Below are 72,089 nucleotides of genomic sequence, written 5' to 3' on the forward strand. Positions count from 1 at the left end.
ACATTGTTTAGTAAGTGTTTGCCTGCGCTACATACAAGATATTCGACCAAAAGAAAAGACTGAGGATAACACGAAACAGACAGTACGTTGAAGCTCGAGATATGCAAGATCGCTAATCCTGGATGTGTGTCGTGGCTTGACGTGCTTTAAGAGCCGTTTTGGATTATTTAGTGCCGTTTAGTTGGGGTCAATTACACAAAGCAATCAGAGTTTTAATCTTGACGACATGAATCTTCAGCCGTAGTTTATTCTCCTTAATACCGTTTTTAATTACAATGACACATAGTGGGCGGTATCACCACCAGGCCATGCAGCCACTTCTTCTTCAATGTATGTCAGGCATTGACTGCATGAGCTATTTGCTACCTTTAAAATCAAATCATTCTCACGTTGTAATACATGTAATTTCTACCCAGCGATACAGCTCCATAAATAAAGAACATGTTGATTTCCCCGCTATCGCCGTGGTGTAGTTTATTATAGTATCTCTAGTTGATCCGTCAGAACGGCCCCAGAGACACACGGGTTTATTTAAAAGCTGCAATCAATCACGAGAAAGACACACATGATGTACGACTTCTTCGCCGTTTCAAAAACGCCACGCTGTTATTTATTCACAGTGCTTTGAAAAGTGGGCAAATAAGCGTAATGCGGGCGATGCGAGGCGCAGGGAATAAATCAGTGTGTGTCGTTGGAAACCCCAACAGACGCGTGGGATATTAGTTTAGTTTTAGTTAGTTTAGTCAATGTATTGAACATGTCAAAAATATAACAAATAATAATATATATATATTCTCTTTTTTTCACTCAGATTAATAATTATAACAAAGTACAACAAAAAAATATAATAATGTTCAGATAGTCTCTGTTCATGTTCAACAGGGGCAAGAAGAAGCTTAAAAAACGTTTCTGGTCCTCCCCCCTCTAACATATATGTTTCTTATAAAAACATTAGGTCATCGTCAGCATGTTTGTCTTGTTCATCTTTTTTTTTTCTTTCTTTTTTTTACAAAACAATCAGAAAGGAAATTACTTTTACAGATAATAACAACAAATGGGATTTCACAGGTCCTGTTCAGAACCATTAATGATTTGACTCCTAAATAATACCTTTCATTTTAGATAGACTTGTACAATATTTCAGATATTGTATTACACAGCCAGGTATGTCCCCCACCCCTGATCTACTGCTCGTAAAACACTACGAAGCTGTGTGTATGCAGCTGAATCTCAGTGTGCGGTGACAGCATGAGGACAGCAGAGGCTAATGAGCAGCGGCAAAAGGTTACTGGGTGTCGAATGGAGAAGCGAGGAGACAAAAAGTGAGTAAAGTCCAAACTAGTTTAAAACTTACATGTGAGGAAACTAGAGATAATTAAAGCATTGAGCAGGAAGGTAATAAAATTGAGGAACCCAAAGGCAACACGTCTCCAAGTGAAAGCAGGATGCATGAAATCGCGCCTTTGTTTCACTTGTTAAAGCTTTTATCGTTAATACACCGTAACTTGAAGGGGTGGGACACAACAAAGTAAACATAGAAACTAGAATCGATATTCAGGCCTCGTGTCGCATTTGAAAAATAAACGTTAAAAAAGCAGACACGAGCTGCCATCACCTCGCCTGAAATGTATTTATCAAAAGCAGAAAAATATGAATATTACAAAAAGCAGAAAGGAGCTATTATGTGTGGAGAAAAGCCAGACATGTGCTTCCATTACGCGCATGAAGGCGCCACAAAGAAACCCTCCATTACGGGGAAGAAGCTCGACGGCTGCTTTTTATCTGACGTTTCCAGCCGCTTCACGTGTCGGAAGTTTACATCGAAGTGCCACGAGAAGACAGTCGCTGTAGCTGTGGATGTTGATGCGCGGCTGTAGGCGGCTTGATTACCTTCTGCGGAGTACGTGTCAGCATTCAGGCTGCTGACACTTTTTAAACTAATAGCAGACGGTGTGAGAGCGGGTGATTCCAACGCCTCCATCAGCGAGACGAAGACAGAAGCGGAAAACTACACCCTAACCTTCTGTGAATGTCACTCTGCGATGTGTTCCTGTTAGACGTGTTCCTCCAATGTTTCAGATCAAATCAACTATTTCCCGGTGCTGGGAAGAAAGGATATTATTCTTGCACTTATTCCCCCGTGCATTTCAAAACCTCATCTACTCATGCAAGCCGCTGTTGTCCTTTACAAGTGAGAGCAAAGCAATAGAGACTTAAAGTGGCCCGAAAACGCTTTGTGGGGTCGTTCAAAACACAACGACGACAGCTGGAAAGGATCCTTTAAGCCAGGGGTGTCAAACTCAATTTCATCGCGGGCCACATCAGCATTATGGTTGCACTCAAAGGGCCGGTTGTAAACTTTAAGACTATATAAAAATACATATATAAATATATCATATATATAAAATAATATTTATATTACATCATTGCCTCTGCATTGGATTATCATCGGATAGGGTAATAACTTCATAATTAACTACGTCTGAAAGCAGAAGTCGAGGGCAAGTCTCTTCAGTGCGTATGTCCCAAAATGATTTAAAAAGAAAAGCCAAATTCTGGAGAAAAAAGAAATAGAAGTGACATTTTGAAATAAAAATCTAATTCTGAGAAAAAGGAATTCTATGAAAAAATGCATATTTTGAAGAAAAAAGTCATATTTCAGATGCATTGTGGGACATGTAGTTTATGGGCAACGTGCTTCTGTAGCATGTAACCGTATAATAAACATATTATATTCTTCGCAAGCTCTTGCGGGGCCACGGAAAATGAAGTCGCGGGCCGGATGTGGCCCCCGGGCCTCGAGTTTGACACCCCTGCTTTAAGCACTCTGAAAGAATGTGGATATTTGACGTCCGTTGTCGCAGGGCTGTCTTTGCACTTGTCCTCCCTCTGATCTGTATTAAATGCACACAATTAGAGACGCATTAAAGCTAATGGAATAGAGTGCACGGAGACGCCATTAGCCTGAGCGCCGGCGTGATAGAGTCGCGGGTAAATCAAGGTGAGAATTAAGTGGCGTTCTGCCGTGACAGTTCGGGAAGAGCCGTCTTTGTTTTGCGGACGGCTGTAAAACAATCGAGCGCCTTGGCTTCAGGGCAGCAACGCCACAGGATTACACTGACAGCGTTCTGAGGCACATTAGCATAACGGATAATACGACTCACGACGTGAAGCAGAGTTACAACCGTCTGCATTCATCAAAGCTGCTCGAAGACAGACGTGATTACCTTTTATTAGAGCCGCTGACAGGTTGGATTTGACATTTACGCAGCTGCTAAATGAAACCGCTCGTTCGCATCCATGTAATGCACACACGGTTTAGCATAGTGGATGTGATGCGATCCGTTTGACACATACTGGTGGAGGGGAGAGAGGGATTACGTAACCTCCTCGTAACATCAACGCATGAAGACGTGCATGTAGCTTCAAGTGAGGAAGGAGAGGAACACCAGGACGTGGAGGGGGAACCACAGAAGAAGAATGACCTCAACACGGTTATATAACTTTGATGTGACAGCAATCTGGAAAAGATACTAGGGTCCAGAAACTGACCATGATCAAAATCGATTATTCGGCAGCCCTGGCGAATAATAATCGATTATTCGACCGACCCGTCTGCATTTAACTTCCTTTGGACTTGTAAGTTCAAAGTAGTTCCACGAGGAGGAACTCTTTTTACCTGCCGCTTTGTTCATCGTTAGTCGCACGTGTGAGGGGGGGGGGGTGGGGTCGGTTCTGCACGCAGGCTAGCATATATATATTTATATATATTTTGGTTGAAACTAAGCCAGAAAAAAAAAAAACATAAATAATAAAAAAAAAAAAATCGATTTTTAAAAATAATATTCGATGATGGAGACTGTAGCGAATATTCGAATAATCGCTGGCATCCCTAAAAGACACACAAGTCAACAATAGCTAAACAGGTTGAATACGTCTTCCGAGTACATGTAGCACAACTTCACAAACAACTGGAACAAATATGCTTTTTATACAATATTTACCGACATGCTAGAAGCTCGTGGCAGTGATCAGACCAGAAACCTAACCGCTCCCATCACGGTGCCATCCTCAACAAGCATAACATGCTGAGTTGGGAAGATTTAATAAAGTATAGGAACATCGTTCTGGTTTACAAAGTCCTGCACAATACCGCCCCTCCCCCTCTTAGCTCATTGGTCACTCAACGTAAGCAGACGGACCACGAGAAGCTCCACACGTGGCGACCTATCAGTCCCATTCAGGAAGAGCGCTTTTGGTCAGTCATCATTCTCGGGCACAGCGATACAAAACTGGAACTCTCTACCCACTCAAATCAAAGACACACACACACACACACACACACACACACACACACACACACACACACACACACATCCCACCTTCACAGCTCACTTAGAAACATGGCTCACTGAGAACTACACCTGCACACACTAGTCTGTGTCGAGTACGGCGTGAGTGATACATGCTGTGATCATGGATGTCGCCCCTCGTGTCTGTGATGTGCTCTATGTGACATGTACTGCATGTAGTAACGTGTGTTGTTTATTGTTCTCTTTTATCCTCCTTCTTATTTTATTTGATATATTTTCTTATAACTAATGCTGTTGATATATTGTACTTTTAAGGGTGTCTGTTGCCATCTGGTATCCGGGGACAACGGCTGGAAATTAGCCATGTCGGCTAACGCTGCTCCATTTACTGTTGTTGTGACAGTTCATCGATGGGGACCGTCCACGACACGATCAATAAATAAACTAAATCGACGCAAACAGATATGGAGTCCAGTGAAACTAAGAAAGCAGTCTCACACAGTCGCCTCCAAGAGCTGGCAGCCAACGAGGGGAAGCTGGTATCTCTGGAATGTAACATGCTAATGAGAAGATGTGTGAGAGTTGCCGTCCGTCTGATCACAAGGGACCGGAACATACGCTGATACTTCATCATCCTTAAAGCCTCGCCCTCTTGAACCGCAGTCTTATCGTTGCAGACGTGTCATTCGGCGACACCTGCTGTATCTGCGTCTCTGGGGGAACGTTTATTCCACCAGTCCTCACCTCGACCCAGAATGCACTGCAAAGCGTCGCTGTGAAAATGTGTGTGTGTGTGTGTGTGTGCGTGTGTCTGAGTGTGTGTGTGTGTGTGTGTGTTGTGTGTGTGCGTGTCTGAGTGTGTGTGTGTGAGTGTGCGTGTGTGGTTGAGTGTGTGTGTGTGAAGTGTGTGTGCGTGTCGAGTGTGTGGTGTGTGTTTGTGGTGTGGGTGTGTGTCTGTAGCGTGTTCCGTACGGTAAATACACTCGAACACAAGATAACCCCGACTACCATGAGGCGTCAAAGGGTCGCTTTATGCTTTCCTGTGTGTGTGTGTGTGTGTGTGTGTGTGGTGTGTGTGTGTGGGTGTGGTGTGTGTGTGTGTCTGTGTGTGTGTGTGTGTCTGAGTGTGTGTGTGTGTGTGTGTGTGTGTGTGGTGTCTGAGTGTGTGTGTGTGTGTGTGTCTGAGTGTGTGTGTGTGTGTGTGGGTGTGTGTGTGTGTGTGTGTGGTGTGTGTGTGTGGTGTGTGTGTGTGTGGTTGTGTGTGTGTTGTGTGTGTGTCTGAGGGTGTGTGTGGTGTGTGTGTGTGTGTGTGGACTGAGGGTGTGTGGGTGTGTGACTGAGTGTGTGTGTGTGTGAGTGTTGTGTGTGTGTGAGTGTGTGTGTGAGTGTGTGTGTGGTGTGTGTGTGTGTGTGTGTGTGTGTCTTGAGTGTGTGTGTGTGTGTGTGTGTGTGTGTGTGTGTGTGTGTGTGTGTGTGTGTGTGTGTGTGTGTGTGTGTGTGTGTGTGTGTGTGTGTGTGTGTGTGTGTGTGTGTGTGTGTGTGTGTGTGTGTGTGTGTGTGTGTAAAGGACCTTTTTAGCATGTAAACATGTCCCCCTCCACGAACACGCTGCCTGCACCCAGAGGCCTCCACGTGAGAGCGGGGTGCAAAGCCAGGGGAGCCAGGTGTCCTCGCTGCCACCCTGCACCGTCAAGTGTCCTCCGAGGGAGAGTGGGCCAACATGCACAAACAAGCAGGGATTACAAGCTTCCATTGAAGTCCCGCCCAAAGAAGGCCGTGGGACGGGGCACGGCAGCACCGCGGGGGGTCCTCCTGCACACAGCCAGCATCTCCCCCTATCCACGGGGGGGGGGGGGGGGCTATGATACCCAGAGAGGAGGAACCAGGACACTTTGAAGGTTATCGAGCAGCCAGGCACCGCGGGAGGTAGGACGGTTGGAGCGAGCAGAAGGAAATCACTTCTCTCAGCTGTTCCTCGCCGGCTGCGTCTCCGCGCCTCGTTTCCTTTCCACTCGCGCCTCGTTTCCTTTCCGCTCAATGAAACGCTTGATTGGAGGATTGTTGATCTTCTCTCATGCCTCCTCTGACTTCGCCCGCGTCTTTGTTCTTTTGTCAGCTGCAAAGTAATTGATGATAACGCGTCATTCGATACATCTGCTGGGACCAGAGCCGACTATTGCGACTATCTAAATCTGTCTCAAACTGGGATCAAACCGACCCCTGACCCCTTCCTCGTCCTCCGTGTGCAATCCACGTGATTAGTCGTCGTGCGTTGTGATGTTTTGATGAAGCTTTTCTTTCTTTCATTGCACGTGAGTAATGACATTAAATGATTCTGTTCTACTTTGACACGAGGTCTGATTTAGTCATGGCGCATATCTGATGAAATCCCAAGCTGCAGAACAGCAGAGCAAGAGATCCGCGTTCAGAGGCGGGATGCTGGGAATTGTCCCAATAAATATTTCAGTGCTGGTTTGCTCGCGGCCTCCCTCTCTGCATGTGTGACATGATGACTTCTCCGTAGGCCACGATATATAGGTCACAGGCAGAATGTGATGTGGGTTTTATCAAGCCTTTCCTATAGCCGCCTTTCCTATAGACCAGGGGTGTCAAACTCAAGGCCCGGGGGCCAAATCCGGCCCGCGACTTCATTTTATGTGGCCCCACAAGAGCTTGCAAAGAATATAATATGTTTGTTATACGGTTACATGGCGATTTACAGAAGCACGTTGCCCATAAACTACATGTCCCACAATGCATCTCAGAATTTGACTTTTTCTCAAATTTTACTTTTTTTTCAAAATGTCACTTTTTATTTTTATTTTGCTGTTCTTTAAAAAAAATCATTTTGTGACGTTCTCACTGAAGAGACTTGCAATTATTTGCCCTAGACTTCTGCTTTCAGACAGAGTTAATTATGAAGTTATTACCCTATCCGATGATAATCCAATGCAGAGGCAATAATGTAATATAAAACATTATTTTATATATATTAAATATTTATATATGTATTTTGATATAGTCTTAAAGTTACAACCGGCCCTTTTAAGTGCAACCATAATGCGAATGTGGCCCGAGATGAAAATTAGTTTGACCCCCCTGCTTTAGACTCAACTAAACAAATCTGTCCAAAAGCCAAATATCCATCAGGTTTGTGAAGCATCCCGAAAGAGAGAAGCCATTTGAAACACAACACCGTGAAACCCGTCCTTAGCCATTTAAATGATCCTTCAACGGTCTATGTTTCGTATCTCGTATCTCTATCGAGTAGAAGCCCCGAGAACACATCGAAATACGTGCTGCATTCATCGAGGGCACGCCGACGCACCGTGTAGGAAACCTCATAACACACGGTAATTATTTACAATCACGCCATCGTCTCTAATGAGAGAAAAGTGTTGAGTTGGGAACGGGTAATTAAAGTGAGAAACATGTGGTGTTTACAGCATGAGGTCAAGTGAACACACACACACACACACACACACACACACACACACACAGTCAGGGAGGTGCGCTGTGCACTTAGCATACATAAATGATAATCAGATTGACATACAAGCGGGGAGCATAACGACTGTTCTGAGGATTTAAAGTGAACCACCAGAGTGCGTACATCAGCGTGCGTTAGAAACATATCACAGCAAAAGACATCCGGCTTATATCGTCCAGCACACGGAGAGTAAAGCCGTAAAAGGACGGTGGCTGCGGGCGTCGGAATGTCAGCCGTGGGTGAAGGGACAGCTGCATTGAAACGACCCACAGAGCGTGGTGGAACTAGGGCTGCTCGATTATGGCAAAGGTCATAATCTCGATTATTCATTGACTTTGAAAACCTCCATTTATTGGAGAAAGAAAAATGTCAGCAGCATTTTTTTAACAGTTGATTACCCTGAACTTTAAGAATAATACAAAAATAATCGTTTTATTTCCATTACGTTGTTTTCGTAATCGTTGCACGCCATCATCGTTACGGTACGTCCACACAGCAGCTTTTCAAAAAGCTTGAACGTCTTGGAGCTGGGCGTGTCTGAACGCTTGGGGACCAACAACCAATCACATGAATCTCCCGCCCCCGACATACAAAGCAAAAAACCCCGGGGATTTTATGCGAGCAATATATATATATATAAACTCCCCAAACAGGCGAAACCTACCAGTTTCCCCCACTGCCTCTGCCTCCTCCCTCCATGCCGGTTCCTCCGGTTTGTATCCCGGTAATAGTTCTGGTCGTAAAGAACCGGGTGATTTGCTCCCGTAACTTCTCGTTTGGAATATGAGGAAATGAACTGCGGTCTGGCTCTCCCTGCTTACACGCGGTTTGATTGGCTAGCGCTTCTACCGTCAGATTTGCATAAACGTGTTTGATTGGCTGACGCTTCCAGCTCAGCTTCAAAAGTTGAACATTGCTCAACTTTTGAATCCTGGAAATCCTGGAAATCTTCGCTTCGCTCCCCCACAATGCAGTGCGGCGAAAAGCGAGGCAAAGTGACGTCATCCCCATTCAAAGTCAATGGGCAGAGAAGCGTTGGAAGAGTCGTCTAAAGCTGCCGTGTGGACGTACCGTCAAGCTGCCGTGTGGACGTACCGTCAAGCTGCCGTGTGGACGTACCGTCAAGCTGCCGTGTGGACGTACCGTCAAGCTGCTGTGTGGACGTACCGTCAAGCTGCCGCGTGGACGTACCGTCGAGCTGCCGCGTGGACGTACCGTCAAGCTGCCGTGTGGACGTACCGTCAAGCTGCCGTGTGGACGTACCGTTAAGCTGCCGTGTGGACGTACCGTCAAGCTGCCGTGTGGACGTACCGTCAAGCTGCCGTGTGGACGTACCGTCAAGCTGCCGTGTGGACGTGGACGTACCGTCAAGCTGCCGCGTGGACGTACCGTCAAGCTGCCGTGTGGACGTACCGTCAAGCTGCCGCGTGGACGTACCGTCATCGCGATTAAAATGTCTATTTCTAAGCAAATCCTATTCAGAGATTGAAACAAAAGACGATGTGTAAGAAGTGATGGAGCATCAGCGATATGTAAGAAGTGTTGCTTCCTATCGATACTTTTAGACTCCTCCCACCTTGCAGGCTGAACACAAAGTGCTTTGGAGGTGGTGAGAGCCAGCTCCATGCAGCGCTCGTGTTCTCCATCCAGATCGAACTGGTTCCATGCCGATGCCATTGGTTATTCCCATTAGATTCAGTCCCACTGCTGCAGTTTGCACCCCGTCCTAATAGAGCGACACGGAGCACCCCTTGTCTGAGCAATTTAAAAAAGCAATTTGTTCTCTTTCTCCCTCCTGTTTGCTTTCACTGTGTGGGAGCAAGCTGGCCCTACAGAAATTACCCCGAGTGCCGACGACAATGTCAACAGGATGTGACGAAACCCTTCCTTCTCCCATGCTGGTGTGTGAGAGTGTGTGTGTGTGTGAGAGTGTGTGTGCTTTGTATTTAGTGATATAGAAGCACAAGACAGTCAGAAGACAGTACGTGATTTCACAAGTAAAGACGCATGACAACATATACATGGAGAGCGTGTGTGTGTGTGTGTGTGTGTGTGTGTGTGTGTGTGTGTGTGTGTGTGTGTGTGTGTGTGTGTGTGTGTGTGTGTGTGTGTGTTGGAACACCAATGGACACCCAGCTTCCTCTGCATCATGTTCTTGTGTGATGTCCCGCTGCCTCCTCTCTGCAGGTGGGAAGCTTCTTGTTGGCGTCGCCTCGCTTTTCTCCCTCCAACAATACGCCTCTTAAAGTCCTTTGATCTGCCACCATCACTAAAGTGTCCAATCACACACACCTTCCCTCACACCCTGCACAATAAAAAACACATCGACATTGTCTTCCTTTAACGGATCAGTCTTGAAATGTCTTGAGAGGCTTTTGAATGTTTGATGTCGCCTCGTTGCAGCCACACGGGCAAGAGTTGGGAAGGGCAGCGGAGAACAAGCCAATCACAGTTGAGCGTTTGGCAGGTTTGGAACAACAGGAGGAACTGCTTTCCCCCTGGAGTCCGACCCAAACATGGATCACCTCCGGATATCTACTCCCCGCTGCGCCGAGAGAACGCCTGACCTGGGATCAGCCAGGGAAACAAACGCCGTCATGGATTGAGTTACACAGTAAAGCAAGGAGAGAGGAGGGATCCCTGACGAGGAGGCTCCGAGTACCCAGGAGGACACGAGCTAGGGATGCACCATATTGCTTTTTTGAAACCGATACCGATACCTTCCTGCTGCTCAAGACCGATACCGATAATAATATAATATATATATATGAAATGTACCTGTAGTTTTTGCACACCTGGTGGTAAAAAGAGACTAGCAGTGAGCAAAGGACATGAGCAGTACTACTATGAACAAAGCAAAGCCAAGAACAGTTCTGACTTCAAAGTGACCAGATTTATTTTCCCAAATAAAGTTCTTTCCTTTCTCAAAAGCCTCGTGGATAGGTGAAAGCCCCGGTGCCTTTGCAGCTGGCTTTGGATTCGCCGCTAGTTAGCAGCGCAGGCGTCTTCGTACGCTTTGAACACACCATCGTAGCCATGGCGATGTTTCAGGCGACTGATCAGGTTGGAAGTATTATAGCTCGTTGCCTTTTCCCTCCTCGTGGAACTTCTGCATCCGTTAATACAAATAGCAAGCGAACTATCTCACTCTGAAACTTTGAAATAGTCCCATACTACCGACGACATGTTTGTTTGCTGTCCTGGCTTCACGGCCGCACGCCGTTTACGTCACAGCCAGGCACGAGTTAGGGAGCGCTGGATTTGTGAAGAACTCCCCTCTTCCTAAACCACTAACACCACAGTGCTGGCCGAACGGGAGGAGCCGAGTGAAAAACAAGCGCCCCTCATCCCAACCCACCCACACCGCAGGATCTCTTTCTTTCTTTTACCCAAAAAACATATTGTATATTATCGGGGCTATTAATACTTTTATCGGGATGACGTTATCATTCCTAATATCGGGCCGATAATTATCGTGCACCACTACACTATACAGTCTGTCCATTTCTCAATCACGAGGATGCTTGCTTGGTAGCACATGTCTTCCGAGTCACTTGCTTCAGAAGCTAGGCAAGAATCCTTCCTGGCATTCGGAAAACGAAGAGTGGAACAGGCTAGCAAGTGTGCGTCACATGAGAGGCCCCGCCTTACAGTTTCCACCACAGATTTGGGGAAATTGGTCCGTGCGCAAAGCATTGTGGGGATTTTAAGGACGCGAAGTCTACCCATGTGCAGCTTCGAAATTACCCCCAAACCAAGGACGCGGCCTCGGTGGAATTCCAAGTATGCCGGAGATTGGAACAGTCCTTCGGCGGCACTCGGTGACGTAGCATCCTTGAAATGTTGGCTTGGAAGCCAGTGTCCTCGAGATTGAGAAACGGCCTCCGCATGTGTTCAGAAGGAAAGCCTAGTGTTCGACTTCAGCACCAAGGACAGCTCTCTCCCTCCCAATCAGAAACCTGGACTCGAGGAAAACACCAAAATGTAAAGGACATTTTTTTTCTGGGTGGCAATTTCAAAGAGTCGTTCAGGCAGAAGGAAACTTACTTTCAAGGACTTCAATTCGCCTTTTTCTTTTCTTTTAGCAACGATTTTAGAGGTCTTTTGGTCGGCAAAGAAAAGACACTTCTGCAACATATAAAGTAGATATTATCTTAAAACAAACAACTTTACACATCCATCCATCTCAATGGCTTTATGGATTAGAGGATGCCCTTCTTATCGAGCATGTCAACGTGTGTGAGAGCTATCCTGAGCATCAGACCGGTATCTCAGCTGAAGCTTCCTTCTTTATCGAAGCTCAAGATATCCAACGCGACACCATTCATTTCCTTTGTTGATGCTTTCTTTACACGTGTTTCTCTCAACATGTCCCCGTCATCTTTAATGTCCCGTTGATTGCAAAACATGTCGCAAACAACGTCTCAATCAGCGCAACCGAAGGAAACACATGTCCATAAACAAAGAGGGCATGATTCCCGTGCATCCGCGGGAACACGCCGGATGTTTTGGCTTCTGCACGATGGCATCGGGTCGACAAGAGTCCTCAGAACCGAGGACTGACACTGCCAGCTATTTTCTTGTAATTACAGTCTTATCTAGTACTCAGAGCAATTAGTAAAGTGGAGGAGAAGACACACACACACACACACACACACACACACACACACACACACACACACACACACACCACACACACACACACACACACACACACACACACACACACACACACACACACACACACACACACACACACACACACACACACACACACACACACACACACACACACACACACACACACACACACCACACACACACACACACACAACACACACACACACACACACACACACACACACCACACACACACACACACACACACACACACACACACACACACACGGACGTTAGGGTTCACTGAGCGATTGCATAAATAACTCTGCATGTGGGAGTGTGTGTGACGGGGAAAGGCATGCATATGTCTCCTGGGTGCCGGTGTGTGTGTGTGTGTGTGTTGTGTGTGTGTGTGTGTGTGTGTGTGTGTGTGTGTGTGTGTGTGTGTGTGTGTGTGTGTGTGTGTGTGTGACGGGGAAAAGCATGCGTCTTTCTGTCTGTCTCCTGGGTGCCGGTGTGTGTGTGTGTGTGTGTGTGTGTGTGTGTGTGTGTGTGTGTGTGTGTGTGTGTGTGTGTGTGTGTGTGTGTGTGTGTGTGTGTGTGTGCGCTAACCATGCCGGCACTTCCCCTCACAGCTCAGGTAATTGGATCCCCCCCCCTGCCGAGCGGGATGCGGCATGGAGGAGCCAGTGTGTGTACGCCGCCACACGTCGGCCAGGCGGCCTTAAGGCGAGTCGGAGAAGGCGTGCGGCTCGTCTCTCAGGAAGCGGCCGAGTGTGGAGACGATTCCCGAGACGACCGCACACCACAGGAGAGGGAAACACAGCTGTCCAGCAACATCGCCCGGGACCCAAAGCAGGCTCTGAGCACGAGCCGCTCGTATCTCAACGGGAGAGTCCACGACGTCGGACGGAAGACTCCTCAGTCGCTAGAAGTCATTAAGAATAGGACGAAGTCTGAGCGTATCCATGTGATGGATGCAACATGTCAGTCGTTAAGGCTTTAATATACACGTTACAAAGTTCTCATATCGACACGTTGCTGTGTTTTAGCTCGATACAAATCACGTCTGTCTTTCAAGGCGCTTCACTGGAAACACACATCGGTAAATATCGATGTGTGATTGCATGTGAGGCGTGTTCTTCTTTGCACTTGAAGAGAAGCCAGTTGGAGTTGGGATCCCCCTCCGCTTCATTACAGGTAATGAAATACGTAATTACTTTACTTTGATTTGCATCGAGTTAAAGTGGCCGTCTCTTCCTCGAAGCCGGGAGCGCGTCGACTTATTGTTTAAATCTAACAAGCCCCGCCGGATCAATTACGCTCTCTCACAACGGTCGCTTCTAATCTCCCGCAATAGAGAACAACGTCTCAGCGCTCACGTGACGTGCAGCTGCACTGATCGAAGGGCGTGTGCCGGTAGCCATCGTTTATCTCACGAACCTCAGAACTAATTAGTAGATGCAAAAAGTAAAAGATAAATAAACACATTTCCTGTCGGCTGCGTTCGTGTTTACGGTCTCCGTGGTGACACAGGCGAGACCTCCGGAACAACAACAAACAACGTGACACAATGCAGCACTTTCACACTTGATGTATTTCCAGAAGCGGGGTGTGAAAACTGTCTTTCTGTCGCCACGGCAACCATGGGCGGAGGAAGCATCCTCAATGTGGGTGGGACAATTTGACGGGGGGGTTTGTGGGCAGGTGGTGGACCGAACATCGCCCATTTGTTTTTAAATGTTGAAGTCAAAAGCGTCAATCTGCACTACTTACGGATATACACCTGAACATCAGCCGGAGAGGACTCTTTAAAGTAGAGACACTACATACTGATATACACCTGAACATCAGCCGGAGAGGACTCTTTAAAGTAGAGACACTACATACTGATATACACCTGAACATCAGCAGGAGAGGACTCTTTAAAGTAGAGACACTACTTACTGATATACTCCTGAACATCAGCAGGAGAGGACTCTTTAAAGTAGAGACACTACATACTGATATACACCTGAACATCAGCAGGAGAGGACTCTTTAAAGTAGAGACACTACATACTGATATACACCTGAACATCAGCAAGGAGAGGACTCTTTAAAGTAGAGACACTACATACTGATATACACCTGAACATCAGCAGGAGAGGACTCTTTAAAGTAGAGACACTACATACTGATATACACCTGAACATCAGCAGGAGAGGACTCTTTAAAGTAGAGACACTACATACTGATATACACCTGAACATCAGCCGGAGAGGACTCTTTAAAGTAGAGACACTACATACTGATCTACACCTGAACATCAGCCGGAGAGGACTCTTTAAAGTAGAGACACTACATACTGATATACACCTGAACATCAGCCGGAGAGGACTCTTTAAAGTAGAGACACTACATACTGATATACACCTGAACATCAGCAGGAGAGGACTCTTTAAAGTAGAGACACTACATACTGCTATACACCTGAACATCAGCCGGAGAGGACTCTTAAAGTAGAGACACTACATACTGCTATACACCTGAACATCAGCCGGAGAGAACTCTTTAAGTAGAGACACTACATACTGATATACACCTGAACATCAGCAGGAGAGGACTCTTTAAAGTAGAGACTCTACATACTGATATACACCTGAACATCAGCCGGAGAGGACTCTTTAAAGTAGAGACACTACATACTGCTATACAACCTGAACATCAGCAGGAGAGGACTCTTTAAAGTAGAGACACTACATACTGATATACACCTGAACATCAGCAGGAGAGGACTCTTTAAAGTAGAGACACTACATACTGATATACACCTGAACATCAGCAGCAGAGGACTCTTTAAAGTAGAGACACTACATACTGATATACACCTGAACATCAGCAGGAGAGGACTCTTTAAAGTAGAGACACTACATACTGATATACACCTGAACATCAGCAGGAGAGGACTCTTTAAAGTAGAGACACTACATACTGATATACACCTGAACATCAGCAGGAGAGGAGTCTTTAAAGTAGAGACACTACATACTGATATACACCTGAACATCAGCAGGAGAGGACTCTTTAAAGTAGGGACACTACATACTGATATACACCTGAACATCAGCAGGAGAGGACTCTTTAAAGTAGAGACACTACATACTGATATACACCTGAACATCAGCCGGAGAGGACTCTTTAAAGTAGAGACACTACATACTGCTATACACCTGAACATCAGCAGGAGAGGACTCTTTAAAGTAGAGACACTACATACTGATATACACCTGAACATCAGCCGGAGGACTCTTTAAAGTAGAGACACTACATACTGCTATACACCTGAACATCAGCCGGAGAGAACTCTTTAAAGTAGAGACACTACATACTGATATACACCTGAACATCAGCAGGAGAGGACTCTTTAAAGTAGAGACACTACATACTGATATACACCTGAACATCAGCAGGAGAGGACTCTTTAAAGTAGAGACACTACATACTGATATACTGAACATCAGCAGGAGAGGACTCTTTAAAGTAGAGACACTACATACTGATATACACCTGAACATCAGCAGGAGAGAACTCTTTAAAGTAGAGACACTACATACTGATATACACCTGAACATTAGCAGGAGAGGACTCTTTAAGTAGAGACACTACATACTGCTATACACCTGAACATCAGCCGGAGAGAACTCTTTAAAGTAGAGACACTACTTACTGATATACACCTGAACATCAGCAGGAGAGGACTCTTTAAAGTAGAGACACTACTTACTGATATACACCTGAACATCAGCAGGAGAGGACTCTTTAAAGTAGAGACACTACTTACTGATATACACCTGAACATCAGCAGCAGAGGACTCTTTAAAGTAGAGACACTACACACTGATATACACCTGAACATCAGCAGGAGAGGACTCTTTAAAGTAGAGACACTACATACTGATATACACCTGAACATCAGCAGGAGAGGACTCTTTAAAGTAGAGACACTACATACTGATATACACCTGAACATCAGCAGGAGAGGACTCTTTAAAGTAGAGACACTACTTACTGATATACACCTGAACATCAGCAGGAGAGGACTCTTTAAAGTAGAGACACTACATACTGATATACACCTGAACACCAGCAGGAGAGGACTCTTTAAAGTAGAGACACTACATACTGATATACACCTGAACATCAGCAGGAGAGGACTCTTTAAAGTAGAGACACTACATACTGATCTACACCTGAACATCAGCAGGAGAGGACTCTTTAAAGTAGAGACACTACATACTGATCTACACCTGAACATCAGCAGGAGAGGACTCTTTAAAGTAGAGACACTACATACTGCAGCTCCAAGCTAAATACTAACAACGACATTTCTAAATGGGGTTGCAATTAACCGTGTTCACCATCTTAGCTCAGGGTGTTCGCACACCAATTAGCATTAAACTCACAGTGCCGCTGAGGATTGTGGGAAATATCTCCTGGTTCTTGAAGCATCGAGTGCTTTGGAACAAGCAGAAGTGATTTGAATCAATGCTTTGCCACACGGTTAGTGAGGACTCTACTCTCACGCAACCTCTTGTAGATAAACCCATAATGACAGGATGAGCCAAAGACAACAGCATGGACAATGTGTCCTAATCCAGCGGAGACATTTCATTCTTAACATATTCTTATATTGCTTTAAATGCAGATGTTAAAAAGAGTCGCGAGCACCTCTCTTCACATCGTGTATTCCCGGAAGGACTTCAGACGGCACTCGGCTTCTCTTAGAAGTCGGAGTAATGGATGTGTGTTGGTCACATAGCTGGTTTATATGCGGAGCAAGACTCACAGAAGCCATTTCATTAACCATGTATTGTTAATGGGGCAGTATACGAGGCCTGCGGACGTGAACAAACTATCAAATGCATTCTGATTTATAGACTGCATGCAGATCAACATATAAGCGCTTTAATAAACCAGGACATATTTCTATTTGTGTGCTTGGAATCAATGCACAGCGTGATACTTGATATCCCACGAGCATCGGCTTTGAACGCAGATAAAACAGCTGATTTGAGAGCACGTGTTGGCCAGGAGAGCATCTTTCTCCCCCATGTGGTTTACTATTGATTCACTCTGTAATTAAAGCATTAATAATACAACACCCACTGAGCAGTGCGTGGACACAGCCATCATTACCCACATCTGGACACAGTGACCGTATTGACAGCCTGCTTTATATTCAGCGCGTGATGTTCGCCAACACGCCTCACCTCAGAGCCACGGCTCCCTGTCAGAGACAACGCAGAGACAACGCAGAGACAAGCGTCAAAGCCCGCAGGTTTCTGTGCCGGCGTTTGAATTGGGATGCGATACTCAGAGCCACTTTTTCAAAGGACTTGGATGTCAAAGGAACAGCAGAAAAGAAAGCGGCCAGACGACTCAAAAGCTGCCGCTAATCCAAAGCTAATCATTTGCGATAGCAGACTTTAAACACGATCCACTGACAGCCGCTGAACACGGACCAAACGCACCTCGTTGATCTGCTCAAAGTCATGAGAAGGGAACGACGCGTATCAGCGGGACAGTGGCGAACCGTGTCCATGACAACTGGACCGTCTGTAGACACACACACACACCCCGCCGCGGCATTATAATGTCCATCTTTTCACTGTCGTCTTGAAAAGGGTACTCACAACAATTCCGCAACAACTTCCTCTCCACCTGTTGCACTCGACATTTCAACGTTAAAAACAATACAACGGCGTGAATTGCTTCGTGGCATTAGATCCTCTGCCTCGAGCCAGTGAACTCGCGGGCCTTCTAGAACACCCTGGAACCGAGGGGAACTCTGAAAGAACACGCCCATTGGCTACAAGTCAATATCTGATTGGTTGATCAAGCTGTCAGTCTAAACGCATGCTCTCATTCGGGGCAACGGCCAGGGCCTTCGATCAAGGATGCAGAATACCTTGAAGGATGTTCTACCCAGAGACCCAGAACACGATCTGATTGGTTGCTTTCTTTTCTAACACAAAACCACTGAAATGCGAAGTGCATGGTCCGAGAAGGACAAACAATTAACACCACTGTGATATTACAGATCGACAACACAGATACCATTCTCATTTATTATATATTTTCTTTATATAATTAAATCGTGTTTTGTTTGTTTAATCCGAGTGTTCCAGGGTGTTCTCTGCATACCCTGAAGGCCCTGACGGTTCGCCACTGGGACCGAGGGAACATGTCCCGTGTATGAATAAAAGCAACTCTGATTCTTTGCTGAGAAAGGGGGGTAAACATTTGTTTAATTATAAATATAAATATATATATATATATATATATGTCACTGTAACCAGATATGGTAGAAGTACACACGTCCTTTCCTCAAGTAGAAGTACAGATACTCGTGTTTAAAAATACTCTGGTGAAAGTAGAAGTACTGACTAAACTTCTTTACTCAAGTCAAAGTAAAGAACTTTGAAGTGTACTTCAGTAAAAAGTACCCATAGCTAGCAGCTGCTTTAAAGAGTACCTGACCTCCCTTTATATCAATAGAACAGTAATGTCGTTGTTAGCTAATGAATGTTTGTTTGGACTTTTAGATTTCTTCATTTCTCACAAGGTGATGACGTGATTGAGCCGTTGTGTTGAATGTTTGTTTCCCACGTTGATGTCACACACGGAGCTGCTGTGATGCGAGTCGCATCGTATCGTAAGTGTGGAGTTTCCACCACGATACTTCAAAGCACCTGAACCTCCTTGTCTCGCCTGTGGCCCTGTCCTCACACCTGACCGGGTGCACGCAGACCAACGCAAGCAACAACACACATGAAGGTCTCCAGCTGCGCGTGCTCCCCCCCTCAGCGTGGGCTCGGCCCCCTGCTGGGTGCATCTCTGCAGCAGCTGGCGTGGCCCTGGGCTCGGGGCCTCTGGGGCTCAAAACGTTGTGTTTAAGACTCGCTGCCCGGGGGCCACCAGGAGCTGTCACTCAAACCCACGGGGGAGGTGATTATTTACTGCTTTACCCGTCAGGAAGGAAGCGTGAGACGTCCAATTAACCCAACTTTATTATTTAGCAGTTGCTTTAAACTTGAGAACATTACGAGGACTACTTTTCTCTTCAATGTCACTTTCCCCTCCCCAAAGACCCTAAAGGAGACGCTTCTGCTGCGAGAGGAGGCGCCAACGCACCAGCGAGGCGTCGTCCATCTTTCATCTCTATTTAAAAAAAAAAAGTCGCACTAAAAAATATTGAAGTGTGAAGAAAATCCTGACGCGTGAATATGTGTTGGGTTGTGCTCGAAAGGTGAGAACTCGATGTCTTCCATCTTTCTCTCACGTCCTCCTCACACCGTGTCTTTCTCTTCCCGCTGCACGTCGAAGCGGAGCAGCGAGGAGGTCGATGGTGTCTCACCCGGTGAAGGACACTGAAGGGCGAGGCGTCCCACGTCCAGCTGGTGACCTTGGACCGTCTGTCTCACTGAAGCGAGAAACAACCAGCTTCACTTCTGCTGAAGGCGAGGAAGTGTCCTCCGACGTCACTCCGATTGAGCATTTATATATCCTTCGATAACACATTGAAACTTCCGAATACATTTCCTCTCCGTGCGGACGCATGAATTATTTAAAGCTTTCTTTCCCTTCTGTCCAGAAACAGTTGTGTCCACGGAGTTAGACACTTCGTGATAATTCATCAGCGCTGCACTTACGCTTCATTCAGAGTAATATGCTCGACTTTTTAGAGGTTACATGGGCCGCTGTGAGGAAGCGTGTCCGTGTGTGTGTGTGTGTGTGTGTGTGTGTGTGTGTGTGTGTGTGTGTGTGTGTGTGTGTGTGTGTGTGTGTGTGTGTGTGTGTGTGTGAGTGTGAGAGAGTCTGGGAGCAGAACATAAAAGGCATTATGGAACAATCCGTTTCCAGTGCACGCCTGAAATCTATGTGACAAATAGAGCTTTAACCTCCGCACGACCTCGGGGAGAGCTGCAGGACGCGTGTACGGTTAGCGCATTAGCCACACGTGCTATACGAGCACGGGGAGAGGGTATTCTTCAAATTGCCAAAAGTGAAGATGTAGGCTACGTTAAAAAGCGATTCACAAACAGATGTGGGCGAACTTAAAGTATTATTCTGATCTGGGTGTGTACTATATCACAAGTTCAAAAGCTCGAGGTCTTTCAAGTCGTGTAAGTTGCATAAAAACATGCTCTAATGTTAGTAATGCCACCGACATGAACTCCTCGGGCACGACCCACCCAACGACAGGTGGACAGCATCTCAAAGCGACCACTTCCTGTCTCTTCTGCAGTGGGAACGCGGCACGCTGCCAACTGTGCAGATCAGTATGCTCAGGGCGAGGAGAGGAGAGGGAAGGACTGAATGCTTTGTTTGTGCTCGACATTACTCACTGTTTCTCAGAGCCTTCGACCCCGCTGCTCATTACACGACCCATCGTCTCCACCGTGTGGCGTGCATTCAGTCACTTCGATCAGGGCCGTTCTGCGGCTAAGCAGAGCGTGTTCTCCTGTGAGCTCTCAAGCCCTTTCTGATTGGATTTCACACACGCGGCATGTTTATGTAATTCAGGATAAACAACAACAATAAAGCTGCATCGATTCACTTTTAAAACCTATGAATAGATATGTTTTATTATTCAATACAACCGTTTGTGTCCCCGACTATTTCATCCAGATGTGCATGATGTCGTGTTGTGTACACACACACACACACACACACACACACACACACACACACACACACACACACACACACACACACACACACACACACACACACACACACACACACACACACACACACACACACACACACACACACACACACACACACACACACACACACACACACACACACACACACACACACACACACACACACACACACACACACACACACACACACAGCCGAGGAGAAAGAGGACGAGAAAGAGGACGAGAAAGAGGACGAGAAAGCATCGCAGCGAGCTCCGTTCTCCGAGGCCTGTCAGAGCATCTCTCCCCCAATCAGAGCAGCAGCTGGACATTTCCCAGAGGGCATTGCACCGAGGTTTTGGCCTATCGCGGTTGTTCTTCTCCTGCTCCCCTTCCCTCGGAGCGCGAGGGCTGTCACACCTGTCAGAACGACGCAGCGCCATCTACGCTAACAGCCCCGCGGCAATATCCTTTCCATACAGCGTGTGTGTGTGTGTGTGTGCGTGCGCGTGCGTGCGTGCGTGCGTGTGTGCGTGTGGACAGGTGAGGCTCCAGTCAATAAGTGACCTGGGCTCGGGGGGTGTATGCTTTGCTCGCTGTGCCCGCCCGACGCACGCGGTCTGAACGCTGGAGCCTCCATGCTTTGGAGAGTGCAGGCTGAAGTGCTCCAGAAGGAGGCGTGCAGTAGTGTTTGATGCACCTGCAGAAACAAGAGTTCACTTTGAAAGAGGTGCGATCACCGGTTTCACGGCATGGAAGGAGCGTGTGCCTTCAGGGTATCTGTCTTTGGCGTGGAGCACTTGAACACAGACACCAGACGCACCGGCGGATGCTCACAGACACCAGACGCTCGGCGGATGCTATGAGCCCATCGCTAACCGATCTGAAACTAACTTCTCTGCTAACAAAGCCTTAGGAGAGGCAGCACGTCGAGGAAGACGCTGTTCCGACTGGAGATATATCCTGATTTACGGATAACATCATGGACATCACCCGCTTTACAAACAGAGCCCTTCCCTTCCTGTCTCTGTTCTTCGTCACAAGTCGATCTCTTGATGATTTCAAGACAAAACAACGGAGTAACTGATGCCAGCGTTGTTTGTAGCTCTTGTAACAAGTTGCAAACACGTCCTTTTTATGACGGAGAAAGACGAGGGAAATGCAGACGGTGACCTGGTACAGTGAGTAATTAGATTAGCTTCAAAGTGCATCAGAACCAGGCTCAGCGTCTTCCTCCGTCTGACATGGTGCCGTCTGCCAGCAGAGTTCACACGGCTCTTGATTTCCAGCCCTAACCTTGAGTCGTGGAAGGGATGAAGTTAGCCCGCCTCCCCCGAGGGTCACCGACACATCTCCCACCAGCAGCACGCCCCGCCCGCGGGCCGCTTTGATTCATCACCGCCTAATTAGGCCACCGAGGCCATGACTCATCTTCCACAGACTCCCATCCCCTCCAGAGATGGCTGAAGTACACACGTCCTGTACTCAGGTAGAAGTACACATACTCGTGTTTAAAATACTCTGGTGAAAGTACAAGTACTGACTAAACTTCTTTACTCAAGTAAAAGAACTTTGAAGTGTCCTTCAGTAAAAAGTACCCATAGCTAGCAGCTGCTTTAAAGAGTACCTGACCTCCATTTATATCAATAGAACAATAATGTCATTGTTAGCTAATGAATGTTTCCATGGTGACCAACGGCAACATGACAACGTTTCCATTGGTCCCTCTTCTTTAGAGAAGACCAGGAAGTGATGGATACACGGATCGTGTTCCAACCAATAGGCACGCAGTGACTCTAAAGAATAATGACCACGCACCAACACACATTCAGACTAAAGGAACCAGCTGTTTGGGAAATGAGAGAAGTAGAAAGTACAAGTATTTGAGTTCAACATGTGAGAAGTAGAGAGTACAGGTATTTGAGTTCAACATGTGAGAAGTAGAAAGTACAGGTATTTGAGTTCAACATGTAAGAAGTAGAAAGTACAGGTATTTGAGTTCAACATGTGAGAAGTAGAAAGTACAGGTATTTGAGTTCAACATGTAAGAAGTAGAAAGTACAGGTATTTGAGTTCAACATGTAAGAAGTAGAAAGTACAGGTATTTGAGTTCAACATGAGAGAAGTAGAAAGTACAGGTATTTGAGTTCAACATGAGAGAAGTAGAAAGTACAGGTATTTGAGTTCAACATGTGAGAAATAGAAAGTACAGGTATTTGAGTTCAACATGTAAGAAGTAGAAAGTACAGGTATTTGAGTTCAACATGTGAGAAGTAGAAAGTACAGGTATTTGAGTTCAACATGTAAGAAGTAGAAAGTACAGGTATTTGGGTTCAACATGTGAGAAGTAGAAAGTACAGGTATTTGAGTTCAACATGTGAGAAGTAGAAAGTACAGGTATTTGTGTTCAACATGTGAGAAGTAGAAAGTACAGGTATTTGTGTTCAACATGTAAGAAGTAGAAAGTACAGGTATTTGAGTTCAACATGTGAGAAGTAGAAAGTACAGGTATTTGAGTTCAACATGTAAGAAGTAGAAAGTACAGGTATTTGAGTTCAACATGTGAGAAGTAGAAAGTACAGGTATTTGAGTTCAACATGTGAGAAGTAGAAAGTACAGGTATTTGAGTTCAACATGTAAGAAGTAGAAAGTACAGGTATTTGAGTTCAACATGTGAGAAGTAGAAAGTACAGGTATTTGGGTTCAACATGTAAGAAGTAGAAAGTACAGGTATTTGAGTTCAACATGTAAGAAGTAAAAGTGTTCAGAAAAATAAGTAGTGGAGTAAAGTACTGATACCAGATACTTAAGTACTACTTCCACCTCTAATAGTACACATTAGCTCCCTGCGCCGCGGCCTCCTCCGGCGATGGTTGTAATGTGTGGAGACGTGACTCTATACAGATGGAAACCTCGGCTAATCAGAGTCTAAAGCTGCACAATTACAGCAGGAGAGCTTGTGGCGGACCGAGCTACTGAGCACTGTAGAGCAGTGAGGACCCTCGCCGTGGGGGGGGGGGGTAGCAGGAGGAGAAGCTGCATAATCTCATTTCTGCTCACTGACCAAAGCTCGGATGCACATTGTTGAAATAATCTATAGTATTTGATCATGTGCTGTGAGCCGTGAAAGGTCCACAGGTGTAAACTAAAAATACAGCCTGTGAGATTCTGTTGTTCTTCACACAGACACATGTACTCTTGGCGGAGTATCCTGGCTCTCATACTGTTGTACAACAATATAATAATTCCTTCAATCAGCAGCGAGTCTTTGTTTCTATTTTGTTATATCGTGTGTCTTTCTTCGTGCTTCTCTCTGGGTTTTTCAGTGTCTCTCCCCGTGTGAGGCACTCGCAGCTGGTTCCTTCTGTTCGGTGTCCTTCTCCAGCCGATCCCATCAACGCTGCCTCGAAGAGTCATCAATAACATCGCCACTGTTTCTGCAGCGCATGGACACCTGCCCTTTGTCCCCTAGCAACAGACAGGGAAAGGGGTGTGTGTGTGTGTGTGTGTGTGTGTGTGTGGGGAGAAGATACGGGTGTATTCTGTACATGTGTAGTCTCCGTAGGAGTTCTTGATTTTGCCGCGAGCAACATTGAGCCACTGCTGTGCTGAACCCTTGCGATACGGAGGCGCCGTCTGTAATTATTATCCATCAGACGAGGATTTGAAGCCAGGACACTTTCCATGTTGGCAGATTCCTGTGAGAGCCGTTTCCTCATTTGTGTTTGGTAGACGGTGTCTACGTTGTAACAATGCTTTTCGGCATTAATATGATACCGTTGGAAAGCCTGTTTTCTTACCTTTCCAATGGTACCGCATCCGTGAGGAACAAGCGTTTGTGGGATGAGCAGCAGAGCTGAGTGTGTGGGGTGCGCCCATGAGAAGCATCTCCTCTGAAAACAGGCCGTCCAGCCGTATAAGATGGACGGCTTGTGTGTAACGTGACGTCAACGTTAGCACATGTTATGTTAAAGCGGCTCTATTATTCTTCTGTAGTGTGTTCTATAGGTTTGTGTGCATGTAAACGGTCTGCAAAGGCTCAAATCCCAAAGTTTCCTCCAGAGAGAGTTTCTCTTTTCCTGTTATTGCAAACCAAATTGAAAACAGAGACCGATCAATACAGCCTTTTCTGGACACAGAACATGTTTTAAAAGTCCAAATATGTAATGTCTGCACGATAAGCCAGCTCGTTATACTGGCCACAAAGTGGATTCAGCTTCAATCGAGTGCATTGGCCAACACATTGTCTTTTGTGTTATAATTCAAGCAATTATTCCAGTTCTCTGTGGAAGCACAGGATTGTTTTATTGAGCTGTGAGCTCAGTTAAAGGCTTCTCCGAACACGCAGCATTTCTGCGGCTGAAAAGGACTCTTTCCTTTCTGCAGACGGTCCATCTTTACTCAGACGTTGAAGCAAGAGTCAAAGACGGAAACAAATCCTTTTGCCAGGGATAGAAAACAGTTCTGTGTCACGCTGAGGGAACACTTTCCCAAAAGGCAACCGGTCACAAAAGGCTTTCAAACTGAAAGGATCCATTATGCTTTGAAACACTAAAGCCCCCGTCACACTGTCCCGAAATGGACACCCGATAAAGGAAATGTTCACATTCGGCTGTGATCGTAACATCGGGCCGTTCGTGAGGGCGTCTGAGCCATCGTATGACCGCCGGGGGAGTTTCTCAGGCTCCGGCAGCAACTTCGTAAGGAACTCGTGAGGGCATCTTGTCAAGTCGTGTCATCTTCGTGTTATCATCGGTGCATTCGCCCTCACTCTGATCGGGGGCGAATGCCCGATGGCACCGATGATAACACGATGCCCTCACGATGGCCTTACGAAGGGCAAAACGGACACACGAATTCAACACGAAAATGAACCTTCGCCAGGTCCTTCGGCTATTTGTAGGCACGTCAAAGATTTTGCCACCGCTCACGAAGTTGCTGCCGGAGCCTGAGAAACTCCCCTGGCGGTCATACGATGGCTTACGATGCTCTCACGAACGGCCCGATGCTACGATCACAGCCGAATGTGAACGTTTCCTTTATCGTGTGTCCATCTGGTTGTTTTGTTGCACAACAAAATCATGTACACATATTATGTAAACAACCCAATTTGTGTTCTGTGAAACTGAAAAGGATATAATATATTATTTTGAAGGCGAGTTGACAGGAAGTTGTTGTTGCTATGGAAACAACATAACAGAGAAAACGTAATCTTCTACATAAAGACGGAGAAAGTGAAGAACAAAGTCTGAAGATATCAGTACAGCATCATAGGACATCATTGTTTGTGTTACTTTCGTTGCAGTTGTACGTCTTAAATGTAATTAAATGTTGCCTTCGTGTGGTTCGGGGCCATCTTCGTGCGAAATTCACAATTCAATATTCGTGTGTCCATCGGGCGTACATTTCGGGACAGTGTGACGGGGGCTTAACCGCTGAGATAGCCACACATGTATGAATGTATGACGTGTGAAGACAACGTGTAAATACGACTTCCTTCTAGTTTCAAACTCGTTATCTGAATCTAAAAGTGTTTAATTAGCTTCCACAGTTATTACTGAAAACATCAGAGACCGCGAAGACGAATGACTTCCGCAATTGCTTCGACAAAAGTCTCGTTATAAACTCGGTTTTCAGGTGACAAAAAAATATGTTTCAGAAATTCAAACGTCTCTGTAACATGGCAGAAATGTGGCTGCAAACAGAAATCCCCCCCCCCACGAGGTTCCTACCAACAGCGAGTGATGCTGGAGGAGAGCTGGGACACAAGAGGAACATCACTTCGTCTTCGAAGCCCCTTAGGGACGGGGGACTTGGACGAATCGGTAGGACGTGTAGAAAGAAAAAGAGGCCGCTGAGCAGCCACCAAAGCCTCTTCGCTGCCACAACACTCCCCACTTGAACATATCCTCAAGTCGCCTCAAGTCGCTTCAACCAATCCTCCCCCCGTAGTGCCCATGTCTTTAATCACCACGCTCTGACTCTGGAGTGTGGGCGAACTTTCCCTTCTTCTCCTGAGGGGGAAATTGAAACACACGGCCCCCACCGTCGCACAGGGGACCGTAGATCCTGCCTTCTCCAGCTCAGAAAACGAGGGCAGAGGAACGGAAACAGAACATAATCAATGTCAAAAGAAATGTCCGTGAATGAAGCTGGGAGCAAAACACTGACCATAGGATTCTGCTTCGTCATTCACACGTCCTGTACTCAAGTGAAGTACACATACTCGTGTTTAAAGATACTCTGGTGAAAGTAGAAGTACTGACTAAACTTCTTTACTCAAGTGAAGTAAAGTAAATAACTTTGAAGTATACTTCAGTAAAAAGTACCCATAGCTAGCAGCTGCTTTAAAGAGTACCTGACCTCCCTTTATATCAACAGAACAATAATGTCATTGTTAGCTAATGAATGTTTCCATGGTGACCAACGGCAACATGACAACGTTTCCATTGGTCCCTCTTCTTTAGAGAAGACCAGGAAGTGATGGATACACGGATCGTGTTCCAACCAATAGGCACGCAGTGACTCTAAAGAATAATGACCACGCACCAACACACATTCAGACTAAAGGAACCAGCTGTTTGGAGAATGAGAGAAGTAGAAAGTACAAGTATTTGAGTTCAACATGTGAGAAGTAGAAAGTACAGGTATTTGAGTTCAACATGTAAGAAGTAGAAAGTACAGGTATTTGAGTTCAACATGTAAGAAGTAGAAGTACAGGTATTTGAGTTCAACAAGAAGAAGTAGAAAGTACAGGTATTGAGTTCAACATGTGAGAAGTAGAAAGTACAGGTATTTGAGTTCAACATGTGAAGTAGAAAGTACAGGTATTTGAGTTCAACATGTTGAAGTAGAAAGTACAGGTATTTGAGTTCAACATGTAAGAAGTAGAAAGTACAGGTATTTGAGTTCAACATGAGAGAAGTAGAAAGTACAGGTATTTGAGTTCAACATGTGAGAAGTAGAAAGTACAGGTATTTGAGTTCAACATGTGAGAAGTAGAAAGTACAGGTATTTGAGTTCAACATGTAAGAAGTAGAAAGTACAGGTATTTGAGTTCAACATGTGAGAAGTAGAAAGTACAGGTATTTGAGTTCAACATGTAGAAGTAGAAAGTACAGGTATTTGAGTTCAACATGTGAGAAGTAGAAAGTACAGGTATTTGAGTTCAACATGTGAGAAGTAGAAAGTACAGGTATTTGAGTTCAACATGTAAGAAGTAGAAAGTACAGGTATTTGAGTTCAACATGTAAGAAGTAGAAAGTACAGGTATTTGAGTTCAACATGTGAGAAGTAGAAAGTACAGGTATTTGAGTTCAACATGTAAGAAGTAGAAAGTACAGGTATTTGAGTTCAACATGTAAGAAGTAGAAAGTACAGGTATTTGAGTTCAACATGTGAGAAGTAGAAAGTACAGGTATTTGTGTTCAACATGTGAGAAGTAGAAAGTACAGGTATTTGAGTTCAACATGTAAGAAGTAGAAAGTACAGGTATTGAGTTCAACATGAGAGAAGTAGAAAGTACAGGTATTTGAGTTCAACATGTGAGAAGTAGAAAGTACAGGTATTTGAGTTCAACATGTGAGAAGTAGAAAGTACAGGTATTTGAGTTCAACATGTGAGAAGTAGAAAGTACAGGTATTTGAGTTCAACATGTAAGAAGTAGAAAGTACAGTATTTGAGTTCAACATGTGAGAAGTAGAAAGTACAGGTATTTGAGTTCAACATGTAAGAAGTAGAAGTACAGGTATTTGAGTTCAACATGTAAGAAGTAGAAAGTACAGGTATTTGAGTTCAACATGTAAGAAGTAGAAGTATTTGAGTTCAACATGTGAGAAGTAGAAAGTACAGGTATTTGAGTTCAACATGTAAGAAGTAGAAAGTACAGGTATTTGAGTTCAACATGTGAGAAGTAGAAAGTACAGGTATTTGGTTCAACATGTAAGAAGTAGAAAGTACAGTATTTGAGTTCAACGTGTGAGAAGTAGAAAGTACAGGTATTTGAGTTCAACATGTGAGAAGTAGAAAGTACAGGTATTTGAGTTCAACATGTGAGAAGTAGAAAGTACAGGTATTTGGTTCAACATGAGAAGTAAAAGTACAGGTATTTGAGTTCAACATGTAAGAAGTAGAAAGTACAGGTATTTGAGTTCAACAGTGAGAAGTAGAAAGTACAGGTATTTGAGTTCAACATGTGAGAAGTAGAAAGTACAGGTATTTGAGTTCAACATGTGAGAAGTAGAAAGTACAGGTATTTGAGTTCAACATGTAAGAAGTAGAAAGTACAGGTATTTGAGTTCAACATGTAAGAAGTCAAAGTAAAACGTTTCTGAAATAAATTGCATACCCCACCTTTAAGTACAGTAACGAAGTATTTGTACTCCACTACTTCCCACCTTGGTCATTCGTTAGCATCCACAGACGAACCAACATAACTGGCCAGCTTCCTCCTGCATTATTCAAAAGGCGCTTTAATGGCCGTTTCCAGGGTTGTGAGATCTGGCACAGAAACCCAGCATGAGCCAGCCTTCGTTCCAAAAGCCCGTGGCCGTGTTTCAGCTCTGATGCAGGCTGCCCAAACCACTCCAGACTAAAGTGTCCTCGCATGTCGGCCTCGTTGTTAGTCAGAAAAGTTCTCAATCTCAACGAGAAGACGCCGATGACATTTGAGTGTATTATTTGTTCCTTATTGTTGCCGAGAGTGAAACATGCTATTCTGGGTAATCTTTAAATAATGCATCAAACAGAAAATAGCTTTTTGTGATTTAAGACGGAGCTGATTGTGTTGGTCGGTCTGAAAGGAGAAATATGAAGACAACTATTTATAGGGAACGTCTGCCTTGCCATGACGACCAATCAGATGAGAAAAACAAGGTTTGAGCTGTTTATTTGCAGCGTATGCGCCCCAACGCTAATCATAAGCTTTGCTAAAAACAGCCACCTATGTAGATTTATGTTTATCAGCATTCATATTTCTAATTAAACCTGTGGTTACACCTAAGTGTTTTAGTGCGAGACACTTACAAATAATTAAAGTTTTTTTTTCAGACACGAGGATGAATTTAATTTGCCTTCAGTCACACGGTAATTGAGTTACACTGAAAAACAACGTATGTAGTATCTGGCATTACGGCACCCATCAATCAATATTACCGTGCTGAGTTCAGACGCCGTTCCTCTGACTCTTGCCTCTTCGTGGAAATAGATGTTCCATCCTCGCGCTCCGACGCCCCATTCTCACATTAACGACGCGACACCCCCATAGTTTAATCTAATAAGAATGAATCGGGAGATTGATACGCCGCTGTCGGAGAGAGACGACTCCTAATGTGACGGAGACCGCGTCTAATTCAATCGAGCAGCTTTGTAGAGCTCGGTGGCGGGAAGTCGGACTGGTGAGATTTAGTTTTAAAGGTCTCCTATCAGACTGTTGCTCATCTCAGACATATCCAGAGCCTGCCTCTGATTGGCTGAAACACCAAACAGATCGTTGCAGCATTACCCATAATCCCCTCTGTTTCAGCCCTGTTTCCAAAGGGCTGATTGTCTGTCTGTTTGGACATGAAGAAGAGGGGACACATGTTGATGTAGAAGAGACAATGAAGAAGGGGGACACATGGTTGATGTAGAAGAGACATGGAGAAGAGGGGACACATGTTGATGTAGAAGAGACATGAAGAAGAGGGGACACATGTTGATGTAGAGAGACATGAGAAGAGGGGACACATGTTGATGTAGAAGAGACATGAGAAGAGGGGACACATGTTGATGTAGAAGAGACATGAGAAGAGGGGACACATGTTGATGTAGAAGAGACATGGAGAAGAGGGGACACATGTTGATGTAGAAGAGACATGGAGAAGAGGGGACACATGTTGATGAAGAGAGACATGAAGAAGAGGGGACAGAAGAGGGGACATGTTGATGTAGAAGAGACATGAAGAGAGAGGGGACACGTGTTGAGTAGAAGAGACATGAAGAAGAGGGGACACATGTTGATGTAGAAGAGACATGAGAAGAGGGGACACATGTTGATGTAGAAGAGACATGAAGAAGAGGGGACACGTGTTGATGAAGAAGAGACACGAAGAAGAGGGGACACATGTTGATGTAGAAGACAAAGGAAGAAGAGGGGACACATGTTGATGTAGAAGAGACATGGGAAGAGGGGACACATGTTGATGTAGAAGAGACATGAAGAAGAGGGGACACATGTTGATGTAGAAGAGACATGGAGAAGAGAAGAGGGGACACATGTTGATGTAGAAGAGACATGAAGAAGAGGGGACACATGTTGGTAGAAGAGACATGAAGAAGAGGGGACACATGTTGATGTAGAAGAGACATGGAGAGAGGGGACACATGTTGATGTAGAAGAGACATGAAGAAGAGGGGACACATGTGATGTAGAAGAGACATGAAGAAGAGGGGACACATGTTGATGTAGAAGAGACATGTGGACTTTGCATAATAGGCGACCTTTAAAGTGTGCTAGTGGAAGAACACCCAGCGCTCAATGGGTGACTTTGGGAAACACGTGACTTTGCCCCGTCCTTTGACTGTCAGGCACAACGACAGGCGCTTATCTCCTCCCGTCTGCGGGCTTATCTACTGCTCGCCTACACGTCGATGCGAGATCAATGGGAAGCCTTCAGTGCGCCGTCAATATAACAAATGACCAATTCAAACGTACAGCGCTCCTGAAGGCAGCCCTCGCTCACAGGCAGGTGACATGAAGGTGTCGATCAGGCCTCCGGAGCACACGCGGGCCCATATCTGATGTGGAAAAGTGCGGGGAGGAAACCGTGCAGAGAGCCGGATGGCAAACATGTACAAGCACTAAAATCACCCTAATGTAATTCAGAGCCGTAAGAAAATGTTGCGTAACTGAAGTTTCGTTGTAATACGCCTTCACAAAGTCCCTTTCCAGATACACTACCTGTAACATACGTCTGCAGCTAATCCTTTAATCAGACATGATTTAGTCCATTCGAACGTTTTTATTTATTTTAATAATTGTCTACATTTCAGATCATTACTAAATACATCAAAACTATAAAAGAACACGTATGGAATTCTCTAGTAAACAAAAAGTGTTAAAAAATCCAGAATATTTTAGATTGTTCAAAGTAGCCCCCTTTTGCCTTGATGCTTGATGACAGCTTTGCACACGCTTGGCTTCTCAATATAAATATACATATGTAAATATATAATATATATTAAATCATGTATTATATTACATTATTGCCTCTGCGTTGGATTATTATCAGTTCTCCTAATAACTACGTCTGAAAGCAGAAGTCTAGGGCAAATAATTGAAAGCAAATATTCAACAATTACACCAATTGTATTAATAATAATAATATATTAATTTTATATAGCGCTTTTCTGAACCCAAAGACGCTTTACATTTGGGAGGGAGGGTAGACAAATAAAACAAAGACAGAACCAAAAAGAAACAAAAACAAAACAGAAAAGCAGTCGGGAGGAAGTCGATTGAGAGGGGGCGGGGCTTATGGATACAGAGTTGAAGAGGTGGGTTTTGAGGGGGGACTGGAACAGGGTGAGGGACTCAGACTCACGGAGGTCTTGGGGGGGGGGGAGTATTGAATATAATAATCTTTGCAAGCTCTTGCGGGCCACATAAAATGAGGTCGCGGGCCGGATTTGGCCCCCGGGCCTTGAGTTTGACACCCCTAGTCCAACGAAAGGGGCTTCCACTCACTCAGGGATGTGTTGTGTTGAGACTAACCGTGTTGTCCTTATAGCAGAGCCACAAAGTGACTCGGAGCTTATTTCCGCTGCCCAGAGCTCTTTCAAAGAAATGTCACAGACCCCAGGGGGCGAGGCAATTTCCAGAAACCTTTCCCCTGAAATCTGCCCTTCATTATATCCTCACACATCTCTCCACCTCACCGTTTCATTTTCTTTCTTTTCAGCTGTCAGAAATGTCCGCGTTCGATACACTCGCTTGTTTGCCGCAGAAACATTCTTCAAATCATCGTTTTTTTTTTCCAAATGTGTCAGACTCACAAAGTCAGGCCCCATCGCAATTGACCTTCCTCGTCTCCGAGAGGAGGGACGGCGGAGAGCTGTGCGAGAGGACGACACTCAAGCTGAGAGCTCAATCAATACAATACCTGGGGATCAGGAAGTGGTGAGTGGCTTCCTCCCCCATCGCAGAGGTGATCTTGAAACCGCCACTCCACTTCAGGCGTGTTTATTTCCTCGGATGACTCGCACACCTCTCAAGAAACTTTGGTGGGTAGCAACGAGGAGCGCTTACTCTGCATCAGGGGTGTCAAACTCAAGGCCCGGGGGCCAAATCCGGCCCGCGACCTAATTTTATGTGGCCCGCAAGAGCTTGCAAAGAATATAATATACAATTGGTGTAATTGTTGAATATTTACTTTCAATGATTTGCCCTAGACTTCTGCTTTCAGACGTAGTTATTAGGAGAACTGATAATAATCCAATGCAGGGCCAACAATGTAATATAATACATTATTTAATATATATTATATTTACATATGTATATTTATATATAATTAAAATTACAACCGGCCCTTTGAGTACAAACATAATGCTGATGTGGCCCGGGATGAAATTGAGTTTGACACCCCTGCTCTACATGGACTTCATTTTGTAATTAACGTAATTAATTTAAAAAATAATGAATCACCGACACCGTCCACTAGACTCCTAGTTAGGTCGCGAGCCGCGGACATGATTTCAAATACCGGCGCTGAGGAACAGCAGAGTGCGGGCTGACAGGTGTCTGTGAGGACACTCCCCTTATGGTGCGTCAGCAGAGAGAGGCTACAAGTGTCTTCAAGTTAGACAACTAATGCCCGGGGTAGTGTTCATGACTTCATGTCATCTTAATGAACACACATTTTCCGTGCTTTCCAATAGTTTAAAATAGTTTTATTCCTCTGTTAAATAACCTGTTCAATACAAACATGCCACTTGTAAACATTACATAACATTTCTGTGAACTGATATCTGCTTAGTGAGCTGATTAGAGGATGTCAACAAAGAAGTCAGACTTAGTATATTTGTTAATAATATATACAATACATGGAATGTGTGTGTGTGTGTTCCAAGTGAATCTGCGGCCCCCTGGTGGCCAGTGCATACATTGCGTGGCCCCCACCACCATCCAAGTGGCCCATCCCTGGCCTATATCCAAAACAAAGATTCAGAGTCACAAGGACGGTGCAGTTTCCCCCCCGAAGACATTGCCACCACGACAGGATGAACCTCAGTCTTAACCTCGTAAGCCCCACGGACCCGAGCTCGGGTCCAAACATGCTATATATGTAGCAACAGTGCTACATCTGAAGTGTCATACATGGAACTATTAATATTCCATACCCATCTGACCGGAGGAAACTCGGCTAACTGACGATACGGAAAAAAAAAAAGGTTTTTCGAAAAAAGAAGTCTCACAAGAAGCCTCTAAATGAACCCATGGCAAAAACGGGCAATTGCTATTTCTGCTCATAACTCACAAAAACGATCATTTATAATTCATACTTTCTGCACAAACACATTTTCTGAAAGCTGCGATTCCACAGATTCCATGGGTATACACCGCATCGCGACAGGCACAACGCTAACCGAGCTCGCAGCCACAACATAGCAAGTAAACAATATCAGTTTTCAAATCCATGACAATAATTAGGTCTTACCGTGGCTGTTTTGTGATCAGAAGTCGAGTTCAAAGGAATAAAAACGCTGCTCAGGGTTAGTCCAATGTCCCGTGTCACTTTAAAATGATTACTGATAATCAATCCTTTCATTCACGGCAGAAGAGTAGGTCCAACGATTACCAGTCCGTGGCTTCAGCTGCGGGAGATGCAGTTTACGCATTTATTGTGCAAGTAACATGCATCTCATGCAAAGAGGGAACTTCCCACACACTTCACACACACACACACACACACTTGTCTTGCCTCAATCTTGATACAGGGTACTTATGATATGTTATACGTTGGATTCCTAAAGCTTTGAGGTCAGGACTAACCCATCATGCAAGGGTGGTTTTCACGATAAGTAATGGGTTTTATTTGGGCGGAGACAAGAATCTACACTTTTTGACGATGTTCCATCTGGATTTACTCTGACACTGAAACATCTTTATTGATTCCGACACGTCCACATCCAACTCACAGATGTGACCTTGCTTTGATAAAAGAAATTATTCATATAACCCTTTTAGAAGTGAAGTTATAGTCCTTTGTTTTGGGCATAGCGTTTTCGAGCCTGAAACCTGAGCGAGCTCTAATCCATCCCCGTCGACTTCACATCAGTATCCAATGTGCAATCTGAAGGCTTTATGCCAACACGTGGGTTTTTACTGCCAACACACGATAAAGACATGACACGGTCGTCGCTGGTGTGATATAAGCTCTGGAGGAAAGACGAAAAACAGCGCTGACAGAAGTGCGAGGGAGGAGAGTGCTGTAGTCACGCAGTTTTCTCAAATGACCCCCCATGCTGCCATATCTCTGCAGACAGTCTAAACGTGGATGATAGCGCTGGGCAGTAAAAGACAAAGCACTTAGTGCAGTAATGTGTGATCTTTGTGGATGAAATGTAACCTTTCTAACTCCCGGGGAAGGAAATGACCCGGGAGACAATAAATTCTACGTACGAGGCGCTATCAGACTGGCTGAGTTTGAGTGTACGGCACACAAAGAAAAGCAGGCGGATGGATGAGTGCCAATCATCAACTCACAAAAGCCTCTTCAAAACAACCCGCGGCTCGACGGAAGAGATGTGCTTTGACACGGAAAGAAAGTCATCTGGTTACGGTTTGACTGACGGGAGTGATCTTATTTATTTGGGTTCTTTTAAGATGTTTTTTAAAGATGTTGAAGTCGAAGGATAACTGCGGTCCTCTCTTGTGTTCACACCGAATAGTATTATATTATATTCTTTGCACAAAAGCCATGCGTACGTAAATGCTGTTGGTCAGACATTAATCGGGTAAAACGTAAATCCCAGAGCAGGTTGTTCTCATGCTGATGGTAATCTAGTGTTTGGTTAAGCCAGACAACAGGCTTTGGGATAAGATAAGGGCTTTCCTGGACTCAAACCATCTCGGCTGCCAACAATAATATATAATATATATAATAAAAAATAAAGAGAAATGAGCTATTAAGAAACAGAAAAATAACGGTAATAATAATTAAACAAGTGAAATTAAATGGGAAATAGGTGAATTAATCATAAAAGGAAGAGATGTGTGTGTGTACATATGTGTGCATATATATGTATTTATTTGACTATTTATCTACCTATTAAACAATGAAGTGTACCTATATTATGAAGCAAATCATGCATAAATACAACGCCATATGCACACATGAAATGTAACTGACACTGTAATCCCCCTGCCCCCCACCCTTCATGTTATGTCCTGTCCTCCTTGTGATGTGCGTGAGCCGTGTCCGTGTGCTTCTGTCTTTTGAATATGACTCATAAAATATGACGTTAAAACAAATCTGTAGCTATATTTGAGTGTTGTATGGACCTTGAGTCTCTTCAATTAAGCTGATGATGATGGTTGTAGAGCATAACAACAGACTCTAGCGGCGGCACATGTGATTATATTATCAAACAACGATTAAAAAACATTTTAACATATATAATGAGACGTTCTGCCACTTTGCTGTATTGTTCACGGAGATGTTTTTAATTTTACACAACACTATTCAACACTCCGGTTAATCCATTCTGCTTCATTCTTTCGCTAAGATTTTTGGAGACATCAGACGCCTAAAATTACCCTTCCTAAGTTGATACTATTAGCTTTGTTCGTTATTCTCGCGTCCAGGAGAGAAGCTTTAAAAGTAAGGAGACCAATGGAGTCTCTGAGAAGGTTCAAATCGGTACTTTAATTAAAATGGCGCGGTAATGTTACAAGCAGAATATTGTTCAGTGAGAAAGAGAGAGGAGCTGCAACTCCCTCTCGCAGTCGTGGCCGTGAAGAAAGAGGCTCCACGAGCTCCGTCACCTGACTATATATATCTCATTTGGCTCCTCCTCTTCAATGGCGGCTGTGGCGTAATCTTCCGCCCTCCTTTCACCGATGTCCGATATCGCACATAACGGAGGATTTTGACATTGTACATTCAATACATAACTGAACACACCTTTTCTCCTCGTTGTTTTTCATGACTTTTTCATTTATGCATTTTAAACGTTGTAATCAATACTTTAATAATATACTTTACGGCAGTTATCATTTACGGTAGTCCCGGATGTTGTCATATGCTACCCACCGTCACTACCCGATCCGTCATCCGTCCCCCTGCCCGATCGGTACTGCGCATGTGCGAGATGGTCCGCCATATTGGACAACTCCGGACGGCAACCCAAGATGGACACTTGACACGGTGGCTTTTTTATCATACTGAATACATATTTACTGTGAATGTATGCAAACATGTATGGCATATAGCGGTCTAACAGAAGTTAAATTCATTCCTCACTTATTCTGATAATGTCCTTAACCCCAAATAAAAGAACCCAATAAAAAGAGTTGTTAAATAATAGTGAAGTCACGTTGTAATAAAAATAACTCATCTCTCGAGTTTTCTTTTGAGCTTTGCTAAAAGCCACTGTGTCAAGTGTCCATCTTGGGTTGCCGTCTCCGACTCTGGAGTTGTCTCGCACATGCGCAGTACCGATCGGGTAGTGACACCCAAGTCTGTAAACAAAACGTATTAAAAATAAACTATACCTTCATTTAATATTCAGCAATAATGATAACACGACGTCTATAGATGTAGTGTTAAAATCAGTAGGTGTTGGTGCGCAACATTCCGTGTCATTCCACTTCTAAATCCACCTCTATAGGAAAAGGAATATTAGCCACTTGCTAAATGCTAACCGGAGATGAAGGATTTTCAGAATAAAACAGCATTTAAACTGATGCTATGTTTAAACCATAGAGGTTTAAACTAAATTATGCCATAAAACATTGATTTTAAATGTCTAAAACAATCCGTTTCCAGTGCACGCCTGAAATCTATGTGACAAATAGAGCTTTAACCTCCGCACGACCTCGGGGAGAGCTGCAGGACGCGTGTACGGTTAGCGCATTAGCCACACGTGCTATACGAGCACAGGGAGAGGGTATTCTTCAAATTGCCAAAAGTGAAGATGTAGGCTACGTTAAAAAGCGATTCACAAACAGATGTGGCGAACTTAAAGTATTATTCTGATCTGGGTGTGTACTATATCACAAGTTCAAAAGCTCGAGGTCTTTCAAGTCGTGTAAGTTGCATAAAAACATGCTCTAATGTTAGTAATGCCACCGACATGAACTCCTCGGGCACGACCCACCCAACGACAGGTGGACAGCATCTCAAAGCGACCACTTCCTGTCTCTTCTGCAGTGGTAACGCGGCACGCTGCCAACTGTGCAGATCAGTATGCTGAGGGCGAGGAGAGGAGAGGGAAGGATGAATGCTTTGTTTGTGCTCGACATTACTCACTGTTCTCAGAGCCTTCGACCCCGCTGCTCATTACACGACCCATCGTCTCCACCGTGTGGCGTGCATTCAGTCACTTCGATCAGGGCCGTTCTGCGGCTAAGCAGAGCGTGTTCTCCTGTGAGCTCTCAAGCCCTTTCTGATTGGATTTCACACGCGGCATGTTTATGTAATTCAGGATAAACAAAACAATAAAGCTGCATCGATTCACTTTTAAAACCTATGAATAGATATGTTTTATATTCAATACAACCGTTTGTGTCCCCGACTATTTCATCCAGATGTGCATGATGTCGTGGGTACACACACACACACACACACACACACACACACACACACACACACCACACACACACACACACACACACACACACACACACACACACACACACACACACCACACACACACCACACACACACACACACACACACACACACACACCACACACACACACAACACACACACACACACACACACACACACACACACACACACGGACAAAGAGGACGAGAAAGAGGACGAGAAAGAGGACGAGAAAGCATCGCAGCGAGCTCCGTTCTCCGAGGCCTGTCAGAGCATCTCTCCCCCAATCAGAGCAGCAGCTGGACATTTCCCAGAGGGCATTGCACCGAGGTTTTGGCCTATCGCGGTTGTTCTTCTCCTGCCCCTTCCCTCGGAGCGCGAGGGCTGTCACACCTGTCAGAACGACGCAGCGCCATCTACGCTAACAGCCCGCGGCAATATCCTTTCCATACAGCGTGTGTGTGTGTGTGTGCGTGCGCGTGGTGCGTGCGTGCGTGTGTGCGTGTGTGTGGACAGGTGAGGCTCCAGTCAATAAGTGACCTGGGCTCGGGGGGTGTATGCTTTGCTCGCTGTGCCCGCCCGACGCACGCGGTCTGAACGCTGGAGCCTCCATGCTTTGGAGAGTGCAGGCTGAAGTGCTCCAGAAGGAGGCGTGCAGTAGTGTTTGATGCACCTGCAGAAACAAGAGTTCACTTTGAAAGAGGTGCGATCACCGGTTTCACGGCATGGAAGGAGCGTGTGCCTTCAGGGTATCTGTCTTTGGCGTGGAGCACTTGAAACAGACACCAGACGCACCGGCGGATGCTCACAGACACCAGACGCTCGGCGGATGCTATGAGCCCATCGCTAACCGATCTGAAACTAACTTCTCTGCTAACAAAGCCTTAGGAGAGGCAGCACGTCGAGGAAGACGCTGTTCCGACTGGAGATATATCCTGATTTACGGATAACATCATGGACATCACCCGCTTTACAAACAGAGCCCTTCCCTTCCTGTCTCTGTTCTTCGTCACAAGTCGATCTCTTGATGATTTCAAGACAAAACAACCGGAGTAACTGATGCCAGCGTTGTTTGTAGCTCTTGTAACAAGTTGCAAACACGTCCTTTTTATGACGGAGAAAGACGAGGGAAATGCAGACGGTGACCCGGTACAGTGAGTAATTAGATTAGCTTCAAAGTGCATCAGAACCAGGCTCAGCGTCTTCCTCCGTCTGACATGGTGCCGTCTGCCAGCAGAGTTCACACGGCTCTTGATTTCCAGCCCTAACCTTGAGTCGTGGAAGGGATGAAGTTAGCCCGCCTCCCCCGAGGGTCACCGACACATCTCCCACCAGCAGCACGCCCCGCCCGCGGGCCGCTTTGATTCATCACCGCCTAATTAGGCCACCGAGGCCATGACTCATCTTCCACAGACTCCCATCCCCTCCAGAGATGGCTGAAGTACACACGTCCTGTACTCAGGTAGAAGTACACATACTCGTGTTTAAAATACTCTGGTGAAAGTACAAGTACTGACTAAACTTCTTTACTCAAGTAAAATAACTTTGAAGTGTACTTCAGTAAAAAGTACCCATAGCTAGCAGCTGCTTTAAAGAGTACCTGACCTCCCTTTATATCAATAGAACAATAATGTCATTGTTAGCTAATGAATGTTTCCATGGTGACCAACGGCAACATGACAACGTTTCCATTGGTCCCTCTTCTTTAGAGAAGACCAGGAAGTGATGGATACACGGATCGTGTTCCAACCAATAGGCACGCAGTGACTCTAAAGAATAATGACCACGCACCAACACACATTCAGACTAAAGGAACCAGCTGCTGTTTGGGAAATGAGAGAGTAGAAAGTACAGGTATTTGAGTTCAACATGTGAGAAGTAGAGAGTACAGGTATTTGAGTTCAACATGTGAGAAGTAGAAAGTACAGGTATTTGAGTTCAACATGTAAGAAGTAGAAAGTACAGGTATTTGAGTTCAACATGTGAGAAGTAGAAAGTACAGGTATTTGAGTTCAACATGTAAGAAGTAGAAAGTACAGGTATTTGAGTTCAACATGTAAGAAGTAGAAAGTACAGGTATTTGAGTTCAACATGAGAGAAGTAGAAAGTACAGGTATTTGAGTTCAACATGAGAAGAGAGAAGTAGAAAGTACAGGTATTTGAGTTCAACATGTGAGAATAGAAAGTACAGGTATTTGAGTTCAACATGTAAGAAGTAGAAAGTACAGGTATTTGAGTTCAACATGAGAGAGAAGTAGAAAGTACAGGTATTTGAGTTCAACATGTAAGAAGTAGAAAGTACAGGTATTTGAGTTCAACATGTGAGAAGTAGAAAGTACAGGTATTTGAGTTCAACATGTGAGAAGTAGAAAGTACAGGTATTTGTGTTCAACATGTGAGAAGTAGAAAGTACAGGTATTTGTGTTCAACATGTAAGAAGTAGAAAGTACAGGTATTTGAGTTCAACATGTGAGAAGTAGAAAGTACAGGTATTTGAGTTCAACATGTAAGAAGTAGAAAGTACAGGTATTTGAGTTCAACATGTGAGAAGTAGAAAGTACAGGTATTTGAGTTCAACATGTGAGAAGTAGAAAGTACAGGTATTTGAGTTCAACATGTAAGAAGTAGAAAGTACAGGTATTTGAGTTCAACATGTGAGAAGTAGAAAGTACAGGTATTTGGGTTCAACATGTAAGAAGTAGAAAGTACAGGTATTTGAGTTCAACATGTGTAAGAAGTAAAAGTGTTCAGAAAAATAAGTAGTGGAGTAAAGTACTGATACCAGATACTTAAGTACTACTTCCACCTCTAATAGTACACATTAGCTCCCTGCGCCGCGGCCTCCTCCGGCGATGGTTGTAATGTGTGGAGACGTGACTCTATACAGATGGAAACCTCGGCTAATCAGAGTCTAAAGCTGCACAATTACAGCAGGAGAGCTTGTGGCGGACCGAGCTACTGAGCACTGTAGAGCAGTGAGGACCCTCGCCGTGGGGGGGGGTAGCAGGAGGAGAAGCTGCATAATCTCATTTCTGCTCACTGACCAAAGCTCGGATGCACATTGTTGAAATAATCTATAGTATTTGATCATGTGCTGTGAGCCGTGAAAGGTCCACAGGTGTAAACTAAAAATACAGCCTGTGAGATTCTGTTGTTCTTCACACAGACACATGTACTCTTGGCGGAGTATCCTGGCTCTCATACTGTTGTACAACAATATAATAATTCCTTCAATCAGCAGCGAGTCTTTGTTTCTATTTTGTTATATCGTGTGTCTTTCTTCGTGCTTCTCTCTGGGTTTTCAGTGTCTCTCCCCGTGTGAGGCACTCGCAGCTGGTTCCTTCTGTTCGGTGTCCTTCTCCAGCCGATCCCATCAACGCTGCCTCGAAGAGTCATCAATAACATCGCCACTGTTTCTGCAGCGCATGGACACCTGCCCTTTGTCCCCTAGCAACAGACAGGGAAAGGGGTGTGTGTGTGTGTGGTGTGTGTGTGTGTGGGAGAAGATACGGGTGTATTCTGTACATGTGTAGTCTCCGTAGGAGTTCTTGATTTTGCCGCGAGCAACATTGAGCCACTGCTGTGCTGAACCCTTGCGATACGGAGGCGCCGTCTGTAATTATTATCCATCAGACGAGGATTTGAAGCCAGGACACTTTCCATGTTGGCAGATTCCTGTGAGAGCCGTTTCCTCATTTGTGTTTGGTAGACGGTGTCTACGTTGTAACAATGCTTTTCGGCATTAATATGATACCGTTGGAAAGCCTGTTTTCTTACCTTTCCAATGGTACCGCATCCGTGAGGAACAAGCGTTTGTGGGATGAGCAGCAGAGCTGAGTGTGTGGGGTGCGCCCATGAGAAGCATCTCCTCTGAAAACAGGCCGTCCAGCCGTATAAGATGGACGGCTTGTGTGTAACGTGACGTCAACGTTAGCACATGTTATGTTAAAGCGGCTCTATTATTCTTCTGTAGTGTGTTCTATAGGTTTGTGTGCATGTAAACGGTCTGCAAAGGCTCAAATCCCAAAGTTTCCTCCAGAGAGAGTTTCTCTTTTCCTGTTATTGCAAACCAAATTGAAAACAGAGACCGATCAATACAGCCTTTTCTGGACACAGAACATGTTTTAAAAAGTCCAAATATGTAATGTCTGCACGATAAGCCAGCTCGTTATACTGGCCACAAAGTGGATTCAGCTTCAATCGAGTGCATTGGCCAACAATTGTCTTTTGTGTATAATTCAAGCAATTATTCCAGTTCTCTGTGGAAGCACAGGATTGTTTTATTGAGCTGTGAGCTCAGTTAAAGGCTTCTCCGAACACGCAGCATTTCTGCGGCTGAAAAGGACTCTTTCCTTTCTGCAGACGGCCCATCTTTACTCAGACTGAAGCAAGAGTCAAAGACGGAAACAAATCCTTTTGCCAGGGATAGAAAACAGTTCTGTGTCACGCTGAGGGAACACTTTCCCAAAAGGCAACCGGTCACAAAAGGCTTTCAAACTGAAAGGATCCATTATGCTTTGAAACACTAAAGCCCCGTCACACTGTCCCGAAATGGACACCCGATAAAGGAAATGTTCACATTCGGCTGTGATCGTAACATCGGGCCGTTCGTGAGGGCATCTGAGCCATCGTATGACCGCCGGGGGAGTTTCTCAGGCTCCGGCAGCAACTTCGTAAGGAACTCGTGAGGGCATCTTGTCAAGTCGTGTCATCTTCGTGTTATCATCGGTGCATTCGCCCTCACTCTGATCGGGGCGAATGCCCGATGGCACCGATGATAACACGATGCCCTCACGATGGCCTTACGAAGGGCAAAACGGACACACGAATTCAACACGAAAATGAACCTTCGCAAGGTCCTTCGGCTATTTGTAGGCACGTCAAAGATTTTGCCACCGCTCACGAAGTTGCTGCCGGAGCCTGAGAAACTCCCCTGGCGGTCATACGATGGCTTACGATGCTCTCACGAACGGCCCGATGCTACGATCACAGCCGAATGTGAACGTTTCCTTTATCGTGGTCCATCTGGTGTTTTGTTGCACAACAAAATCATGTACACATATTATGTAAACAACCCAATTTGTGTTCTGTGAAACTGAAAAGGATATAATTATTTTGAAGGCGAGTTGACAGGAAGTTGTTGTTGCTATGGAAACAACATAACAGAGAAAACGTAATCTTCTACATAAAGACGGAGAAAGTGAAGAACAAAGTCTGAAGATATCAGTACAGCATCATAGGACATCATTGTTTGTGTTACTTTCGTTGCAGTTGTACGTCTTAAATGTAATTAAATGTTGCCTTCGTGTGGTTCGGGGCCATCTTCGTGCGAAATTCACAATTCAATATTCGTGTGTCCATCGGCGTACATTTCGGGACAGTGTGACGGGGGCTTAACCGCTGAGATAGCCACACATGTATGAATGTATGACGTGTGAAGACAACGTGTAAATACGACTTCCTTCTAGTTTCAAACTCGTTATCTGAATCTAAAAGTGTTTAATTAGCTTCCACAGTTATTACTGAAAACATCAGAGACCGCGAAGAATGACTTCCGCAATTGCTTCGACAAAAGTCTCGTTATAAACTCGGTTTTCAGGTGACAAAAAAATGTTTCAGAAATTCAAACGTCTCTGTAACATGGCAGAAATGTGGCTGCAAACAGAAATCCCCCCCCCCCCACGAGGTTCCTACCAACAGCGAGTGATGCTGGAGGAGAGCTGGGACACAAGAGGAACATCACTTCTTTCGAAGCCCCCTTAGGGACGGGGGACTTGGACGAATCGGTAGGACGTGTAGAAAGAAAAAGAGGCCGCTGAGCAGCCACCAAAGCCTCTTCGCTGCCACAACACTCCCCACTGAACATATCCTCAAGTCGCCTCAAGTCGCTTCACCAATCCTCCCCCGTAGTGCCATGTCTTTAATCACCACGCTCTGACTCTGGAGTGTGGGCGAACTTTCCCTCTCTTCTCCTGAGGGGGAAATGAAACACACGGCCCCCACCGTCGCACAGGGGACCGTAGATCCTGCCTTCTCCAGCTCAGAAAACGAGGGCAGAGGAACGGAAACAGAACATAATCAATGTCAAAAGAAATGTCCGTGAAGCTGGGAGCAAAACACTGACCATAGGATTCTGCTTCGTCATTCACACGTCCTGTACTCAAGTGGAAGTACACATACTCGTGTTTAAAGATACTCTGGTGAAAGTAGAAGTACTGACTAAACTTCTTTACTCAAGTGAAAGTAAATAACTTTGAAGTATACTTCAGTAAAAAGTACCCATAGCTAGCAGCTGCTTTAAAGAGTACCTGACCTCCCTTTATATCAACAGAACAATAATGTCATTGTTAGCTAATGAATGTTTCCATGGTGACCAACGGCAACATGACAACGTTTCCATTGGTCCCTCTTCTTTAGAGAAGACCAGGAAGTGATGGATACACGGATCGTGTTCCAACCAATAGGCACGCAGTGACTCTAAAGAATAATGACCACGCACCAACACACATTCAGACTAAAGGAACCAGCTGTTTGGAGAATGAGAGAAGTAGAAAGTACAAGTATTTGAGTTCAACATGTGAGAAGTAGAAAGTACAGGTATTTGAGTTCAACATGTAAGAAGTAGAAAGTACAGGTATTTGAGTTCAACATGTAAGAAGTAGAAGTACAGGTATTTGAGTTCAACAAGAAGAAGTAGAAAGTACAGGTATTGAGTTCAACATGTGAGAAGTAGAAAGTACAGGTATTTGAGTTCAACATGTGAAGTAGAAAGTACAGGTATTTGAGTTCAACATGTTGAAGTAGAAAGTACAGGTATTTGAGTTCAACATGTAAGAAGTAGAAAGTACAGGTATTTGAGTTCAACATGAGAGAAGTAGAAAGTACAGGTATTTGAGTTCAACATGTGAGAAGTAGAAAGTACAGGTATTTGAGTTCAACATGTGAGAAGTAGAAAGTACAGGTATTTGAGTTCAACATGTAAGAAGTAGAAAGTACAGGTATTTGAGTTCAACATGTGAGAAGTAGAAAGTACAGGTATTTGAGTTCAACATGTAGAAGTAGAAAGTACAGGTATTTGAGTTCAACATGTGAGAAGTAGAAAGTACAGGTATTTGAGTTCAACATGTGAGAAGTAGAAAGTACAGGTATTTGAGTTCAACATGTAAGAAGTAGAAAGTACAGGTATTTGAGTTCAACATGTAAGAAGTAGAAAGTACAGGTATTTGAGTTCAACATGTGAGAAGTAGAAAGTACAGGTATTTGAGTTCAACATGTAAGAAGTAGAAAGTACAGGTATTTGAGTTCAACATGTAAGAAGTAGAAAGTACAGGTATTTGAGTTCAACATGTGAGAAGTAGAAAGTACAGGTATTTGTGTTCAACATGTGAGAAGTAGAAAGTACAGGTATTTGAGTTCAACATGTAAGAAGTAGAAAGTACAGGTATTGAGTTCAACATGAGAGAAGTAGAAAGTACAGGTATTTGAGTTCAACATGTGAGAAGTAGAAAGTACAGGTATTTGAGTTCAACATGTGAGAAGTAGAAAGTACAGGTATTTGAGTTCAACATGTGAGAAGTAGAAAGTACAGGTATTTGAGTTCAACATGTAAGAAGTAGAAAGTACAGTATTTGAGTTCAACATGTGAGAAGTAGAAAGTACAGGTATTTGAGTTCAACATGTAAGAAGTAGAAGTACAGGTATTTGAGTTCATCTTGTGAGAAGTAGAAAGTACAGGTATTTGAGTTCAACATGTAAGAAGTAGAAAGTACAGTATTTGAGTTCAACATGTGAGAAGTAGAAAGTACAGGTATTTGAGTTCAACATGTAAGAAGTAGAAAGTACAGTATTTGAGTTCAACATGTGAGAAGTAGAAAGTACAGGTATTTGGTTCAACATGTAAGAAGTAGAAAGTACAGTATTTGAGTTCAACGTGTGAGAAGTAGAAAGTACAGGTATTTGAGTTCAACATGTGAGAAGTAGAAAGTACAGGTATTTGAGTTCAACATGTGAGAAGTAGAAAGTACAGGTATTTGGTTCAACATGAGAAGTAAAAGTACAGGTATTTGAGTTCAACATGTAAGAAGTAGAAAGTACAGGTATTTGAGTTCAACAGTGAGAAGTAGAAAGTACAGGTATTTGAGTTCAACATGTGAGAAGTAGAAAGTACAGGTATTTGAGTTCAACATGTGAGAAGTAGAAAGTACAGGTATTTGAGTTCAACATGTGAGAAGTAGAAAGTACAGGTATTTGAGTTCAACATGTAAGAAGTCAAAGTAAAACGTTTTCTGAAATAAATTGCATACCCCACCTTTAAGTACAGTAACGAAGTATTTGTACTCCACTACTTCCCACCTTGGTCATTCGTTAGCATCCACAGACGAACCAACATAACTGGCCAGCTTCCTCCTGCATTATTCAAAAGGCGCTTTAATGGCCGTTTCCAGGGTTGTGAGATCTGGCACAGAAACCCAGCATGAGCCAGCCTTCGTTCCAAAAGCCCGTGGCCGTGTTTCAGCTCTGATGCAGGCTGCCCAAACCACTCCAGACTAAAGTGTCCTCGCATGTCGGCCTCGTTGTTAGTCAGAAAAGTTCTCAATCTCAACGAGAAGACGCCGATGACATTTGAGTGTATTATTTGTTCCTTATTGTTGCCGAGAGTGAAACATGCTATTCTGGGTAATCTTTAAATAATGCATCAAACAGAAAATAGCTTTTTTGTGATTTAAGACGGAGCTGATTGTGTTGGTCGGTCTGAAAGGAGAAATATGAAGGACAACTATTTATAGGGCACGTCTGCCTATTGCCATGACGACCAATCAGATGAGAAAAACAAGGTTTGAGCTGTTTATTTGCAGCGTATGCGCGCCCCAACGCTAATCATAAGCTTTGCTAAAAACAGCCACCTATGTAGATTTATGTTTATCAGCATTCATATTTCTAATTAAACCTGTGGTTACACCTAAGTGTTTTAGTGCGAGACACTTACAAATAATTAAAGTTTTTTTTTCAGACACGAGGATGAATTTAATTTGCCTTCAGTCACACGGTAATTGAGTTACAGGGTACAAAAACAACGTATGTAGCATCTGGCATTACGGCACCCATCAATCAATATTACCGTGCTGAGTTCAGACGCCGTTCCTCTGACTCTTGCCTCTTCGTGGAAATAGATGTTCCATCCTCGCGCTCCGACGCCCCATTCTCACATTAACGACGCGACACCCCCATAGTTTAATCTAATAAGAATGAATCGGGAGATTGATACGCCGCTGTCGGAGAGAGACGACTCCTAATGTGACGGAGACCGCGTCTAATTCAATCGAGCAGCTTTGCAGAGCTCGGTGGCGGGAAGTCGGACTGGTGAGATTTAGTTTTAAAGGTCTCCTATCAGACTGTTGCTCATCTCAGACATATCCAGAGCCTGCCTCTGATTGGCTGAAACACCAAACAGATCGTTGCAGCATTACCCATAATCCCCTCTGTTTCAGCCCTGTTTCCAAAGGGCTGATTGTCTGTCTGTTTGGACATGAAGAAGAGGGGACACATGTTGATGTAGAAGAGACAATGAAGAAGGGGGACACATGGTTGATGTAGAAGAGACATGGAGAAGAGGGGACACATGTTGATGTAGAAGAGACATGAAGAAGAGGGGACACATGTTGATGTAGAGAGACATGAGAAGAGGGGACACATGTTGATGTAGAAGAGACATGAGAAGAGGGGACACATGTTGATGTAGAAGAGACATGAGAAGAGGGGACACATGTTGATGTAGAAGAGACATGGAGAAGAGGGGACACATGTTGATGTAGAAGAGACATGGAGAAGAGGGGACACATGTTGATGAAGAGAGACATGAAGAAGAGGGGACAGAAGAGGGGACATGTTGATGTAGAAGAGACATGAAGAGAGAGGGGACACGTGTTGAGTAGAAGAGACATGAAGAAGAGGGGACACATGTTGATGTAGAAGAGACATGAGAAGAGGGGACACATGTTGATGTAGAAGAGACATGAAGAAGAGGGGACACATGTTGATGAAGAAGAGACACGAAGAAGAGGGGACACATGTTGATGTAGAAGACAAAGGAAGAAGAGGGGACACATGTTGATGTAGAAGAGACGTGGGAAGAGACGACACATGTTGATGTAGAAGAGACATGAAGAAGAGGGGACACATGTTGATGTAGAAGAGACATGGAGAAGAGAAGAGGGGACACATGTTGATGTAGAAGAGACATGAAGAAGAGGGGACACATGTTGGTAGAAGAGACATGAAGAAGAGGGGACACATGTTGATGTAGAAGAGACATGGAGAGAGGGGACACATGTTGATGTAGAAGAGACATGAAGAAGAGGGGACACATGTTGATGTAGAAGAGACATGAAGAAGAGGGGACACGTGTTGATGTAGAAGAGACATGTGGACTTTGCATAATAGGCGACCTTTAAAGTGTGCTCGTGGAAGAACACCCAGCGCTCAATGGGTGACTTTGGGAAACACGTGACTTTGCCCCGTCCTTTGACTGTCAGGCACAACGACAGGCGCTTATCTCCTCCCGTCTGCGGGCTTATCTACTGCTCGCCTACACGTCGATGCGAGATCAATGGGAAGCCTTCAGTGCGCCGTCAATATAACAAATGACCAATTCAAACGTACAGCGCTCCTGAAGGCAGCCCTCGCTCACAGGCAGGCGACATGAAGGTGTCGATCAGGCCTCCGGAGCACACGCGGGACAATATCTGATGTGGAAAAGTGCGGGGAGGAAACCGTGCAGAGAGCCGGATGGCAAACATGTACAAGCACTAAAATCACCCTAATGTAATTCAGAGCCGTAAGAAAATGTTGCGTAACTGAAGTTTCGTTGTAATACGCCTTCACAAAGTCCCTTTCCAGATACACTACCTGTAACATACGTCTGCAGCTAATCCTTTAATCAGACATGATTTAGTCCATTCGAACGTTTTTATTTATTTTAATAATTGTCTACATTTTAGATCATTACTAAATACATCAAAACTATAAAAGAACACGTATGGAATTCTCTAGTAAACAAAAAATTGTTAAAAAATCCAGAATATTTTAGATTGTTCAAAGTAGCCCCCTTTTGCCTTGATGCTTGATGACAGCTTTGCACACGCTTGGCTTCTCAATATAAATATACATATGTAAATATATAATATATATTAAATCATGTATTATATTACATTATTGCCTCTGCGTTGGATTATTATCAGTTCTCCTAATAACTACGTCTGAAAGCAGAAGTCTAGGGCAAATAATTGAAAGCAAATATTCAACAATTACACCAATTGTATTAATAATAATAATATATTAATTTTATATAGCGCTTTTCTGAACCCAAAGACGCTTTACATTTGGGAGGGAGGGTAGACAAACAAAACAAAAACAAAGACAGAACCAAAAAGAAACAAAGCAAAACAGAAAAGCAGTCGGGAGGAAGTCGATTGAGAGGGGGCGGGGCTTATGGATACAGAGTTGAAGAGGTGGGTTTGGGGCGGGACTGGAACAGGGTGAGGGACTCAGACTCACGGAGGTCTTGGGGGAGGGGGGAGTATTGAATATAATAATCTTTGCAAGCTCTTGCGGGCCACATAAAATGAGGTCGCGGGCCGGATTTGGCCCCCGGGCCTTGAGTTTGACACCCCTAGTCCAACGAAAGGGGCTTCCACTCACTCAGGGATGTGTTGTGTTGAGACTAACCGTGTTGTCCTTATAGCAGAGCCACAAAGTGACTCGGAGCTTATTTCCGCTGCCCAGAGCTCTTTCAAAGAAATGTCACAGACCCCAGGGGGCGAGGCAATTTCCAGAAACCTTTCCCCTGAAATCTGCCCTTCATTATATCCTCACACATCTCTCCACCTCACCGTTTCATTTTCTTTCTTTTCAGCTGTCAGAAATGTCCGCGTTCGATACACTCGCTTGTTTGCCGCAGAAACATTCTTCAAATCATCGTTTTTTTTTTCCAAATGTGTCAGACTCACAAAGTCAGGCCCCATCGCAATTGACCTTCCTCGTCTCCGAGAGGAGGGACGGCGGAGAGCTGTGCGAGAGGACGACACTCAAGCTGAGAGCTCAATCAATACAATACCTGGGGATCAGGAAGTGGTGAGTGGCGTCCTCCCCCATCGCAGAGGTGATCTTGAAACCGCCACTCCACTTCAGGCGTGTTTATTTCCTCGGATGACTCGCACACCTCTCAAGAAACTTTGGTGGGTAGCAACGAGGAGCGCTTACTCTGCATCAGGGGTGTCAAACTCAAGGCCCGGGGGCCAAATCCGGCCCGCGACCTAATTTTATGTGGCCCGCAAGAGCTTGCAAAGAATATAATATACAATTGGTGTAATTGTTGAATATTTACTTTCAATTATTTGCCCTAGACTTCTGCTTTCAGACGTAGTTATTAGGAGAACTGATAATAATCCAATGCAGGGCCAACAATGTAATATAATACATTATTTAATATATATTATATTTACATATGTATATTTATATATAATTAAAATTACAACCGGCCCTTTGAGTACAAACATAATGCTGATGTGGCCCGGGATGAAATTAACGCTCTACATGGACTTCATTTTGTAATTAACGTATTTAATTTAAAAAATAATGAATCACCGACACCGTCCACTAGACTCCTAGTTAGGTCGCGAGCTGCGGAGATGATTTCAAATACCGGCGCTGAGGAACAGCAGAGTGCGGGCTGACAGGTGTCTGTGAGGACACTCCCCTTATGGTGCGTCAGCAGAGAGAGGCTACAAGTGTCTTCAAGTTAGACAACTAATGCCCGGGGTAGTGTTCATGACTTCATGTCATCTTAATGAACACACATTTTCCGTGCTTTCCAATAGTTTAAAATAGTTGTATTCCTCTGTTAAATAACCTGTTCAATACAAACATGCCACTTGTAAACATTACATAACATTTCTGTGAACTGATATCTGCTTAGTGAGCTGATTAGAGGATGTCAACAAAGAAGTCAGACTTAGTATATTTGTTAATAATATATACAATACATGGAATGTGTGTGTGTGTATTCCAAGTGAATCTGCGGCCCCCTGGTGGCCAGTGCATACATTGCGTGGCCCCCACCACCATCCAAGTGGCCCATCCCTGGCCTATATCCAAAACAAAGATTCAGAGTCACAAGGACGGTGCAGTTTCCCCCCCGAAGACATTGCCACCACGACAGGATGAACCTCAGTCTTAACCTCGTAAGCCCCACGGACCCGAGCTCGGGTCCAAACATGCTATATATGTAGCAACAGTGCTACATCTGAAGTGTCATTCATGGAACTATTAATATTCCATACCCATCTGACCGGAGGAAACTCGGCTAACTGACGATACGGAAAAAAAAAAAGGTTTTTCGAAAAAAGAAGTCTCACAAGAAGCCTCTAAATGAACCCATGGCAAAAACGGGCAATTGCTATTTCTGCTCATAACTCACAAAAACGATCATTTATAATTCATACTTTCTGCACAAACACATTTTCTGAAAGCTGCGATTCCACAGATTCCATGGGTGTACACCGCATCGCGACAGGCACAACGCTAACCGAGCTCGCAGCCACAAACATAGCAAGTAAACAATATCAGTTTTTCAAATCCATGACAATTTAGGTCTTACCGTGGCTGTTTTGTGATCAGAAGTCGAGTTCAAAGGAATAAAAACGCTGCTCAGGGTTAGTCCATGTCCCGTGTCACTTTAAAATGATTACTGATAATCAATCCTTTCATTCACGGCAGAAGAGGTAGGTCCTAACGATTACCAGTCCGTGGCTTCAGCTGCGGGAGATGCAGTTTACGCATTTATTGTGCAAGTAACATGCATCTCATGCAAAGAGGGAACTTCCCACACACTTCACACACACACACACACACACTTGTCTTGCCTCAATCTTGATACAGGGTACTTATGATATGTTATACGTTGGATTCCTAAAGCTTTGAGGTCAGGACTAACCCATCATGCAAGGGTGGTTTTTCACGATAAGTAATGGGTTTTATTTGGGCGGAGACAAGAATCTACACTTTTTGACGATGTTCCATCTGGATTTACTCTGACACTGAACATCTTTATTGATTCCGACACGTCCACATCCAACTCACAGATGTGACCTTGCTTTGATAAAGAAATTATTCATATAACCCTTTTAGAAGTGAAGTTATAGTCCTTTGTTTTGGGCATAGCGTTTTCGAGCCTGAAACCTGAGCGAGCTCTAATCCATCCCCGTCGACTTCACATCAGTATCCAATGTGCAATCTGAAGGCTTTATGCCAACACGTGGGTTTTTACTGCCAACACACGATAAAGACATGACACGGTCGTCGCTGGTGTGATATAAGCTCTGGAGGAAAGACGAAAAACAGCGCTGACAGAAGTGCGAGGGAGGAGAGTGCTGTAGTCACGCAGTTTTCTCAAATGACCCCCCATTGCTGCCATATCTCTGCAGACAGTCTAAACGTGGATGATAGCGCTGGGCAGTAAAAGACAAAGCACTTAGTGCAGTAATGTGTGATCTTTGTGGATGAAATGTAACCTTTCTAACTCCCGGGGAAGGAAATGACCCGGGAGACAATAAATTCTACGTACGAGGCGCTATTAGACTGGCTGAGTTTGAGTGTACGGCACACAAAGAAAAGCAGGCGGATGATCAACTCACAAAAGCCTCTTCAAAACAACCCGCGGCTCGACGGAAGAGATGTGCTTTGACACGGAAAGAAAGTCATCTGGTTACGGTTTGACTGACGGGAGTGATCTTATTTATTTGGGTTCTTTTAAGATGTTTTTTAAAGATGTTGAAGTCGAAGGATAACTGCGGTCCTCTCTTGTGTTCACACCGAATAGTATTATATTATATTCTTTGCACAAAAGCCATGCGTACGTAAATGCTGTTGGTCAGACATTAATCGGGTAAAACGTAAATCCCAGAGCAGGTTGTTCTCATGCTGATGGTAATCTAGTGTTTGGTTAAGCCAGACAACAGGCTTTGGGATAAGATAAGGGCTTTCCTGGACTCAAACCATCTCGGCTGCCAACAATAAATATAATAATATATATAAATAAAGAGAAATGAGCTATTAAGAAACAGAAAAATAACGGTAATAATAATTAAACAAGTGAAATTAAATGGGAAATAGGTGAATTAATCATAAAAGGAAGATATGTGTGTGTATATACATATATATATATATATGTATTTATTTGACTATTTATCTACCTATTAAACAATGAAGTGTACCTATATTATGAAGCAAATCATGTATAAATACAACGCCATATGCACACATCAAATGTAACTGACACTGTAATCCCCCTGCCCCCCACCCTTCATGTTATGTCCTGTCCTCCTTGTGATGTGCGTGAGCCGTGTCCGTGTGCTTTTCTCTTTTGAATATGACTCATAAAATATGACGTTAAAACAAATCTGTAGCTATATTTGAGTGTTGTATGGACCTTGAGTCTCTTCAATTAAGCTGATGATGATGGTTGTAGAGCATAACAGACTCTAGCGGCGGCACATGTGATTATATAATCAAACAACGATTAAAAAACATTTTAACATATATAATGAGAAGTTCTGCCACTTTGCTGTATTGTTCACGGAGATGTTTTTACTTCTACACAACACTATTCAGCACTCCGGTTAATCCATTCTGCTTCATTCTTTCGCTATGTGTTGATACTATTAGCTTTGTTCGTTATTCTCGCGTCCAGGAGAGAAGCTTTAAAAGTAAGGAGACCAATGGAGTCTCTGAGAAGGTTCAAATCGGTACTTTAATTAAAATGGCGCGGTAATGTTACAAGCAGAATATTGTTCAGTGAGAAAGAGAGAGGAGCTGCAACTCCCTCTCGCAGTCGTGGCCGTGAAGAAAGAGGCTCCACAATAGTCACCTGACTATATATATCTCATTTGGCTCCTCCTCTTCAATGGCGGCTGTGGCGTAATCTTCCGCCCTCCTTTCACCGATGTCCGATATCGCACATAACGGAGGATTTTGACATTGTACATTCAATACATAACTGAAACACACCTTTTCTCCTCGTTGTTTTTCATGACTTTTTCATTTATTGCATTTTAAACGTTGTAATCAATACTTTAATAATACTTTACGGCAGTTATCATTTACGGTAGTCCCGGATGTTGTCATATGCTACCCACCGTCACTACCCGATCCGTCATCCGTCCCCCTGCCCGATCGGTACTGCGCATGTGCGAGATGGTCCGCCATATTGGACAACTCCGGACGGCAACCCAAGATGGACACTTGACACGGTGGCTTTTTTATCATACTGAATACATATTTACTGTGAATGTATGCAAACATGTATGGCATATAGCGGTCTAACAGAAGTTAAATTCATTCCTCACTTATTCTGACAATGTACTTAACCCCAAATAAAAGAACCCAATAAAAAGAGTTGTTAAATAATAGTGAAGTCACGTTGTAATAAAAATAACTCATCTCTCGAGTTTTCTTTTTGAGCTTTGCTAAAAGCCACTGTGTCAAGTGTCCATCTTGGGTTGCCGTCTCCGGAGTTATCTCGCACATGCGCAGTACCGATCGGGTAGTGACACCCACGTCTGTAAACAAAACGTATTAAAAATAAACTATACCTTCATTTAATATTCAGCAATAATGATAACACGACGTCTATAGATGTAGTGTTAAAATCAGTAGGTGTTGGTGCGCAACATTCCGTGTCATTCCACTTCTAAATCCACCTCTATAGGAAAAGGAATATTAGCCACTTGCTAAATGCTAACCGGAGATGAAGGATTTTCAGAATAAAACAGCATTTAAACTGATGCTATGTTTAAACCATAGAGGTTTAAACTAAATGTCATAAAACATTGATTTAAATGTCTAACAATACGAACTGCTTCCACACCCACCCACACACACCAGGGTGCGACTCAACCGGACTAAAACCGGCTGTTTTGAACGCGACCTCGGTCTCCTCGCGTCCCTGAAACACTGATGCCAGGAGCCAGACTAATACCTCCGGAACAGCTTGCAGCCCATCAAGCATATTGCCAAATGAGCGCTGGTGGCGGGCGAAGTGATTACTGTTCTCATTAACTAAAAGGAGGAAGAGCTGCACGAGCGCCGCTAAAGGAATCTGATTAGCCTGCATATTTAGCTGCCGACAAATCACTGACAGGGAGGCGGGACAGTTAGGTTGTAGGGAAGAAAACTGGAAGATTATAAAGAAATGGAAACTAGAAACGCATTTCCTTTAAGTATGACCTTGCGCACTGAATGCTTGGTTGTAAATAAAGCTCTGAAGGACATACTTCTTTGAGAGCAAATGGACATACAGGACAATGCTCTCGCGTACGATAACATGTGTAGAGGCAAAACAATCAACCTTGGTAATAAAAGTGCCTCAAAGACGATGAAAATATTATTTCTGCTACAAAATCGCCCAAAACCATCTCCTGTCCTTCATTTCGTGTGTGCTTTAAAGCATTCTCTCAACAGCCGGTATTCTTTCTAACTCGTGAGCACTCCTCCACACACGCCGGAAAACACCCGTCCCGCCTCAGCGTGTGCAGCAGCACAGCTGTCGGGGATGAATTGCTTTCTGGATGCCTTTCCTCACCGTCTCCGCACGTTCACGAGATGAAACGCACATCTGTCAAACTCGAACAACAACGTGCATTCTCTCCACACCGAAACCCATATGTGGCGCGCAATCGGCTGCACGCCTATCGATTACGGCACATGAAAGGAAGACAGAGCACCATGCAGATGGCGTGGATGCTGCACGCCGCTCACAGACATGTGGTCATTGGAAAACACAAACAATGGCTCCAGGGATGTGTGTTGAAGCAAAAGTAGGGTTGACTTACCTACGTAGAGCGGAGGAGGGTAGCATGAAAGAAAGAGGAAAGAAAGGGGATTAGTTCCGTGTGTGCAGAATAGTTACTGCGTGTTTAACATACATCTCTCCATAAGTGACGATAATCTCACGGTATAAATATGTGTTTGTCTCAGCTTACATACCAATTAGTTAAATAAAAGCACCATGGGCTTTTGTTTGCTGCAGTTGCTATGGCAGCACGGTGTTGCTCGTTAATTTTCAAAAATAAATAAACAAACAATACCAGAGGGCCAAGCACGAGCCTGTTCATATCGTAGCGTTCACCGCTATTGCCACGCCTTACAGAACCAATCAATAGCATAACACTCATGATGACTTTTCCCCACACTCCGAGACAACTCGTCTCGTACTCCCGCACGCACACACACACACACACACACACACACACACACACACACACACACACACACACACAACACACAACACACACACACACACACACACACACACACACACACACACACACACACACACACACACACACCACACACACACACACACACACACACACACACACACACACACACACACACACACACACACACACACACACCACACACACACACACACACACACACACACACACACACACCGGAAACCGCACACACACCTGGAAGGGGCGGTCTCTCCCTAACTCCCACCAACAACATTGCCTAAATAACTTTACAAATGTACTAAACTGTGCACATCTGATAACTGAAGTAACGATAACTTGGACACGCTACAGACAGACAGACGGACAGAGAGACAGACAGACAGACAGACAGACAGACAGACAGACAGAGAGACAGACAGACAGACAGACAGACAGACAGACAGACAGACAGACAGACACACACACAGACACAGACAGACACACACACACAGACACAGACAGACACACACACGCTTGTCCGGCTCCGTTGGAGATCGCGGTCGTTTACGCTGACTTGTGAGAAATCTTTCCATTTTCGATCTGTGTTCGCATACTGAGAATCATAACAACATTAGCCAAGTAACAGTTTGCGCTTTAACTTACAACGACCCCTGATAGATCTCGCGGAATGTGTATAAATATATATAGACGCATTTTCATAACAAAACAATGGGGTTGCTAAGCCGTTGCTAGGCCAATAGTTGGAGTTGCTATAGCAACTCCAAGCTACCCCCTGGCGCCGCCCCTGAAAAGCACAGAGAGAACATCGATAAGAATAATCAATGATAATCAGCCTGAGGTGTGGAACAGCAAATCGCTATCTGTTTCGATGTTGGTCATTATCTTTTTAATGTTATTATAGATTTCTTAAAAGAGCTCTATCCATCCCCTAAGATATTGAAGTGACTGTTCATTTGTATATATTGAGTGATGTGTTTTATCTTAATGTGTGTACGTATTTGTATGGATTGTTGGACACGTTATTTTGATCTCTCCGTCTGTACACACACACAGAAAGATTGACATTGAAGTTGACTTTGACTATCTGTGTTTTACATGTGTGTACGCACCACGACATCAAGTCAGATCCCTCGTACGTGTCAACCTACCTGGTGATAAGTCTGACTTATAAATACCAGGCGATGTTATGATAAAGCTATCGTTGGAGGTCCCACAGCTTCCTGTTTCTGCACACAGTGGATTCATCTCAGTGTAAACACCCCCCCCCCCCCTCCTCCCACACCTTTCCTCCAGTCCCTCTCCTGGGTGTTGAGGTACTCCTTAATGATTTTTACTCCACTAGTCAAGAACAAATGTGTATCTCCCAAAATCAGGCCCGTACAACTGGGAATCATCGGAGGGAAGAGAAAAGCGGCGAAGAAAGTTTACTTTTCCCCCCGAGTCGTGATCGATGGAGGAGAGAGCGAGAGCGAGAGAGAGAGAGAGAGAGCGAGAGCGAGAGAGAGAGAGAGAGAGCGAGAGAGAGAGAGAGAGAGAGAGAGAGCTCCAGGGGCTGTGGCACACGTTGTAATTAGCAAACGTGTGCATTCAAAGCAAGGCAGGAAGCCTGAGGACGGCTGACGCCCTCGATGTGTTGGGTGGAAGAAGGAAAGTGAAGTATGCGAGTCTCAAACCACCGCCAGTGATACCGTGGTTACAAAATGACTTCATAATAATAATACATGTATTGTGTAAGCGCTTTGACGGGTGCTCAAAGTCGCTTTACAGAGGCAGCAACAAAGAACAACACATACGTATCGGAGAAGTCACATTAAAACCGAGCAATAAAACAATCGCACATTAAACCTGTTAATTATGTGAAAGTAAAAAGTTAAACGGGTACTTGCTAAATGAACAGACAAGCTGGTGCTGCTGGAATCCAGAGAAGCCGTCATGTATCGTGTATTCGGGCTTTAGGGGACTTTTAGAGCCAAACTGAAATCATTCATTTCAATTTTTCTTTCATTTACATTCAATGCTGTCGGTACGATTATTCAGACCGGTTGATCTGCCAATTATCGTCTTCAAAATGCCACACGATAAGGACGAGACAACTCCTCCACACTCACCTGAGAGCTTCCTTATGTTAACATTCAATTGTTGTTCTCACATATTTCCCCATCAACGCCGTTCACTTCCTGTCACACGTGTGAAAATACATGCTTAAAACCGCAGATTTCCCACCTTTGTTATTATTACCATTTATTTAACAACTGTTGGTTCGCATTCACACTTTTGTTCACAACGGGATCGATCAGGCACTTCTTATCTTCTCTGATCTGATGCTGGAGGGTGAGTCACGAGGCAATGCATCAAACTCCACAGCTGACATCGCCACATGTGTCTCTGTTCTCGGCCATGACACCACCCCCTACTCCCTCCAATCATCCCCGCTACTTCCACTGTGATGGCTGCCATGCATCTCCGCCTGTCAGTCACTTCGAGGTAACACCGCGACGTGAAGCTCAAGAACCCTGCAGAGCTCAAACAGACACCCTGAAGCTTTATTCCAAAACACCCGCAGACTGTTACCCGTGGGTTCCTTGTGATTCTGGTATTTACACCGCTGACAGTTGCCTTCGGCTGCGATTTTCCCATTTATTTTCCACCCTGGCAATCATTCATTTCTGACCAGAATCTCGTCAAAGGGCTCGCTTGAGCAATTTACAGTGCGCGCCTTCAGCTCTCAGATAGCGTGAGGGAAAGTAAACAGACTCTGAGAAGGGAAGTGGGCTCCAGAAACACAATTGGTGCCCATCAGTCATTTAGGATGACTAAAAAAGTACTGACACGATATTTAAGAAACTTGGCGAGAGAGTGGGCCAAGGTAGAAGCCTTTCCGTTTTGAAGAAGATCCAAATGACAGGGTCGATAGATTTATTATATTTCACAAAATGTACATGCATTGGCAAATTGGCCTTGGCATGGTCTCTGCGTATACAGCGTCCTTATCTAGTCTTAAAATGTGTCCTTATTGCTTTCATATCTTCTGTGAATATGTCTACACATCATTCTGAATATAATCGGCCGATTATCGAGGCCGATATTCCGCATTTTACAGATTATCGGTATCGGCCTTTTTTTTAATCAAATTGCCGATACGACTTTGGCTCTGATGCGGCCGTTTCTCTGGCTGTTCACGAGCAATGTCCCGCCCACAGCGCTCTCCGATAGGCTATTACTGAAGTGTCAATCAACACTGAAGATTTTCCGGGCAGCAGCCAGCCGGAGAGGCGGGACCTTCTCAGATTACAGGCAGGCGCGAAGAACGCAGACAGAGGCAAGCAGCAGCGCTGAGCGGTGTTTCCAAGGTAAACCAGTTGAAAGCCGAAGTTCAATAAACATCCCAATCCCCGATGCCGAAGCACCACGATCTCATGATCCAATTCTATCAGCTTCCCAGTTACACAGGGACCGGGGGGGCTGGGACGCGCTGGGACGACTGGGACGGCTGCTCGTGGAGCCTCGCAGCAACCACAATCTGGTGCTGCTGAACTGGGACTACTAAATGAGTGAGACTCAAATATCAGAAGTTCAGAACACGTGTTAGTAGTTTTTACTTTAACTTCCTTTACTTTACTCAGGGTCAGAGAGGAAACCAGTTTTAAGATGTTGAAAAGTTCATTAAAAGATTAAAAGGCATTTCAAAGAAGTTCTGTTATTCTACATTTTGACACAAAGATTTTCTGATTTACTGCAAAGTACATCGGTTCCAAATATCGGTTATCGGCCTCCTTGATTACTAATAATCGGTATCGGCCTTGAAAAAGCCATATCGGTCGATCCCTAATAAAGACTGCGAAACACTTACAAAGTCAGAGTATATCTTGGTTGAGAAAACGCTGAGTAATTCACTACGACCACATGGGTACTTGACATATCGACACTTATACCTAAGCTGATGTAATAGAATAAGCCCAATTCGACAGGAGCAAAGACGTGTTGTTCTGCATCGCGTTTGAAATGGATAATAACTGGTGTTCGAATGAATGACCTGATTACAGGCCAATCCTTTACAACGCGCCGTGCGTATAAAACTCTCCCCGTGTGCAGTTTGAATATTGTCTGAAAGCTTAAGGGACGAGTTCTCCCCGTGAAACGCGGTTCTTGAGACTCCCGCAGGTTAGTTATGCGTCGCCTCACTAATCACTTCAGACACACCGCAGGGTATCTCCGATCCTTTGAGCGGTGAGTCTGGAGGTCGGGCGAAGATGAGGTTCTGGTATTCAAACCTCTCTCCTCCACTAATGGGCCACAGCACACATCATCCTTCGCCCATCTGGCGTATTCGCTTACCTTCCCCAGTGCGTTAAAGGGGAATTAAGAACACTTCTGAGGACAATCAACGTCCTCCAAGAAGAAGCGGAATTAACGGAAACCTAAGACGAAAAGCTCATCCCGTCACAACCCAGCAGTCGGAGCGTTTAGGAGCCGAGAGCTGCTATTGATCCGGCAGGTAATTGGGTCCGTAATGGAAACCATACCCGGTCAACCTTCAGGGGATTTGAATATGATGAAGTGCTGGTTGTGAGAAGCTGCCATTCCTCCTCTTCCTGTTCCTAATTATCTCATCATCTAAATCAGGGGTGTCAAACTCAAGGCCCGGGGGCCACATTCGGCCCGCGACTTCATTTTATGTGGCCCCACAAGAGCTTGCAAAGAATATAATATGTTTATTATACGGTTACAGAAGCACGTTGCCCATAAACTACATGTCCCACAATGCATCTCATTTTGTGACTTTTTTCTCAGAATTTGCCTTTTTTTCTTCAAAATATGCTTTTTTTCATAGAATTCCTTTTTCTCAGAATTAGATTTTTATTTCAAAATGTCACTTCTATTTCTTTTTTCTCCAGAATTTGGCTTTTCTTTTTAAATCATTTTGGAACATGCGCACTGAAGAGACTTGCCCTCGACTTCTGCTTTCAGACGTAGTTAATTATGAAGTTATTACCCTATCCGATGATAATCCAATTCAGAGGCAATGATGTGATATAATACATTATTTTATATATATGATATATTTATATATGTATTTTTATATAGTCTTAAAGTTACGACCGGCCCTTTGAGTGCAACCATAAAGCTGATGTGGCCCGCGATGAAATTGAGTTTGCCAGCCCTGATCTAAATGAAACCTATTTATCATTACTGCAATATTATCAAATAATGAACGAGTTATAATCAGTTGAAGGATCTTACAATAATCAAATGGATGCAAGACGGGGTCGTGATGTGCTCTGCTATATGTGCCACTGTACGCATGGCACATGTTTTAATGCGTCTCTTTGGGACCGTTTTCAGACCAACATCAGCGCCGTGTGGACCAGCGCCGTGTGGACCAGCGCCGTGTGGACCAGCGCCGTGTGGACCAGCGACCAGCGCCGTGTGGACCAGCGCCGTGTGGACCAGCACCGCGTGGACCAGCGCAGCCCAACAGGCAAATGGGACTACAACGATGAATATCCCTAAGTGCTGGAATGAATAACAACAACACGGTACGTGGCTAAACACCAACAGCACTGGCGTTATTAGGCAGGGTTCCATTCCGTGCACATGTGAGGGGAAATATGCAGCATTACATGTAAACTATGCGCGTCTCCATCCACACGTGTCAGGGGTCGAGTGGAAGCTGAATTATCTCTGGGCAGTTGGAGCATTGTTGTGATTATTCACTCGTGTAGAATCACCCAATGACAGCAGTCACTACACCACAGCGGTACTGCTTTTCATTCTGGAAAGAAACATAGGAAATGGAAGTATTTGATGTTCAGATTGAATCACTTTAAAACACAGGGGTGTTAGCCTCTGCAGACCATTAACATGCACACACACCTGTAGACCACACACACACACACACACACACACACACACACACACACACACACGAGGAGATCATGCTTTGCTCTCCAGGATCATGTTAATATCAGCCGAGGGCGAGTCGTGGCCCGTCACAGTCAACTTAGTGTTTCACTGAGAGGGCCTTTTTAATAATGGCTGCTGTGTGTCCTTGATAACTACAGTGGGACTCAGCTGAGAGTGACTCAGCATCCCTCAGGGCAAAGCAGCAGCTGATAGAGGATGACAACACAAGACACACACACACACACACACACACACACACACACACACACACACACACACACACACACACACACACACACACACACACACACACACACACACACACACACACACACACACACACACACACACACACACACACACACACACACACACACACACACACACACACACACACACACACACACACACACACACACACACTAAAAGCTCCGTGTGCGCTCGCAGAGGAATCGGATGTAGCAGAGATGGATGGAGATGTGCTCGAGCAGATGGGGAAGATGGGAAAGGGAAATCAGAGCCGAGCACCACGGAGATGTCTCAGTCCTTCCACGTCCAGTCGGCGACACCCATCGAGGAGTAGGTTGACAGAATGCATTAAGTATTAACATGTTGCTGCGGCGCAATAAGACTCCTCCAAAGACCTCCACACGACATGCTAATTTCATTAGAGCTGCAAGAGAGACGTCTTTGTATGCAAATGAGGCAGCTCGGTGGAAGTAAACGACATCTCGTGTCTGCCAAGTGTGTGATTAAGGATGTGAGGTGAAAAGAACATTAATACGAGGGATTTGGAAACTACTCGATGAAGCGGGCTCGAAGTGAGATATATCAACGTGGTGACAAGTTCTTTTTTTACTGCAACTTGGGAATAAGTTAAACATGGATGTGGAGAGTGTTGAAAAGTAGTATTATGGATGAATCCATTGATGTGAGACCATTACCTCAAGATAAAGGCAGTATGCTTATATCAATCACTCCGTTACGACCGCTTCTAAAAATATTTTGCAGAGTTCAAATGCAAATCAACACTGGGGCGTTAGCATTAGCTTCAACAGAAGCACCAGCACTTCATTGGGTCCAGTTTTTAATGTGTATCTCTGCATGGATTATGTTGAATAATTACATCCTGCAATGTCATGCCTATGGGGTATCTCAGCCCCCTAATGGTACCCTCCCCACGGCTATAGGAGAGTGTGTTCAGGGCGGCGATGCGTTGTGTTTGACTGGGACTCGGGCAGCTTCCACCTGTGGGTGTGTGTGGACATGATCAAAGGTGTTCAGTACTCAGGCCCTTGTGCCGCAGTCACGTTTCTCTCTCAGGATCTGCACGCAGCATCTGGATGTGTGTCTGCGTGTGTGTGCGCAGCCTAATAGCTTCACTGAGCTGTGGCTTCTTGCAGATGCAAACAGCTTCTGCGGCTGGTAATTCAATCTGTGATTTCCTGTCAAAACAAGACGCTATTGTAAGTATCCTCCCTCGCTGCTCCGCCACGAAGCTGAACCTCAACAGCGGACTATAGTCAAACAAGTGCACGTTGCTGTGACACTGCAGTAACCCGCAGTATCTCCCCTGCTAAATAAAAGTTGTATTTCCCCCGGAGGATTTCTCTGCCGGGCTCTTTGTCTGTCGCACTTCAAAGTAGCAGCCAGAAGAGGAAGCTGTATTGAAGTGTAAGCGAAAGCCATATTTCCGGGTGCATTGAACACTTCTCCTGCAGCTTTTTTAACAACAACAACTCCAGTGTTGAGACGCGTTACAAACTAAGGCGTTACTGTAACGCAACTACCTTTTGCGGTAACTAATAGCGTTACTAGTTACCTATTCCCATTCGGTAACGCCGTTATAGTTACTGTGATTTAAATGGGTGCGTTGCTGCGGTACATTGTGTGATGGAACTGAACCGAATCTCCCCGCGGATGTAGCTCACAGGCGAACACAGCGATGTCCTCTCACAGCACCATGGAGAAGAGAACGTGACCAGAGAGGAGTGGTGATTGGTTAACGCGGGGTAACGTTTCAGGGTAAGCCAATCAGAGACAGAGTTGGGCGGGTCTTGCCTTATGGGGAAAATACACAGACACACAAACACACATGCTAACCATGATGCTAACACACACACGGCAACGCCGACACCAGCACACACACACACACACACACACACACACACACACACACACACACACACACACACACACTATGGCAGATGCAGATGTGGGGATATTACGGTCAAATGTAAACTGTGAGCAGACAGAAAGCAGCAATGCTAATCTCCTGAAGCACCTAGCTAATGTAGCTCCATGTGGGGAGTTGTCTTTTCTCTTACGGTGCCACAGAACAACACACAAACTTGTATTTGTGTTGTTATTATTTTTAAAGTAACTTGTTACTAGTTACTTTTATAATTTAGTAACTAGCCCCACACTGGACAACTCCTTAGAAAAGGTGCATGGATGTAGCATGCCTCCATGTTTGTGGAGACGGGTGGTAAATAATGTAAGCTTTTACCTTTAATACGTCGTAATGAAACACAAAGGTCCTGTTTCTAGCCACAGAAACTGCCTCCATTATTCCCTCTTTCATAAAAGCTCTCCGAACAGATCGCTCCATATCTTTCACACCCATACACAATGTGCCGCGTGTTTGAAACATGTTCACATCGCCATTTCCATGAACAAAAGCCCTTTCTGCCACCGCTCTGATTGCCTTTAACAACCTGCTTTTATCACCGGTGTAACCGAGACCCTGCCAATCTCTCACACATGGAATTCTTTTTCTTTATTGTTTGATTCAATTACAGCAAAGCCCTTAGACTCTCTCCCCGTTACCAATTTCCCTTGTCACAATCCTGACTTAAGTGCTCGGGGTTAGCTTAGCGTGGCTTTGTAAACAGTGCGTTAAGTTAAAAGCTAGGGGGAGAGTGCAGGCATTTGAATTGCTTGAAAGCGTATCCTGCTGTTTCAGATTATACTCCGAGAGATGGAAAGAGAAACAAACAACGGTTTCCGTTTCGAGACCTGCAATTGTGAAGAAAGTTTCGGCAGGCGTGAAAACCCTCCGCTGAAAAGCAGCTGCGTTTCAGACGCTGAGTGGCAGCGGTGGAAAACTCATAAGCAGGAGGTCGATGAGGCGGAAGGAGACTTTACTCAGCGTCCCCATGGCAACCATTAGAGGCTACTTTAATATCGTTTGTGTACAACCACGGTCTGGATTAAACGCCTGCTCCAAAAGAAGCCGGGAACATGCGTCTGTGTGGACGAATCAATGTCTACACCTTGTCTGTCTGTTATTGGACCACCGTAACTCTGCTCGTCCAATCAGAGCAAAGTAATGACCGCATTAACCTGTCTGTGTATTTTACTGTCAACATGGAGTCTGGGTATAAGACATTTATAATGTTTTAAGAAACCAGAAATGCAAAACAATCAATGATCTTGAACAGATTTAGAAGCCAGGAATCCAACAATATCAACTTTTAACTTCCTAAATGAATATTCAGTTTTTCTCATTTCCCAGGACAGCAAACCGCATCGTGGTTTGGAGCCCTCTCTTAAGATAAAACCAATGAACTGCAATCTAACATGTTTGCTGCTAAGAAACTCTATCCACATTAGGGAGGCTGTGGCTCAGTGGATGGTGCGCTGAACTTTGAATCACGAGCAAGTTCGAGTCCCACTGCAGTCAGCATGTGTCCCTGAGACCCTTCAAAGTGCTCCAGTGGGGATTGTCCACAGGACTGAATGTATGGAAGTCGCTTTGTCGAACAAGTGACATGTCATATTAAACAAGTATGTGAATATTTGTCGAGCGAGTGAAAACGTTCCATTTGGACACAGAACATAAGTGTTTGAATCCAGACGTTCAGCCGTGAGATGTTGAGCAGTTTGTGAGAGCGGAGAAAAGGATACCCGAGATAGACACACAATAGGTTTCTGTCAACGCACAGAGCGGCCTCGGCCCACTTCACAGCGCCCTGCCTTTGATTGTGTGTGTGTGTGTGTGTGTGTGTGTGTGTGTGTGTGTGTGTGTGTGTGTGTGTGTGTGTGTGTGTTATTACAAAACAAATATATCAAAATATCTGATTCACTTGGTGTGCAGAGGAAAAACACATCCTCTATTGTGAACAGATTCTGATTCTCCCCCTCTCTCTCTCTCTCCCTCTGAGTGTGTGTGTGTGTGTGTGTGTGTGTGTGTGTGTGTGTGTGTGTGTGTGTGTGTGTGAGTGTGTGTGTGTGTGGACCCCCAGCTGTACTCTCTCTCCACATGTGCATCGGTGCGTCATCGTTCGATCTCATTGGATGATTTGTCTTCATTAACGCGGAGCAGTGTTAAAGCGCTCCCCTGTGGATGGGCGGCAGAAGAGCAATGCATTCTGGGAAACCGCCGCGCTGCAACGCCACCGAAATGTGCCGATTCATCTCAAATGCAAAGAGGGGTCAGACGCCACGCGGCCGTGCATCGACATGAAGACAGCCGTGTTTTAGACTTCACTTGATTAAAGCCTGACCGTGCCAAAAGAGCTTCATGCATAAAACACACACACACACACACACACACGCACGCACACACACACCCAAGGTCATCCTCTTCTAACCTAATATACAGTAATCAACGTCCACATAGCATCAGGATAAAGTAAATGCTGTCCAACAGAGATATCATCGAGACATTGAGAGACTATCGTAAGCCTGTACGTAAGAGAGAGAAACAACAAAGCGTATATTATGTTTCCAGGACTTCTCGTACTCCAAATCCAGTTGCCCACGACTACATGAACTAAAACACGTGAGTTGCTGATGTGCTTTAAACTAGACAAGCAGTGTAAACAAACAGCCACTAATTAAAACACTCGGAGCCTTCACCCGCCTGACGGAGCTGATCTGAGGTCTGACACACAGACACCTCAGGCTCCTGGAGCGTTCAACGGCAGATCGTACGTCCTGCTTCAAGCCTTCAGTCCGACATCCCTCTCCTCCGCCTACAGCTCGCGACCTTGCTCCGTCAGCGGGGCGACGTGTGGACGGACTGCCGCTGCCCATCCTGCTAAGTGACAGTCGTATACGAGTGTGACCGGTTCAGATCACTGGGACCAATACACCGGCATCTTCAAAACCCGCTACGGTGGCTGTGAGGGTTCAATGCCCTGCACTTCAAGAACACGTGCAGATTGGTTGAAGGAAAAACAACAAAAAGATTCAACAATTTTAACAATATTGGACGTTTATGTGCGTGTGTGTGTGTGTGTGTGTGTGTGTGTGAAATGATGGGATTCATTCAGAGGGGTGTGTGTGTGTGTGTGTGTGTGTGTGTGTGTGTGTGTGTGTGTGTAATGATGAGATTCATTCAGAGGGGTGTGTGTGTGTGTCATTCAGAGCGGTGTGAGAAATGTATTTGTGTGTCTATGTGTGTGTGTGTGTGTGTGTGTGTGTGTGTGTGTAATGATGGGATTCATTCAGAGGGGGGGGGGGGTGTGATGGTGAGATTCATTCAGAGGGGTGTGTGTGTGTGTGTGTGTGTGTGGTGTGTGTGTGTGTGTGTGTGTGTGTGTGTGTGTGTGTGTGTGTGTGTGTGTGTGTGTAATGATGAGATTCATTCAGAGGGGGGTGTGTGTGTGTAATGATGAGATTCATTCAGAGGGGGGTGTGTGTGTGTGTGTGTGTGTGTGTGTGTGTGTAATGATGCGATTCATTCAGAGCAGTGTGAGAAATGTATTTGTGTGTGTGTGTGTGTGTGTGTAATGATGGGATTCATTCAGAGGGGTGTGTGTGTGTGTGTGTGTGTGTGTGTGTGTGTGTGTGTGTGTGTGTGTGTGTGTGTGTGTGTGTGTGTGTGTGTGTGTGTACAGCAGGGTAGGTGGGACATGTCAGAGGTTCAGGGGGAGTTCATGGTGAGTGTGTGTGCCCGTGACATGTATCTGAATCACACTCGTCTCCTCTGCAGGTCGCGGGGGAGCGGAAAGACGACGGGCGAACAACAAGATGGAACCACACACATGTCGAGTAGATTTACAAAGCGCACGCTAACGAAGGAATGCACCGGAAACCCAGCGTAGAGAAAGATAAGAAGTTCTTCATTGATGCCGAGTTGGGAAATGTTTGTGTTGCAGCCGCATCAAAAGATAATTCTAATTCTGCCTTTTCTTGTTGTTTCTTTCTTTAGATAAAGTGCATTGAACCCTCTAAGCCACCGTAGCGAAGGAATGAAATGGTTAACGGAGATCTTAAGATGTTGTATTCGTCCCATGTGTCTGAATCTTTGTCTCGTCTTCAGGGCAAGAGGCAGGACGACGGGGCGGGGTGAAGACCAGGGGCGGACTGGCCATCGGGACTTTGGGACGAATCCCGATGGCCGTAGTAATGACTGACTGCAGGAGAATTACAACTAAGAAATATACAGCGAAGAAATAACTACAAGACACACACACACACACACACACACACACACACACTGTACTTCACTCCAGGGGACATTACATTGACTTACATGCATTTCCTGGAGACTTATCCTAACCTTAACCAAGTCTTCACCCTAACATTAATGATCCCCCTCATGGGGACCTCCAATTTGTCCCCATAAGGGAGGCGAGTCCCCACAGTACTGTGTAAACAGATTTATGTCGCCCACAAGTATAGTAATGCTAGCCACACACACACACACACACACACACACACAGAAACGTGTACTATAAATAATCAACGGTCACATATTCATTATTTGTCCCGTAGCCACACACACGATCTCTCTCAGCTGAGCATGCCACCCCGGGTCAAGGCCGCAGAACACAACCCACGATTAGTACGGGCCAGAAAAAAGTAAAAACGCTCCCCCACCCCAGCCAAAACACAAGGAAAGCGCCCGCCAAAACAGGCAAGAACGCAACCAAAACGGCCCCCACGGCTCGGCACGCTAAAAGCGAGCGACCCCTGCAGTGGAAACGCGCCATCAATGAGCGGAGAGAGAGGAGGAGCTCTTAATGTCACCTTGGCCTCGATCCCACACACACACACACACACACCACACCACACATAATATGAATGCCCCCCACACACACACACGCCTGTCTTCAGCAGTCATGTGACCCAGGCAGCGCTGGGGCTCTGAGGTTAGTAATATCCTACATTAATCTCACGAGGGCAGCGAGGCCATACGGATCGTGTTTCCTTGATATATCGCAGCAGCAGTGATTCCCTTCTGATGGATGACTAATGGGGGATGTGTGTGTGTGTGTGTGTGTGTGTGTGTGTGTGTGTGTGTGTGTGTGTGTGTGTGTGTCATCTTACTGATGTACAGTCAGCATGCTCCCCTAGCCCTCAACACACACAAAACGGAAGAAGTCTGTACACTTTGTGTTTTGCTCCACACATTGAGTAAAGCAGTATATCCACATGTATTTGGAATACTGCTGACTGCGGACCCTTTCCAAAGTTTTGACATTGATTTTCTTTCCAGGCAGCCATTGATTTCCCTTCATCATGACACTTGCAGAGATTTGAAGCATACTTGAGATAAAGGAGGGAACAATAAGTCCCCCGTGTTATGTATGCAGGGATGCATGCTGGGGGAATTTAAGGACACGGCAGCTTTTCAAAACGAAGTGGCCTTGTTGAGATGTGCTTCTCGTCTGGTTTGTTGCTGAGTCAGCACAAGCAGGGCTTCCAGAAGGATCCAGTATTATCCAGAAGGGATAACACGCGCCTGGCAAAGTGACTCATGCCCCAAGTACACTGCAGCGTCTCAGGCAGGAGTGGAAAGACAGCATGAGCGGTTCTTTAAGGATGCATGTTCTCCATGAAGCCAACAAGCTTTGCTCCGTGGAGGAAGCGACACTGCGCCAACACAGCAGGATACGGTTCCCGAGTGGTTTACCTTCACAGAAACAAATAGATAACGGGAACCTAAATGAGCAACAATGCAACTTCTACTTGTAGTTAACGTGTATAAAGTATGTGCTTACAGTCTACCAACTTATTATCACTTTTACATTGATTGATAACATTTAGATTCAGGAGTATTTTGGTGAAGCTAAAAGTAGCGAAAATATAGCCGTAAAATACAGGAGCCTGAGCTTTGTAGAGACATTATACATATAACACCTCCTTTATCCTGCAGAGGAAGACGGCTGTCTCTCTGCGCTGCACCTCCATCTCCCTCTGAGCCTTTTCAATTATTTAAAATTACAAAAGAAACAAGATTTAGCTCCGTTTCCGCTTAAAAAAAAACATTCTTCTTCTTCCCGTGCGGTGGGTATCGCCCACTAGCATCAGACAATACGCTGCTTTTTAAAACTCCACCTGAAGCCGGACACTGGCATGACCGATGTACCTTCCTCTACTCCAGTGGCGAGCCGTGACTTCTATACCTACGCCCTCTGACCCCTTCCCTCCAGTTATTACGTCACAGCGTATACTCCAGCGGAATATCAAAACAACGACGCGGGGTGCAAAAGGCATCAAAGACAGCGACCCTCCACCACACGAAACAACACCGGTAGATAACCCTATGTGTGTTCTTTGAAATTGAAGAGGATGTTGCATTGTGTTTGTTACTTTCGTTGCAGTTGTATGTCTTAAGTGTAATTTGGCATGCTTTTATTTTGAAGGCGAGTTTACGCTGTTGACAGGAAGTTGTTGTTGCTATGGAAACAAGAAAAGTTTCACAGCCGGCGGAACTTGTCATAAAGTCCGCGATAATAACACCCACCCATTTAGAGGGAAGATATGATTGGTCAATTGTGCTGTCACTTGACATCACTCTCTCGTTCAGTTACTATAGCGACCCTCTGTGAGTTCACAGCTGGACGTCCAATCAGATCCTCTCTTCACAGACTCGCAGAGACGAGCTTCTTTCATTTAACCCTTCACATTCCAACAGAAACTGAATAGGCAGAGTCGAAGGATTTATTTGTTTGGAAATGTTATTTTAAATACAATTAAATCAAGTTATTTTGGTAAAACTAATGAAAAAT

Source organism: Pseudochaenichthys georgianus, chromosome 2 (genome assembly GCF_902827115.2).
Source record: "Pseudochaenichthys georgianus chromosome 2, fPseGeo1.2, whole genome shotgun sequence".
NCBI classification, from domain to species: domain Eukaryota; kingdom Metazoa; phylum Chordata; class Actinopteri; order Perciformes; family Channichthyidae; genus Pseudochaenichthys; species Pseudochaenichthys georgianus.